This window comes from Malus domestica, chromosome 02 (genome assembly GCF_042453785.1).
Source record: "Malus domestica chromosome 02, GDT2T_hap1".
In the NCBI taxonomy this organism is placed as follows: Eukaryota; Viridiplantae; Streptophyta; class Magnoliopsida; order Rosales; family Rosaceae; genus Malus; species Malus domestica.
This window is the reverse complement of record NC_091662.1, coordinates 16,270,214-16,342,302: the sequence shown is the minus strand read 5'-3', so window position 1 is coordinate 16,342,302 and position 72,089 is coordinate 16,270,214. Positions and strand designations below refer to the sequence as shown.

At 38.7% G+C, this 72,089-nt stretch overlaps 3 protein-coding genes across 5 annotated transcripts; all 3 read right to left on the bottom strand.

The window, feature by feature from the left end:
- Positions 1 to 13,122: 13,122 nt before the first annotated feature.
- LOC114823030 (uncharacterized) lies at positions 13,123 to 13,793 on the bottom strand. The gene is made up of 2 exons (XM_029098327.2): positions 13,551 to 13,793; positions 13,123 to 13,401 (listed from the first exon to the last, which is right to left on the bottom strand). Exons 1-2 carry the CDS (start codon positions 13,791 to 13,793, stop codon positions 13,123 to 13,125), a joined length of 522 nt encoding a protein of 173 aa, XP_028954160.2.
- Positions 13,794 to 17,092: 3,299 nt separating this feature from the next.
- LOC103407167 (probable N-acetyltransferase HLS1) lies at positions 17,093 to 19,112 on the bottom strand. Its single transcript, XM_008346120.4, has 3 exons — positions 18,751 to 19,112; positions 18,426 to 18,622; positions 17,093 to 18,240 (listed from the first exon to the last, which is right to left on the bottom strand). Exons 1-3 carry the CDS (start codon positions 18,937 to 18,939, stop codon positions 17,376 to 17,378), a joined length of 1,251 nt encoding a protein of 416 aa, XP_008344342.2. The 5' UTR covers positions 18,940 to 19,112; the 3' UTR covers positions 17,093 to 17,375.
- A 37,372-nt stretch (positions 19,113 to 56,484) lies between these two features.
- Positions 56,485 to 70,630, bottom strand: LOC103403915 (casein kinase II subunit alpha). Of its 3 annotated transcripts, none has more exons than XR_011577612.1 (10): positions 70,190 to 70,616; positions 69,921 to 70,050; positions 69,261 to 69,455; positions 60,331 to 60,488; positions 59,429 to 59,519; positions 58,359 to 58,424; positions 58,030 to 58,112; positions 57,864 to 57,927; positions 57,444 to 57,782; positions 56,485 to 57,333 (listed from the first exon to the last, which is right to left on the bottom strand). XR_011577612.1 is itself a non-coding variant. In XM_029092256.2 (10 exons), the coding sequence occupies exons 1-10, from the start codon at positions 70,546 to 70,548 to the stop codon at positions 56,826 to 56,828; spliced, it is 1,275 nt and encodes a 424-aa protein (XP_028948089.1). In that variant the 5' UTR covers positions 70,549 to 70,630; the 3' UTR covers positions 56,485 to 56,825. The 3 variants fall into 3 exon arrangements, 2 of the variants coding, with proteins under 2 accessions (XP_028948089.1, XP_028948090.1); XM_029092256.2 differs by having other exon boundaries at positions 56,485 to 56,885; positions 57,714 to 57,782; positions 70,190 to 70,630; XM_029092257.2 differs by lacking the exon at positions 69,261 to 69,455 and having other exon boundaries at positions 56,485 to 56,885; positions 57,714 to 57,782; positions 70,190 to 70,617.
- Positions 70,631 to 72,089: the final 1,459 nt, after the last annotated feature.

Here is a 72,089-nt window from a genome sequence, read left to right as displayed (position 1 = left end):
TCCATCCTCTTCGATCTGTTCATGAATCATATGATATTTTATAGCACAAACTCCGCCAAGGCCACAAGACTTACTCACTCACTCACCACCAAGACCTATACCTTCTTGCGTGCAACACATTAAGGGCGTGTTTACCTATCGGGATTGGAATCGAGAGAAACGGAATTAGACATTCCCCAATGCATTCCGACGTTTACTAGCAATTAGGGAATCAAAATTTCTGTGGGGACCACCCAATATCAGGAATTCAACTCCAGAATTGCCCGGAATTGGATTACCTCTATAGAGGTAGTATTTGAGTTCCGGGTAGAACACTCCATCAGGAATCAAAATTTTGTACCCAAAATACCCATGTATACGATCAAAGCTTCGTGCTGTTTCCAGAAAACCAAGCCCCTCTGCGTCCACAGCACCCAACAAAAGAAGAAGAAGAAGAGGAAGACGACGATGATGAAGAAGAAAAAGCAGTGAACCTGAAGCAACTTACTAGAAGGGGAAGAAAGCCCACGTAGCTACAGTGACGCGAGAAAATGCAGAGCCGTCGTGTACTCTCTCTCTCCTCTCTCTCTTCTGTGTGTGCAGAGCAGAATATGGAACAACGACGAACGCGATTGGAACGGTGCCGCAACGACGAACGCGCTGTGGAACGATGCCGCAACGAGATCTGGTCAAGCAGCTGCAGAGAAAAATGGGGGAAACAGGGAGAGAGAGAAAAGGAAGTAAATTTGATCTTAATAGGGTTTAGGATGAAGCAAATAAAAAATGATCAAATTTGGACAATTCAATGTGATTAAAGACTCTTCTACATATGTCTAGAGCTTCTCTACCAGCAAGAATACATATTTGTAAATTCTGTATAGTAATCAAAATAAAAATAAAACGATAAAAATTTTATTTAAAATAAATTGGTTAAAATAGGGGCATTTTAGTAATTGCATTAGTTTTCATTCGATTCATGTGAATCAGTAAACACTTTATACAGTTTAATGTCATTTCTACTCCGATTCCAGACAGTTTTAGTAAACAACTACAACAGGAATCTGATTCTAATTCCACCTCATTTCAATTCCTCCTCAATCCAATTCCTCCTCAATTCAATTCCCCTCAATTTGATTACGGATTAGTAAACGCGCCCTAAATAATCTCAGAGCTTTTCTAGAATACCCTAGTGTATGTCATGCATTGATATTTCAACGATTGAATTAAAACTGTATTATGCAAATTTAATAATCAAATTAATCCATTTATACTATATACCAGTGTATTTGTAGAACTCTCGATACCATCAATCACTCTATCTCCAATTTTTCATAGATTCTTCACCACCCAACATGTTATTGTCCTCACTTGATAGCGACTTGTCGTCCTTTGCATTAATATATCGATAATTATTAACAAACTAGAGTACCTTGAATATGTTGATAATGGACCAAAACAACGACAGTTACATACCCAAAAGAGAGTTATTAGAAAGGAAAATCAATAAAATGGATTTGAAAATTTTGAGTTTTAAAGATAAGGACAAAATAAAGGGTAAAATGAATAGTATTATGATTGACTTTTTAGTGTAAAATGTAATTTTTCGTTAAAGTGAACAGTATCAGAAGTTTTTTTTGTTAAAGTTCCCTTATTAGAATTGTTAGTACCAAGCTATCTTTTAGCACTTACTAACGACACTTGGGGCATGCGTGACAGTACTACATTGTTTAATTTGTGCAATTTGATATATTGGAGGGTAAATATACCATCACTTTCCCATGCAAAAGCTTTCGTCGTGTTTTGGTATAGTGAGCTGGAGATAAGAGGCACGTAACCGATCACTGCACAATGCTCCGCAATATCCTTATTTCTTATTTTATATATGTGTGTGTATATATAATATAATTGTTAGAGAACAATTTAGAAAAAAATAAAAAAAATAAAAAAAATAAAAATAATAAAAATAATAGAACTTGAAATACATCAATTGGATACCAAATTCATATTTAGAATATTAAAATTTGCACAAAATGGCAGCATCGATCGGCCTATTGGCCATGCGCCGCCTTGGGTGGCGGTTTCTGGCGAATAGAAACTCCAAATTCCGACCAACTCTAAAAATTACCAAATTTTACAAGCAAGTAGAGTTCAATGAGAGGAACAACTTTCATACATGAGCCGAAGTCCAATTCAGCCAGGAAACATCTCAAATCGCCCTTACACCGCCAGGAACCCTTGATTTGGGTGTTCTTGATTCTACTCCAAAACAACTCCGATGCCCCAACCAATGCATGTGCTTTTTTCCATGCCTCAAGGAGAGTCAAAAGGTGGTGGTAATTGAAGGATTTAGCTTTAGTTTTTGACGAATCGAAGCCAAACCCGTCACACCCACTGTGTAGTTTCCCCTAAAATCAAACCAATTTGTTCAGTTTTTCGGGTGAAAATGGGAGAGGGAACGAATGCATTCGAAGTGAGGAGTAATTTGACATTGGCCCTGTCATCAACGATGGCCGGAATAGAGAAATGGATTCGGGTCGGGTCGGCGGGTCGAAGGGAGGAAACCGGGTCGGCCAGTTCTCCTTTCCCTCATTTCCTTCTTTTCCATTGGTCATCTCCTTTTCTCCCCCCCCCTTCTGATTCGTCCACCCCCTCCTTTTCTCTCATTTCCTCTCCATCACAGCCACACACGTGGCACATCCATTCCTCCAGAAAATCTGGAGCCTTCTAGATGAAGGTTAAATTTACAAAAATATCCCTAATTTCAACGTTAATAACTTCTTTGTTATAACTCCATTTCATGAACAATTTGCGCCGACGCGTTCGTGAGATTGAGCTCTATTCAAACATATAAATTGTGACCTCGAAGGGTCTACGGATTTTAGATAATTAATTTCCAAACTTCAAACTTCGTAACTAGTTTAATTTAAAACTCAATTCAAATAAATTAATATAAATTCTCAAAAAATAATATAAAATCTCAATAATACCAATACATAAATTATAATAATTTTCGGTAACAAAATTTTAAAATTTCTCAATTAAATTTTCATAACCATAAATTGATTTATCTCCGTTTTTTCTCCACATATTCATAATTATGAATATTCTATTCCATATACTTAAATTTTCAGGGTATTATTGGGTTGTTGTTTGATGAATTATGACATGTGTAGCACAAAATTCAGCAAAGGCATGAGACTCATATTCTCCTCCCCTATCGGACCTTAAGACTTTAATCTTCTTGTTAAGTTGATTCTCAACTTCTGCTTTATATGTCTTAAACATATCTAAGGTCTCATCTTTACTATGAAGTAAATAAACATAACAATACTTACTGAAATCATCTATAAATGTTACATAATAGTTCTTTTCACCACGAGTTGGATATGATCTAAAATCACACAAGTCACTATGAATTAAATCTAATAAATCATTGGATTTTCATGCACTGATTTAAAGCTTTGACTTGCAAATTTCGATTTTGTACAAGTCTCACATTTAACATTATCTAAATAGTCAAGTTAGGGCAGCAAACCTAAATTATGCATTCTAAAAAGAGAACGAAAATTTACATGTCCTAGCCTAGAGTGCCATAAATCAGACGAATCAACAATATAAGCAGAAGCATTATTTATTTCATTCATAGCATTAGCAAGTACATTGAATAATTCATCAGCAAGGTAACCCTTTCCCACAAACATTCCCCTTTTAGTTAGTACAAACTTATTGGACTCAAAAACTAGTTTGAATCCCTTATTACTAAGGATAGGACCAGAAACAAGATTCTTCATTATATCGGAGACATGCATGATAGGAGCATATTTATGCGACTTAGTTAGCTTGTTCTTGTGCATTTATGTTGTTATTTCTTAGTCAATTATGTATTTTAAGCTATTTTCTTGTGTTTGTAGGTTCAAATAACAAAGTTAGCAACAAAGTGCTATTTAGAGCATTTTGGAACATTTTTGGGCCAAGATTGGATAGTGCAAGCATGGAGACATGAGGATGGACGTTTTTGAAGATTTGAAGGCTAGAAATCAGCATATGTGTTGACCTACAACTCCAAACATACACCACTACCACCTTAATTAGATGGTGGTCCTCTCCCTAGCCTATAAATACATCCACCCTTCACCATAACAAAGAGAGGAAGGGGGAAAGAGAAAAGATCCATCAAAAGACACTACATTCACATCTTACAACTCCATACACTTACACTTTCATTCCTTGGCCAAGAGAACACAATCCACCCATCCACCCTTCACCATAACTCACCTATATCCATCCACCAACATAATTTACCACTCATCCATCAAACCACACCTTGTGCCACAACAAAGAGAAGAAGGAGGACCATTGGACGTGCTTGCCATTCAAGTTGGATTGTTGGAGCGTTTTTAGGTGTTTTCATTCTTTTATTTTCAATGTCTAAATTTGTTTATCTTTGCTTTGTGAGTATGAGGAACTAAACCCCCCTTAGCTAGGGGGAATTCGAAACCATGTTCATGCTTGCAATATGATTTGATTACTTTCAGTTGTGATTCATAAGTTGTGAATTCAATTTACTTATCCATTTGAATTAAAACTGATTTGTGTATGTTGGTTGAGAGTGCACGCTTAATTTTCATGCATAAATCTGATGCTAGGATATAAGGGACTTTCACCTAATCTTTATGAACTTATATTCACAAGTAGTGAAGGTTGCTCGTCACAACCGTGTTTAGTAAATTCTTGGCATAAGTTTCATGCAATTCATAGTTACAAGTGTTTCGTCAATGCTTATGATTTTCATAGAACTTAATGATTCTTTCTTGTATCTCTATTATGCAATTCATGTAGGGAACTTGTGGGGAATGCTTTGGGTTATTGTATGCAATCATCCAATTCAATGAAATTAGGAAAATCTGAGGGTTAATTAGTGCAATTCACAGTTAATCTGGGCTTGCTCAGAAACCACGGGCCATCCTCTAGGGCGTCACCCGTAAGTGGCGCGCTGTGTGGCCCGAGCACAGTAATAAGTGAGCAAGGGTCGCTGTATCTCCATCGGCACCCGAATGCAGTGTTAAATGAGCAAGAGGGCCATAGAAACTTCTTTTCGAACAACTCTACTCAAAGTTGTTTGGGAGCATATGCTCCTATCAACTTTACACAGGACACACAAAAGAAGTACTTTGATCCTATTGGACGGGGGAGGGTGAAGAAGCTAAAACAGAAGGGTAGAGTTCAAGATAGTAGAATGCGTTTAGGAATGTGGAATATAGGAACCTTAACAGGAAAATCTATGGAAGTAGTTAAAGTTATGGTGAGGAGAAGGATAAATATTATGTGCCTACAAGAAACTAAGTGGGTTGGTCTTAAGGCAAGGGATCTAGAAAACTCAGGGTTTAAACTTTGGTATTCGGGCACAAATAGAACGAGAAACGGTGTTGGCATCATCGTGGACAAGACCTTGACACAAGATGTTGTAGATGTCAAGAGGGTAAGAGATAGAATCATGGCAATCAAGACTGTAATAGGACAAGAACTCAGCAATGTGATTAGTGCGTACGCACCTCAAGTAGGGTTGGATACGAGTTCGAAGGAGAAATTTTGGGAAGACCTTGGAGACTTGGTGCAAGGAATTGCCCAGACGGAGAAGTTATTTATAAGAGGAGATTTAAATGGACACGTGGGCAGGGAGACAGGCAACTATGGAGGTTTTCATGGTGGCCATGGTTTTGGGGAGAGAAACGAAGATGGGGAAGCTATCTTGGATTTTGCAATGGCATATGATCTCTTCTTAGCCAACACCTTCTTTAAGAAGAGAGAAGAACATGTGATCACCTACAAGAGTGGGTCGTAAAAAACACAAATAGATTTTCTTCTAATGAGGAAAGGGGATCGTATAACTTGTAAGGATTGCAAAGTTATACCGGGAGAGAGCTTGGCTAATCAACATCGCTTGTTGGTGATGGATGTAAATATCAAAAGAGTGAGAAAAAAGAACAAGACTTGGAAGTGCCCAAAGACTAGATGGTGGAATCTAAAAGGAGAAAAACAAGCCATTTTCAAAGAGAAAGTAATCACCCAGTGTGTGTGGGATAGAGAGGGGGAAGCTAGCCAAAGGTGGGATTCCATGGCTAGTTGTATCCGAAAAGTAGCAAAAGAGGTATTAGGAGAGTCCAAGGGCTTTGCTCCACACCAAAAGGAATCTTGGTGGTGGAATGAGGAGGTACAAACAAAGGTGAAGGCTAAAAAGGAATGTTGTAAAACCTTATACAAGGACATGACTGATGAAAATGGTGAAAGGTATAGAAGAGCGAAGCAAGAGGCGAAGAAAGCTGTGAGAGAAGCTAAGTTAGCGGCTTATGACGATATGTATAAGAGACCAGATACCAAAGAAAGAGAGTTGAATATCTATAAACTAGCTAGAGCAAGGGAAAAGAAGACAAGGGACCTAAACCAAGTGAGGTGCATCAAGGATGAAGATGGAAAGGTTCTTGCTATAGAGAACGCGGTCAAAGACAGATGGAGAGGTTATTTTCATAATCTTTTCAATGAAGGACATGAAAAGAGTACTTCTTTAGGGGAGTTGAGTAACTCAGAAGAGTGTAGAAACTACTCCTTTTATCGTCGAATCAGGAAGGAAGAAGTAGTTGTAGCTTTGAAGAAGATGAAGCATAGAAAAGCAGTGGGCCCAGACGATATACCGATCGAAGTATGGAAAGTCTTGGGAGAGACAGGTATAGCATGGCTCACTGACCTTTTCAATAGGATTTTGAAAACGAAGAAGATGCCAAATGAGTGGCGAAAGAGCACTTTGGTGCCTATCTACAAGAATAAGGGCGACGTACAAAATTGCATGAACTATAGGGTTATTAAGCTAATGAGTCATACAATGAAGCTCTGGGAGAGAGTCATTGAGCATAGATTGAGGCAAGAGACACGGGTTTCGGACAACCAATTCGGGTTCATGCCAGGGCGCTCAACCATGGAGGCAATCTATCTCTTACAAAGATTGATGGAAAGATATAGAGATGGGAAAAAGGATTTACACATGGTCTTTATAGATTTGGAAAAAGCATATGATAGGGTCCTAAGAGACATTCTTTGGAGGATTTTAGAAAAGAAAGGAGTACGAGTAGCATATATCCAAGCTATAAAGGATATGTATGAAGGAGCAAAGACTGCCGTAAGAACTCATGAAAGACAAACCGAATGTTTCCTCATAACTATAGGATTACATCAAGGCTCATCCTTAAGTCCTTACCTTTTTACGTTGGTAATGGATGAGTTAACAGGATATATTCAAGATGATATTCCTTGGTGTATGCTTTTCGCAGACGATATAATGTTGATAGATGAAACTCAGGAATGGGTAAATGCGAAGCTTAACATTTGGAGAGAAGTGTTGGAATCTAAAGGTCTTCGCCTAAGCCGATCAAAGACAGAATATATGGAGTGCAAGTTCAGTGAAAATGGAGGCCAAAATGAGTTAAGGGTGAGGATCGGAGATCAGGAAATACCAAAGAGCGATCGTTTTCGCTACTTAGGATCTATCTTGCAAAAAAACGGAGAATTAGATGGAGATCTCAACCATAAAATACAAGCTAGATGGATGAAGTGGAAGAGTGCATCCGGCGTGTTGTGTGACCGCCGTATGCCACTGAAGCTCAAGGGAAAATTTTATAGGACGGCAATAAGGTCGGCGATGCTGTATGGCACAGAATGTTGGGCGGTGAAGCATCAACACGTACACAAAATGGGTGTAGCGGAGATGAGGATGCTTCGTTGGATGTGTGGGCACACGAGAAAGGATAAGATTAGGAATGAGGATATCCGAGGTAAAGTAGGAGTAGCCGAAATTGTAGGAAAGCTAAGAGAAAATCGTTTACGGTGGTTTGGACATGTGCAAAGAAGGCCTATTGACGTTTCGGTTAGAAGATGCGATTACGGGACAGAGGTTCAGGGCCTAAGGGGTAGAGGAAAACCTAGGAAAATTTTGGAAGAGACTCTAAGAAAAGACTTAGAGTACTTGGATCTAACGGAGGACATGACACAGGACCGAGCACAATGGCGTTCTAAGATTCATATAGCCGACCCCACTCAGTGAAGAAGGTTTTGGTGTATTTAACACAATACGTTGAAATGAAGCAAAACTTATTTATTGATATCTACGATAAGTTACAAATATGTAAATATACATGAGTCAAAATAAACAAACAAGAGGGAGCCTTCATAAAGGTTGCTTAGGAAAAGTCTTAGCAGTCGGTAGAGCCCCAGAAAGAGAAGGCACCGGAGGGGGATCATTCAGAGCCTCAGTACTGAACAGAACCCTAGAAGGAGGAGGCATCGGAGGTTGATCATTTGGAGCTTCATTACGCGGTACAGCCTCAGAAGACGAAGGCAATAAATGTCTTTGGAACAAACCCACAAACTGCTGATGATCAAGTAAAACCTGACCATCAGATTCCTTCATCTGGTCAAGCTTCCTCTTCATGTTTGTAGCATAGTCATGTGCGAGCCAGTGCAACTGTTTATTCTCATGCTTGAGCCCTCTAATCTCCTGTTTGAGACTCATCACTTCAGCCGCCAATGATTCAACTTGGCGGGTTCAAGCAAATAGGCGTTGGGCCATATTAGACACAAAACCTGCACACTGAACACTCAGAGCCAGAGAATCCTTAACATCCAACTTATCAGACTGTTTGGAAAGTAGTCTGTTATCTTTGGGAGTGAGAAGGTTCCTGGCCACCACCACAGCGGTCATATCATTCTTCATCACGGAATCCCCAACGGTAAGAGGACCTGTAAGGGATAAGAAGGATGGGCGCCATATGTTGTCTGGAGAAGGCGTGGCTGCCTCTTCAACAAGGTTCAAATCAAAACGACGGTCGGAGGGGCCAGACATTTTCAAAGGTGTTGAAGAGAAAAGAGGTTGGACAAATCAAGATCTTAGAAGTGCAAGAAGGGAGCTTCTACTGGTGGAGATTCAAGTGTGCTTTGGAATTTAATGCCAACCTCTATAAAAATTTACACTCGACGGAGCTTTAGAAATCGAAGAGGCGCCTGCCCAGAAATCGAAGAGGCATTTGCTTTCTCAAAAGCTGGGCTGCTCAGAGACCACGAAGGCCGATCTCAGAAATCGAAGAGGCGTTTACTTTCTCAAAAGCTGGGCTGCTCAAAGACCACGAAGGTCGATCTCAGAAATCGAAGAAGCGATTGCTTTCTCAAAAGCTGGGCTGCTCAGAGACCACGAGGGCCAATCTCAGAAATCGAAGAGGCACCAGCTTTTTTCAGCCTTGTCAGCACCTGTCACATACACACTCAGCTTTGTTGAAATTACGGGCATTCTGTTGAAGATTTCTGGTGAAGTAGAAAGCATGTGAATCTTACTGTTCAATCATCCACTTTTCACACACACCATCAGCTCATGGGTACCACAGATAACTTTGCCAAAGATCTCTGACAAAGTTTAGACACGTGAGGCTTGCAGCTCCCACTACATCGCTATGACCAAGAAGGGTAAAAGAATAGCAAAGAAACAACACTAACAAAGTTTAGACACATAAATTTTGAAGGTTTAGCTACCATATTATTACCCACAAGGGTAAAGGAACAACACCACTGCTGAATAATTAGAAAGTCCCTGTGTGTCAACCTCTATGCTCCGTGGCAAGGTAGACTAGCAAACATGCCCCACCTTTACTCACATTTGAGAAAACACTCCCAACAAGATTGCTTGCTCCAAAATTGAAAAGGTAGCGCCCTCCGAATCTCGAGAGCCAGACTTCCAACATGATTACTTTCTCAAAAATCGAAGAGACACCGCTCTCCGAATCTCGAGAGCCAGACTCTCAGCAGGATTGCTTTCTCAAAAATTGAAGAGGCACCGTTCTCCAAATCTCGAGAGCTAGATTCCCGACAGGATTGCTTGTTCGAAAACCGAAGAGGCACCGCTTTCTCAACTTCGAGAGCCAGATCTCCTTGGATAAAGCTTGTCTGTAATCTTCACACGCAACATCAGCTTTCCAGATACCACAGACCACTTTTTCAAAGTGCTTTGACACACGTGAAGTTGGCAGCTCCCACTACCGTGCTATAACCAAGCAGGGTAAAGGAATAGCATTACTACTTGTTGTTAGGGAGACTCCTATATATGTCGACCTTCATCCTCAACGGATAGGCAGACCTGCAAAAATGCTCAACCCTTCTTCATATCTGAGAGGGCACTCCCAACGAAGCCTCTCGAAATACTCAGCTTTCTTTCCCCCCGATAATACCTCTGCAAACAAGCTACACCAGAGCAAGAATATCTTATATCATCAGGGTTAAAAGCAAGAGTATCCCATATCATGCTTTTTCCTTGTCTTTTCCTTTGGCCTTGTTCTTACCTGCAAGACAAGGAGAAAGAGAGCAATCAGTCAGCACTTGGAATCAAGCTTCCAGTCAAGAACTGACTGCCTGGAACCCCTTACCTAATTACTTACCTGGCATTGCTCTCGAGTACTCATCTTTAACATCTTATGCTTCCAGAGAAGATACCACATCTGCCTGAGGAACAGATAGGGAAAATGAGAAGGATACAAGGAAGCATGTGGAGACAAGCGTAACAGAACACGTGCCGATACATCCACTACTTTGTCAACAGCAAAAGTATCCCATATCAGCAGGGTCGAACGTACCATAGATTTGATGGACTTGTTTTGACCCTCAAATTCTTCAGTCAGCCTTATACTCTGGAGGAAACCAGAAAACCCTCCAGCCCAGTTCAAGAATAAGCCTGTGGAAAGTTACTTCTTCAAAAGCAAAAGTATCTCATATCATATATTCTCCTTTTTCTTCTCTTTATCCTTCATGCTGCCTGCAAGATAGGGAGAACGAGCACAATCAGTCGGAACTCGAAATCAAACTTCTGATCTGGGACTGATTACTTGGAGCTTTGATTGCTTACCTTGTCTGTCACCTCTTTCAGCAGATCCCCTAGCTCGGCGACTTGGGGGACTCCTACTACATGGTTTGTATCGCGCTTGACCAAGCCTGAAACTACAATTAAGCTTCAAGTGAAATTGATACATTACCTTGTGCATCTCCACCAGTTAAAGATACCACCACTGGATGGAGGAAGAGTACTTCCAGAGAAGATGCCACATCTACCTATGAGACAGATAAGGCAAGTGAAGACGATACCACACTTCGGTACTTAGAAGTTTCGTGATTACGAGATCATTCTCCCACAATATTTCCTAATGTCATTTGTACTAAATCATTCACTTGTTCTCACTAAATGAGAGCTTGAACCTATATACTTGTGTAAACCCTTCACAATTAATGAGAACTCCTCTACTCCGTGGACGTAGCCAATCTGGGTGAACCACGTACATCTTGTGTTTGCTTTCCTGTCTCTGTCCATTTACATACTTATAGTGCATCAACAATCCTTAAGTCCTTACCTTTTTGCGTTGGTAATGGATAAGTTAACATGACATATTCAAGATGATATTCCTTGGTGTATGCTTTTCGCAAATGATATAGTGTTGATAGATGAAACTCAGGAGGGGTAAATGCGAAGCTTAATCTTTGGAGAGAAGTGTTGGAATCTAAAGGTCTTCGCCTAAGCCGATTAAAGACAGAGTATATGGAGTGCAAGTTCAGTGCAAATGGAGGCCAAAATAAGTTAGGGGTGAGGATCGGAGATCAGGAAATACCAAAGAGCGATCGTTTTCGCTACCTAGGATCTATCTTGCAAAAGAACGGAGAATTAGATGGAGATTTCAACCATAGAATACAAGCTGGATGGATGAAGTGGAAGAGTGCATCCGGCGTGTTGTGTGACCGCCGTATGCCACTGAAGCTCAAGGGAAAATTTTATAGGACGGCAATAAGGCCGGCGATGCTGTATGGCACAAAATGTTGGGCGGTGAAGCATCAACACGTACACAAAATGGGTAGATCCAAGTATTCTAAGAAGACCTAGGAAAACTTTGGAAGAGATCCTAAGAAAAGACTTAGAGTACTTGGATCTAACGGAGGACATGACACAAAACCGAGCGCAATGGCGTTCTAGGATTCATATAGTCGACCCCACTTAGTGGGAAAAGGCTTTGTTGTTGTTGTTGTTGTGTCTAAATTTGTTTATCTTTGCTTTGTGAGTATGAGGAACTAAACCCCCTTTAGCTAGGGGGGAATTCAAAACCATGTTCATACTTGCAATATGATTTGATTACTTTCAGTTGTGATTCATAAGTTGTGAATTCAATTTACTTATCCATTTGAATTAAAACTGATTTGTGTATGTTGGTTGAGAGTGCACACTTAATTTTCATGCATAAATCTAATGCTAGGATATAAGGGACTTTCACCTAATCGTTATGAACTTATATTCACAAGTAGTGAAGGTTGCTCGTCACAACCGTGTTAAGTAAATTCTTGGCATAAGTTTCATGCAATTCATAGTTACAAGTGTTTCGTCAATGCTTATGATTTTCATAGAACTTAATGATTCTTTCTTGTATCTCTATTATGCAATTCATGTAGGGAACTTGTGGGGAATGCTTTGGGTTGTTGTATGCAATCATTCAATTTAATGAAATTAGGAAAATCTAAGGGTTAATTATTGCAATTCACAGTTAATCTAGGGCGTTGAGAATTTGTAGTTTTTATTAAAAGCAACTGGAATTTGTTTTGTTTGCAAGTGTGTCATGTGTGGAGAAGAACCTCATAGTTAGCCGTCCATCCATTCAATTTACTCAAATTCGTGCAGATTTCATTAGTTCTTTAATTTACTTGTTTTGTTTTCAAATTCATCAAAACCAAAACCCCCTTTACCTTGTTGAGTCATATTAGTTAGAAACTGATTTAGTTTGTGCTTTTAAGTATTTTGAACCAAGTTGAAACCAAAATTCGCCCAAAAGTGTGTTTAGAGTCCAAATCTACCCAGTTTGTGTTTTTAGGCAGATTTGATTAGCTTGTTTTGAGTTCTTTGAGTTTGTTTTGAATTCTTTGAGTCTAGTTTAGTGTTTTTAACTTTGTTTATATATTTTAAGTAAGTTTAGAGGTTTTAACAAGCCCTCCTAATCCCCGGTTTAGAACGATCCCTACTTGCATTTATACTACAATTTGACAACAAGAGGGTTTAATTTGTGTGTTAAGTTAATTTTCGCATCAATGCAACACATCAAGGAGGGTTAATTCCTTTCCAGAAGTGAATTTCAGAACACATTTCTCTATTCCAGCCATAACAGATGCAGAAGCATTTCCTATGAACAACTGCTCGTTCCCCTCGACTTTCTGGTATGAAGAGAACATGTTTCTATCACCATATACATGGCGAGTTGCACCGGTATCTATCCACCAATCAGCATGGTTTGCACTGTTGTTGTTGCCTTGATTTCCAGGACCTTGATCCCTTCGATGGCGACAATCTTGAGCCCTATGGCCTTGCTTTCCACAAACCCAGCAACTTCCCTTAATTTTCTTAAAGTCTTTGCCTTTCACACCAGTGAAAAAGTTCTTTTCCTTCTTAGTTTTCTGGAATTTCGGCCTTTACTTTGATAAACTTCCTTCGACAACATTCGCCTTGGCTTCCATACTCGAAACCAAGCCCTTCTCATTTTTTCTGTTATCTTCCTCAGCCTTACAATAAGATCTTCGAGGGTCATCTCCTTACGTTTGTGCTTGAGATAATTCTTGAACTCCTTCCAAGAAGGTGACAATTTCTCTATGAAAGACACCACTTGAAAAGACTCATTGATCACCATCCCTTCAACATGAATGTCATGGATGATTTTCTGAAGATCTTTGGTTTGAGAGACAACAGACTTGGAATCCACCATTTTGTAGTCCAAAAATTTGCCTACGACACATTTCTTTGAACCAGCATCCTCGGTTTTATATTTTTTCTCAAGTGATTCCCAAAGTTCCTTGTGTGTCTTGCATACCACATAGACATCATACAACAAATCATCTTGCATTGAGAATATAATTTATGTGGAGGAAATCATTATGATTCCAGGCATCTATAGCCCTCAAAATTTCTACATGAATATCATATCCTTTTGCACTAGGCACAGTCTCACGCATGACATTAGCCAGATTCAAAGTTGTCAAGTAAAACAACGTTTTCTCATGCCATCTTTTGAAGTCTCCACCCTTTTCTCTGGCTTTTCAGAATAAGGTTTAGTTCTTGATTGTTCCATACTGTTCGAAGATTGTTGGAGAACAATTCAGAAATAAATAAAAATAATAGAAATAACAGAACTTGAAATACTTTATTGACAAAAAATACTTGCTATACAGAATGAAATAACATGAATAAATACAATAATTAAATTGATACTAACTTGATTAACCACAGGTAGAGGCTAGCACAAAAGTTATGTCATTCGAACAGTATTTTCGTCCCACTCTTGTGCTTGTAGTTCTACAACGTCTGCTTGACTAGGGTACAACTACCTAATTCTATAACCCGCACTAGATTATAGAATTCTAGCGAATTGTTTTGTGTGTTTACTCTCTGGAAATTTTTGTGCGGAAGAGAAAGAGGAAGAAAAAGATGATCCTATTTGGAAATTGTGGTTGCAAATATATAGGTTGTTTCATACCTTTTCAATTACCTGTTGAGTGTATTTGAAAACACATAACTCTTTGTAAGAGCCGTGTCTCTTAATCAAACATTTCTTAATTAATATGTTAATTAAAAAACTTAATCCGAAATTAAAATTAATGAACTTGGATTAATTTTTACTTCCTAGGCCCCAAGTGCCCCAAGGCCCTTGTCTTGATTAATTAATATTAATTGTATTAAGCTAATTTATACAAACCTAATCCACACAACCATAAGACCCAAGCCTTCAATCCATTTTCAAATTGTCCAAGTTCTAATTACGAGGACAAAGGACTAGAACTATATAAATGGTGATGGGAACTAAAAGTTCCCCAATGTGGGACACTAGGAGTCTCAAAACTCCAGCAATAATTGAAGTTTCAATAGAAAACGTCCTAATCCAAGGCATAATATGCACCCACCAAGATGTCCCAAAGTCCAAATGAGAAGCACCATAACGAGAAGGTAAAGCGATGGCTGCTTAATGCTTATGGAGGAAAGGACGAGGAACAAGAACAGAAAAAGAAACACTCACACACACCACTTGATCGTACTTTGCAAAAAATTTAGCTCTCACACCATTATGTAGAGTTTTTAGTTCATGTGTTATAATATAAGCATACAAATCATATTTACGTTTTAAGCTACAATATCTATAAATAAACCCACGTGCTAACATGAATGAATTGGTTACATAAGGTGACGGTGACCTAGAGAAAACTTTCTTTTTACCTTTCTCCATTTATATGTAGCTTGCATTGCTCTCGTTCTTTTTGGTGCAAATATGCAAAACCCACGTAGCAAGTAAACATCGGTTTCATCATCATCATTATGCAAAAGCAAATACAACCACCAACCCAAAAGAAAGAAAAAAGAATTCCCCGACACCACCGAACCACAAAGTTGAAAGTTCATCCGCACATAGACTAGTGTACTACTATTACTACTACGGTACTAATCATATATATACACTAGCTTTCATGCACGTGCTCACACGGGTACATAAGATATTTTTTGAATTGCGGCATGCTACGTGTGATTTACACATTTTAAATGTATTTATATGCGTGAATTGACTAAAGGAAAGTCAAATAATATTGTTTGTTAAAAAAAAAAAATCATTTGACAACTAATTTAAGTACATTATTATGCGCGTGCAAAATACTTTTTATAACCCTGCATTACACGCCTCTTAAAATATTTTGAACGTATTTAAAAATAGAGAAAATAATATTTAATGAACAACTGATTGAATCACATTATTGCTAGCCTATTGTGAGATACTAATAAATAAATAAAAAACTGCACACAAAAATTAATTATTAAAAACACTGTTAAATTGACGAAAATACCCTTGCCACATTTGATGCATTATTTTGGACTGCTTTTCAAGTTTTTTGTTTGAGGGGCATTTATGTCCAATTTTTTTTTGGTGAAGCATGTGACACCAAAAATCACTGTTCAAAAGCCTGCTAGCTTAATATATATATATATATATATATTATTTTATTTATTTATATAGGGACGAATTGGTGGCACTATTTTTTTACACAATTTTGTACATGTTTTTGTGGGTCCTACTTCGTAATGTAGGTTATCGATCCTAATCACCTATTTTTTAGTACATCATTCATGTTTATCCTTGCATAAAATTAGACAAACCGAAAACCATTAAGACATTCATTTGCAATGAAAAAAGTGTATGAATACGGTTCTACCAAGAAACTCACCCTTAATCCAACGATCATATGGATTTAAATTTGAGTGATTGTTTGTAGACATGATCTTTGGGGGAAGGCCTAAAAGATGAATAGTTTGGATCATTAAAATATATTACAAAGTGGATCCCACAAAAACCTACATCAACAGTTAAGTAAAAAAATGGTCCATGAATTCGTCCCTATTTATATATAAATGTTTGTTAAGTTATATGATATGTGCATCTTGTCATACAAGTGAATATGAATGTGACATTAGTACTAATACGTCCCATAAATTTAGAGTCTAGTCAATATCACAATGTTGATAATATTCCCACTACCCTTAACCGGAAAGATACTAAATAATTAGAACATAATTAACGAAAAAGAGAATTAGGAAAAAGGACCCCCTTCTCCTACCTAGCATATAATCAAGGACAAATGATATGGTATAATCAACTCTCCAAAAGTGATTTGGGAAAAAGCTTTAGTTATGCTTATATGCTTTCCCAATTTTTCTTTTGCATGCACAAATTGAAGAGGGATATTCCAACAAGGGTCACATAGCCTAAGATTTCCTCGTTGATAAACGACTCTACCCACTTTTGGATTTTCTCTTTATGCACACTTTGTTTTTACTCGTTAATTTTTTTATTTTATTTGATTTAACGATAACAAAAAATAAGAATAAAGTGTGTCGAAATCAATTCTGTTCTGAATCGCATTTTTGGAGATTGAAGAGAATTGTTGTTTTGGAAAGTTGGTAAAGCAAAACCCAGAAAAGATAAATGAACCCCACAAGAAACCAAAGGCTGCGTTTGGCCAGAAGAGGATCTAAAAAGCCACATCAATTTACAAAAAAGATACATTGGCTAACAAAAGGAAAATACAAAGTTGAGGGGATTGCATATTCCATTTTACAACTCAAAAAAACCCCGTATCCTTTCCTCTTCCTTCATCTCTTCTATTCCCACCCCCAACATTTGCTTAGTCTACCGACCTAGGGCCACAGGGATGTTACAATGGCAACCCCAAAATTTAAAACCCAAAATAAAATTGAAAAAAAAAATAAAAGGATAAAAGTTGGAAACTAATTTGGATTCTTTACGGAATTATATTTCTCTGGGGTCGACAAAAATAGACATGCCGGGTGGCGACTTAGTCCAGTCACCGACAGAGCCGTCACCGTAGTCTTCCCCTAGCCGCTTGATGCACCACAAATCCTCGGCGCACGACAGACTCTTCCAGTGCGGGATTCCTAACCTAAGCGGCTCCCGGCTCGACACCTCCGTCGCCACAACCCCGCACCCGCGCTCTTTCGCCAAGTTGTGCGCGTGGCCGCACAGCGCCTTCACGAACTTCGCCGCGAGTGGGCCCTCCCCTCCGAGCCCGTACAAGAAGTGGACCCCGAACGGCCTGAAAATGTCCGGCACCGACGGCAGCTGCATCCACGGAAGGGCCCGATCCACCAACCTCGTCGTCTTCGCGAGCATGCGTTTCACGAGCGACACGCCTTTGACCTCCAACGTGAAAACGTCCTTTGAGTTCCATACGCTGAGGACGGCCCAGGACTCGGGCGGGTCAGCCAAAAAGTGATCCGCGCCGGGCCACGTCTCCGCCGTCACGCTTCCACGCGGCACGGCTAGGAAAGTGCCGAGGCTGAGGCGGTTGCTGAGGACGGAGTCAATGTCGCGGGGGAAGAACTCTGTAGTGGAGAACCGGCGGCGGTAGAGTGCCTCAGAGTCGGAGGGGGACAGGTGGATGACGGTGACGCGGGAGGAGAGCTTGACCCTGTGGGCGTAGACCGGGTTGACGAGGATGGTGGGCGTACGGAACTTGGCGTAGCCGCATTTGTCGACGAAGAGGTTGACGGAGGCTTGGTTGTCGTTCTCGGTGGCCATGTACGAATACTCCGCCCCATTTTCTCGAAACCACTCCTCCACTCTCTGCACTAGCTTTAACCCTATTCCCATCCTCCTGTAACAGAATAAAAATAAATAAATAAATAAATAAATATTTAAAAAAATAGGCACACCCGCCATCAGTAACACAATGTCACTTTGGAACGTTATAATATGACGTTATTGTAATTGTGTATCTGGTCTATCTAAGTCGGGTGGGGCGAAAAAATAGGTGGGTGTGTAGAGTGGTAAGTAGTGTACCTGTGAAAAGGAGAGACACGGAGGCCCAAGATGTAGGCGAGTTTGGTGTAAACAGGGAGGGGCTTGAGAGTGACATCATCAGCGGTAACGTTTTTACCATTTCTAGAGAGTTTCTTGCCGCATGCAACGGTTTTGATGCAACCTCTTATCATCCCCACTATCTCCTTGTCTTTGTCCTCCCCCACCAGCTCTGCCACCTACAAAAACTCAAATAATCAGCACCAAATATTTGTAAACTAAGTTAAACCAATCAATTCTTTGTTTAATTTTTGGGAAGAAAAGAAGTTGATGAAATACGGTTGGCCGGTTGTTTGTTATTACATACCAGCATGAGATAGGCAGGAGAGTGGCGGACCCTGCAAATCGGGTCGCCGAGGAGGTCGGTAAATATGGAGAGTCCGCCGCTGGGACCGACCTCGCACCGCCTCTCGACGTTTTGTACCATTTCGCAGTCCTTGCTCGGGTCGAACTCCCTCACCACTAAACTAAAAACCCTTCCGTTATCCTCACCCATATTTAATGATCGAATTGGGGTGCGTATATCAGAACGAAGTCGTCCGGATTAGTTACTCGGCGCACCGGAGTTTTTCATGACGGAGGTGAAGGGAAGGGGAAGAAGAAGGTGTGTGTTTATATAGGGGGAGTGAGAGAGCGGAAATAACGTGAGTTGTAAGCAAGAAAGGGTAAGCAGAGTAGCTGTATATCTCACCTCCATCATCACAATACCATATATAGGCTTCAGGTTTCTGCGGGCCCCACTTAAAATCCTCCAAAACATTAAAAACAAATCCCCCATAATTTAGAATTACATTTCGGAAAATCCCCACTAATTTAAAGTTAGATTTCGGAAATTAATCTGAAAAACGAAAAGTTGGGAATTTGTTTTTGGAATTGGGATGGAACTCGGAAGAGGAGAGAGAGAGAGAGGGCCGTTTTTAGTGCATGATTGTGGAGATACAAGTACCCTTCCCATTCCCCTTCCCTTTAAATACCTGATTTTTTGGGCTTTTCCTTTACCCTATTTCCCTCTCTCTCTCTCTCTCTCTCTCTCTCTCTCTCTCTCTCTCTATAGAATTTCATCTCTCCACCATCTCTTTTTTTTTTTTGTTCTACTTTTTGGATTTTATTAAATTAACAAAAGGCACAAAAGGCAGAAAGCTTTGTTAAATTCGGTGCTGCTAAGTGCGGTCTGTTTTTATGTCTTTTTATCTCCCCTTTTCTCTTCTGTCCCCGTCTATTTTAGCTTTTCCGTCTCCTCTCCAATACAAAAAAAAACACACTAGCACTAGTTCTATACTACATATGATAATATAAAAAATAATAATACTAATAATAACTCGTACTTCATAATTGTCATCCTGTACTTCCTTGTAAACAAAATTTTCATTTTTCTATTTTTAAAGGAAACAAAACTTTGGTGGTTGTTTTTACAAATTTTAATTTCAAAATGATATGGCCAGATAATAAGAGTAATAATGATGTTAAACGTAAAAAAGAATAATGGGGGGTTAGTAAATAAGAAATCCCAAAAAAAACAAAAATCATAACAGATAAAAGAAATAAAAGGGAAAATGGCGGCTTTGGCTGCGCGCAGTCTTGGTTTTGTTTTTTCGAAGTTTTTATCATTTATTTCTACTGGAAAGGAGGCGTTTGCCATCATCACCCCACTTCTAATCATTATCCCTTCAATTTAATCCCCCTTCTCTCATCCATCCATCCCATCATCATACGTACGTACGTACATACATACATACATGAGTCTAATGTAAGAGAGCTCAATTTAAATATAGAAAATTTTCTATATTTGGAAATATAAATACACTTATGAAGAGTGTAAAATTAGATTTTTGGAATGCCAATAACACTTTCCTTTAAATAAAATTTTTTATTAATTTGATAATATGTAAAGTCTTTATATCCTACAAAAACATAAATTATTGTAACAAAATCATCGACTGATCTTCTTTTTAAAGAATAAAAAATAATTTATTATTATACAAAGAGTTATTTACATAATTAAATGCATTATTAGGAAAAAAAAATGCCACGAAATAATAGTCCGTCACATGTAAATCTTTTTCGACGTAACCTGACGAGAGAACAAGCGAATAGAATGAATTGGTTTTTTTTTTTTTTTTTTTTTTGGGAAACCGAATGAATTGGTTTTAGATATTCCCAAATCTAATGGAAGTGAAACTTGACGACGTGGCGCATTTGATGCCCTCTGTTTAGGGAGGCAACTTCCTGGATTTTGGGCCGTTGATTGTACTTGCTGACTTACTACTGACGAGAAGTGGATGAGTAGTGCTGCTGCAACTCCTGCAAAAGCGGCTTTCACTTTTAACAACCACATCAATATCATCATCATAACATTTTATATTTTCCAGATGGACGGCTGAGATAGTATCGTTCTACGGGCAGCCATGCGACGCCGTCCTACTCATTGATAGGCAGCCACCATCCTACGCCGATTCTAAAAAGATATTGATATGTGATTTTTGATAATGTGATCATCTCGCAGCCGTTGATTCGATTTTTTCGAGTAGTGTGCACCGTGGTGGATGGGACGCGGCAGCATCCAAGTGCTGCCGTTTCCAATCCATAGAGAACGTTAGATTGCATGCAACGGTTTCGACAATGATTGGAAATTCAAAAGAAGTGGGCACGTCGCCATAAATTTGGCCAACAAATTAATACATATTGGGTTTATTAATCATTTATATTCAATCATTTTCTTTAAAACCTAATAAATGGGTTAATAAACCAAAATTATATTTGGACAAACTTGAAAATTGATTCAAGATTTAGGGTTTAGGGAATAATTTTGTATATATACCATGACAGGTATATATTAAGGTCTTTCATAATTTTACATAAGAATCAGACATCTGAACTTGATACTTATAACAGTATTACTATATTAGTGTGAGTTCAATATATTGATATCACACTCATAAGTTCCATGTATTACTATCATACTCAAAATTTTCAACCTACACTTGGAGTGATTCCTATATGAGTTTATTATATTAGTATCACACTCACTTTTTTTCGAGCTACTGTAAAGGTCTAAGGCATTCCACAATAATTCATGTGAGTGTAATACCTATATATAGGAATCAGACATCTTGAATTTGATTTCTATAACACTACTCCTACACTAGTGTGAGTTCAATACCACACTCATGAGTTTGATATATTAAACTCAAGAATTCAATAAATTGATATCAGACTCAAGTTTTTGACCCACTATAGAAGTGTGATTCTTATATTAGTTCAATATATTGGTATCACGGTCACTTTTTTTTTTTTTTTTTTTTTGGCTTACTACAAAAGTCATATGGGCTAAAGGAATAAACTAGTATTGAACTCGTCTTGCACGTTAGAATTAAACTTAAAGACCACTCATTTTATAAGTGAAAGAAATATTGTTAAGTCGAAATACTTAGTGATTATAGAATAACTATTTCAAATTCATTTAGACTACAATGTGGGTACTCAACTTTGGTATAGATAGTGAAGCACATTTCTCTATCCTATTTGGCTCAACTTAAGATTGCGGAGGAAGAAGTTAAAGTGCGGCATAAAAGAACTCTTCAAATTTGTTTTGTTTGCTATAATATTGTTACTTTTGTGATAATGGGCTAAAATTATTGAGCACATTAAAATTAAAAACATGGGAAAGAGGAAAAATGTGAGAAAAGCAAATAATAGACACGCAAGGCATAGAGGTAATATCTTATACACATTATTTTGTACACTATACTTAATTTATACTATAGACATATATAGACATTTTTTTGTAAGTTTTTATAAAGCCAACAACCTTAATAAAAAAACAAAATAGTGGCAGAACCCTAAAATACTTAAGGTAGTGTTATTCACGCACATTTTTTTACTTTTCACATATCACTTTCAATTTTCGGCCACTAAGTTGAAAGACTTGAAGAAAATCAAATGACAAAAATTAATAAAGAGTGTGTGAGAGGTAAAAAATGTGTGTAGATAGCACCACTCAATATCTATGGTCAATAAAAATCTCATTAACAATCAATTAAATATCTTAAAGACAATTCAGTTATTTTAATAGTTTGAAAGTCCAAAATACCCTTACTTAATAAAAATCTTAAGAATAAGAAATTATGTTAAGGGCAAATTACTCATTTTAGTAAAAAGTCTTGACCTTGGGTCATTTTGTCTGCAACAACAAACCTCAAGTCGCCCTTGTTTTTCGACTTTTTAACCAATAATTGTAACTTGGTTTTGATTTGTAAATTCCAGTAAAAAGACACGTTGCCCTTGTCTTTCAATTTAAAAGTTTTTTTTTTTTTTTGAATAAATTTAAAAGGATTTTATTTTAATTCCTTCTCTTAATATACTCTCTAATCACAAAGCAAATTGCACACACCGAACTTGTGCGAAAGGCTGGTTTTTTTTTTTTCCAACAAACAATATTATTCACACTATGAGAGTACATAAGTGGGCTAAGCCCTACAATAAGCCAATAAAAATGTGATTTAAATTTGCTTTTGACGATAATCGAATCTAATACCTCTCACTTACAAATGAAGAAGAATACCACTAGAAACATATTATTCGATTAAAATAAAAGAAATGGATTATTCGATTAAGATGTAGTGGGTCCCTACTTGTGTGGGTTTGGTTTAGAATATATGTGGGGCTCTAGTTTAGGGTTTATGGAGAGGAGGTTGGCTTTGAGATTATTAAGGTTGATTTTAGTTTTGGATTTGTCTACCATTGAAAACCATCAATTATTGTTATTAGCACTTTTAAGAAAAATGTTACGATTGCCATAGACTATGAATTATATGCAGAAGGGGTTTCATCCCTTTATAAGCTTGTGACTAGATTATAAAGAGCAATGACTATTTATGTAAAAAACGGTGTGGGACATGATTTTTTGGAGCTGAAGTAAGACGAATTGGAATACGAATACTTTAGAAGTTCGGTTATGGACTCAACAACTCCGATTAAATTGAGCTGCACAAACGGACCAACGGTGCATAGTTGCGGGATTTGCTAATAATCTTTTGGGGCTTCCAAATTTTCGTTTCTCTTAGGAGTTGTCTTAATTGAATTTTGTTTCTAATAGTTTTCTTCATCTTGTTAGGGTAAGGCTTCATGTCTCCTCTAACTTATTGTATCTTTTTTTTTACTCCTCTAACTTATTGTATCTTTTTTTTTCTTTCTTCAAAACATTCACAACAATATTTTTTTTTATGATAGTAATATTGGAGTTGCAAGTGACATTGTCATTTTAATTAAAAAATGGCTAGATTTTTCTTCTATATTATGAAGGATGGATGACGTCAAGTGCAAAAATTAGACTGACTGTAACAACATGCATCTTTTGCTGCTGTAATTGGAAAATTATCGAGTGATTTTTTTAAAAGAATATTATTCATGTGTTAGAATATATGAGAAAATACTAGTTATTTTACTATTTTTAGTGAAATGCTGGGGAGGCTACATTCGTATACTAAAGTTTGTAAATAAAATGAAATTGAAGTTGATGATTGGATTATTACTAAGTGTTGATTAACGTGCTTATTTTTTATTGGTGACACGTCATTTAGTTTGTAAATTTAGTGTATAAATTTAGTTTACCTAGTATTACTCTTTTATTTTTTATTCTTTTATATGCAAGTTGTGATGGAAAGTTGAATACAACCTCGTGTGAATGGGTAAGTATTCTTTGGCTAGTGCAAAATTAATCCTTCCAGAACCATCAACGACCTCCATGAGACCATGAAGCGGATAGTGGCAACGGGGTTTTGGAAGGAGTAGTCGCACATACACATTAGCTATCAGAGATCCATGAAACGGACACTACAACACAGTATCTGAATCTAAATGTAGAAAACAGAACTAGAAAATGAACACGACGTTACAACGTTTGAATCCAAATGTAAATATAGGAGTCGCGCGAGGTGTGAAGTGTGGAGGCATGTGAGTGATGGAAAAAAAAATAGAACTAAGAAACCGACACTGCGTTGAAGTGTCTAAATTCGTGTTGACCTATTCCTAAATTTAAAAAATATGAAAAATGAGGGTGTTCGTTGAAGTGGGTGTCATTCGTAGTGGAATATTTTGTAATTTTTTTATATTTTAAATGCATTTTAAATAACACCTACATAATTGATGATCTATTTATAATTAACATAAATCTTGTTGGTATATTGTTTGTATTGTAACTTTTATTGATTTTATATAAAATCACTCTTAATGTAAATATATTTTTGTATTAGAAAAAGAAAAAAAAAACTTAAATTTGAGTATGTGCATTAGAGATGGTTAGAATATAACTTGAATGTTACTTTTCTTGTTAGCATATTTCCATGTTGGAGTGGGCTAATGGAAACCCAATGCAAGTTTCAATTTAACGGAAATTCTATGTGTAGGTTTTTAATTTTTCAGTTTGCAAAGGGAGAAATATTATAAACACTCTCGTCCATTATAGATAACTTACCTAAAAGCACATTGCACTACACGATCGAGCTACTATTTGACACTTAATTTATCTAATAACAAATAAGAATTTTAGGCTATCTCCAATGTTTTTGCATAAATTAAAAGTGATAAAGTCATACTTGACTTTAAATTAATTTGGAAAATTATACCATCTCCAATGTACATTTTACTTTAGCTTTTAACTCTTCTTCATTGGAATTGGTTGAACTTAAAGAATTTTTTATTTTAGTTTTATTTTATTTTGAATCATAAAACACTATAACACGTACATTTTATTCCATGACATAAAAATCCGTCTTTGACATTCTCCTTGTTGATTCCACAAAGAAGGAGCATCTGGAGTGATACAAGTCATGCCTTACAAGTAGCAATATCTTCTTCATGAGAAAATTATAGACCTCTTGGCTTCTTTGGTTTCCTAGCTCGAGTATTAGTGTTTTTCATATTGCGTGTGATGAAGCTAATAGGATGAAATGTACTTTGAATGAGAATAAAGTTAAGTTGAGAATTTCTAATATACATCAATAATCTCTAATGTGAAGTATATATAAGGATTACAAGTATTGTTACATGGGTATTTCGCTGATGTGGGAGAATAAGCCTATTTACAAATTTACTAATATATACATACAACTTGCAATAATCCCACTCAAGTTGGAGCAAGGATGTCACGCATGCCCCATTTGTCAGGCGAACTCACTACTAGACACAACCTTAGTAATTAACCATAGTAATCATGTTGCACCGAACTAGAGCTAGGAAACCAAAAAAGCCATGAGGAGCAACGTTGGAGCACATATGTCACATATGCCAATCAATATCCACATGTTTTGTACGATTATATTGCCCCGAATTATGAGCAATATCAGTAGTCACCGTTGTTTTCACAATAGCGATTCATAGCACCCTTGGGTTTAAACACAAAATCCCTCACAATTTCTTCAACCACAATAACTCAAATACACCATGAAACATACTACAAAACTCAACTTCTGAAGTTGATCTAGCAACCATTTGTGTTTTTTGCTTCTCAATGTAACCAAATTACCACCCACAAAAGTAAAGTATCCAGATGTAGATCGATGATCAATGACAGAACTTGCCCAATCTACATTTGTATACCTTCTACATTCAAATGAACGTTTTGGAGAAAATCAAGCCTCCGTTAAGAGCCATCTTCAAGTACTTCAAAATACGGCACCTATATAAGCCTCACTAGGTGAGAGCATAAGCTGACTTACCACACTAACTACATAAGCAATCTTAGGTCAAGTGTGAGATAAGTAAATTAATCTCCCCACAAGAATCTGATACCATTTTGTATGAGTAGGAAGTTGATCCGTAAATATGCCCTGATGATGATTTAGCCCAATCGGAGTATCAATAGGTTTGTAATCTAATATACCTGTTTCAGTCAACAAATCAAGAACATGTATTCATTGAGACAAAAAAAAAAAAATACCATACTTGGATCGTGCAACCTTGATTTCAAATTTATAATTTAGTTCACTTAATTCCTTCGTCTTAAACTCATTAGCTGGGTACTTTTGAAGACGTTGTACCTCATCTTGATCAACATGAGTCATTATCATGTCATCAATATAAATAATCAATGCATTTAGCTTGCTAGCCATATGATTTTGAATTTCTCTCAGAGCGTCCCTAAGGTCGTCACAATTCAACAACCTGCGCTGCTCTCATTCTTTAGATGACTCTGATTCATCAAAGTCAAGATGTTAGGGTTTTGTGCATTGATCTCGTGTAGTGTCCAAGGTATTGGAGTTGTGTCAGATACAAATCCTGCTTGCAGAGGTATGATTGATAATTTGGCCTTCATATTTGCTCCGCGTTCATGTTTGAATTAGCAATCTTAGCTGGGATCGAAATGGATGTCCACGTGGTTGGATGTGCACTTGGAGCTATGGTACTCAATTGTCGAAAACAAAAAAGATAAGGACATAAGTTTGCGGAGTAGTCCCGCTAAAGTTCTCCAAGACCTTCATTTGCCTTTCGATGTCCATGAAGTTAAGTAGTTCTCTACACGAATACCATGTAGGTCTTTGAAACTCTTCAACAGGCGTTGATCCTTAGTAAGGTCTCCCATATCTGATCCATGATGGGAGGGATTCCAGCAATGAGAGCATCGTTGTTCCTTGGATCAGTTGATGCGTCATGGACTTGATTGCTTGCACCTAGGGTAGCAAAGACATCAAGAAGCGGATTATTTCTTATCATGGCGTTAACTGAACTTTCTTCGACAAACATGATTGTGGTAGAGTAATTTGGTTGGGAGAATATAAGTTCACTCTCATTGAAAAGTACCAATTGTTGGAACCAAAAGTGCACTCCACCGTATGTAGAGGATATGCACAAACTCGACTACCTGTAAAAGAACAAACGATAGTAAGATCACCATGGCACTAATGGGTGTTGGCCAAAGGTTCTCTGTAGGTCAAGTTAGTGATATATATGAGACTTAAGCAGTAGGCAAGAGAATAGAGTATACGATAATTACCTTAGCAGAGATGTACCCTAGATGGGTGTATTTATACTAGTCGAGAGAAAGACCTTTTAGGATATAGATACCGTATTAAACCAGGAGAATCTAAGAGTATATCTAGGAGTATATCTTGCATTCTTTTATGAATCATTACCTGTAACACACGCCAATCACTAGATTGTAAACATCTCCAAGAATATAGGAAACTTATCTGATCCCAAATTGGATCACGTTTACATATCTTTCGGAACAAGAATGATCAATCCCCGCGAAGTTGGTTTCTTGGTTCTATTTCTTTTTTCCATCACTCACATGCCTCCACACTTCACACCTCACGCAACTCCTATATTTACATTTGGATTCAAAAGCTATAACATCGTGTTCGTTTTCTGGTTTTGTTTTCTACATTTAGATTTAGACACTGTGTTGTAGTCTCCGACAACTAATGTGTACGTGCGACTGCTCCTTTCGGAACCCCATTGCCACCATCCGCTTCATGGTCTCATGGAGGTCATTGATGGTTCTGGAAGGATGAATTTTGCACTAGCCAAAGAATACTTACCCATTCACACGAGGTTGTATTCAACTCTCCATTACAACTTGCATATAAAAAAAAAAGAGTAATGCTAGGTAAACTAAATTTATAGACTAAATTTACAAACTAAATGATGTGTCACCAATAAAAAATAAGCACGTTAATCAACACTTAGTAATAATCCAATCATCAACTTCAATTTCATTTAATTTACAAACTTTAGTCTACAAATGTAGCCTCCCCAACATTTCACTAAAAATAGTAAAATAACTAGTATTTTCTCATATATTCTAACACATGAGTAATATTCTTTTCAAAAAATCACTCGATAATTTTCCAATTACAGCAGCAAAAGATGCATGTTATTACAGTCAGTTTAATTTTTGCACTTGACGTCATCCATCCTTCGAAATATAGAAGAAAAATCTAGCCATTTTTTAATTACAATGACAATGTCACTTGCAACTCCAATATTACTATCATAAAAAAAGAAGTTATTGTTGTGAATGTTTTGAAGAAAGAAAAAAAAAAAGAAAGACAAATAAGTTAGAGGAGACATGAAGCCTTACCCTAACAAGATGAAGAAAACTATTTGAAACAAAATTCAATTAAGGCAACTCCTAAGAGAAACGAAAAATTGGAAGCCCCCGAAAGATTATTAGCAAATCCCGCAACTATGCATGGCGGACAAGAATCCCACCAATGAACCTCAACGTGATCAACAATAAAATTTGCAAAACAATCCACCACCTAATTTCTTCGCTATAAATGTGAGGAAGCCGAATATGCATGGAAGATAGAATGGTGCAACAATTTGCCCAATCAACCAATAAACGCCAAGGAGCCTGAGAAGAGCCATTAGAAAGTAAAAGCATTGCCAAATTAGAATCACACTCAATCCAAAGAGAATACCAACTTCTCTCTAAAGCCACATAAAAATCTAGATTTTGCTTGTAGTTAAAGGCAGAACATTTCCACAAGCCACATATACTACAAATCCTAATAGAATGCGTACACATGCGAGAACAAGCTCCAATGGACAATAATATTCAATTTTAATCTTGACATATGGCCACTCATCCTGTCAAAGGTTCCAATTTGGATGTATAGATATCAACTATTCTTTAGTTATCAATTTTGGTTAGAAATATAGTAATTAAATCGTTAAGACAATTGATGCTAACAAATTAACAAAAATGAACTTACGATCTAGAAATATTGAAGAAGAAGAAGATGACGACGACGTGACTGTTTGGTAGAATATCAGTCACACACATCCATAAAATATGAGCTAACTATTAAGATTTGTAGCTAATTAAAAATATTTTAAATGATTTTGAGTTTGATTTTCCTAAATGATTGGTGGTCAAAATAGAAGAAGCATATTACAGTATGTCTTTTGAAAAAAAAAAATGTATATAAATATGTGTGGGATTAGAATAAAGTGACAATGATGTAAATAAATGGGATTCTCTTGCTCTTGAACATTAAATTATCTCTTGTAGCTCAATTAAGTTGATCCTAAGAATCCAACTATACATATATATATGTAACCACCATATTATTCTGTCAATGCGATTGTGGAGACTCTATTGGAATATTGGACTGATTTTCATCCTAATAAAAAGTGTTCAAACTTTTGAATTATTGACTAATTAAGTACTTAATCTAAGAATAATTCTTTTTCACAGGATTAATATCTTTTACTTTGAATTTTATATAGAATCTCATTTATTAGTGAACAAACACGAATTGGGCTTTGATCCGATCTCGATAATTTTCATTCCATGATGAAAGAAAAGATCATGAGCATATTATAAATGTAACCATTGTATAAATGTGGACACATGATTCGTGCGAAGTTTTTGGCTTTTGTTGCATATTAAACTCAATTAGTTCCTTGATTAAGCATTATAATTTTGATTAGGTCGATGAATGATGGCAAAACCAATGTTCATTTCAAAACAGATTGTTCAAGTTTCGCCAATCAGCTGTAAATAATAACAAGAGTTAGCTACTAGCAGCTAGGGCATATATAATGCAGGACCACATTGTTGTTTGAAGAGATATAATGCCCTCCTCATGGCTCATGCGCAAACTACAAAATCACTTTGTAAAATATATACTTAATATATTTGATTAAATATTAAGCTAGCTGGTCAAAAAAAGAAGTACATGGGTCTGCGACACGTATCGTGTTTGTATGTTTCACCAAGATGATAAAATATTTGGAGAAAGAAAACAGTTAGGGACAAATATGTCAAGACAAATGCCTCGAAAATATTTGTGTTCAGGGATCTTGTTCCCTTCCATTGTGATCAGTCTTAGGCATCCGTACGTGCCTTTTTACCCTATAATTGCATATACAATAGGCTTAGGGTTGTGAATCACAACCAATATTGTAGGGCCGGTGCCAAACAAGTCCTATCAGAACTAGATTATGTCTCACCTTGGATATCACATGGGGGAATTGGAGCCGAGAGGGACGAAATCGTGTCAAAATTTTGAAGCTTTAAGTGATATTTAGCAGCATATTAAATTTGTGCAACTAGGCAAATAAGTTCAAAATTAATATTTCCAAATTGTCTTTTGCCCCAATGCGAGCGACCAAATAGCAAAATTGTCATTGGGGTTAAGTAAAAAAAAAAATAATTAAGACAGTTGGAAAGTAGAATTTGAAGTTGACCCTTGATGCTGTAGTGGAGATGTGGCTCGAGGAATATGGATGTTCTGTTTGCCATGCAGCCTCACTGTCCTCGTTTTATTATTGTGTGCTTGATCATCTGGGTAAATTCTTGGTCAAGTTGGTCAACCTAGCTAGCTAGGGTTTCTTTGGCATCGAGACCTTAAACATTGAGTCCGGCAAGACTGGTTTTCATGGTCTAAAGATCCATGAAAATGCAAATTTTATAAAGCCATACCTTAAACAGACCCTTGTCCCCTTCTCGTAACATGTGTTTTAGGGTCGGTGACGTGCAAGCTAGAAGCTTGATCTTCTATCTGTAAATATGATGACCTAATATGATCTAGCAAAACCCAAGGAAAAAAAAATTAGTATCTTATAAACTAAGATTTAAGATTTTGTATTAAACCCTAATCATCACCTAAGAAAATTTTGATGAAAAGATTATACCGGTCGCTATACTGATATGGTTTGTCAACACTAACAAAGAGAAAAATTCAGTACGTACTATTGCGATATGTAACAACTCTGTACATATTTGTCGCTCAAAATGGTAGTAAACTCTGCATTGGTAAAAGATGATGGTCAAATATGACATGCTTAAATAAAAACTATTAAAAATTTACTATAGTTTTCTTTCTCAATTCATAACTAGTAACACTATTCTTTTGACCTTATCTAAACCTTTGCCTGTCATAATGCCATGTCAATTTGTTTAGGTTGCAGCTTTGGGTGGTGGATCAGATTGATCGCGCGGGTGGGTGGGTGTGTGTGTTGGGGTGCATGTAAGGGTCGGGGTACGTATTTGGATGGCTGAGGAGCTGTAATTAGTTACAAACTATTGACTATAGATATATAAACAAAAGGATTGAAAAATTCTAGACTTAACTTTCAGGCTGTGAGTTGTATCCAAATGTATTATTTAGATTCATAATTTAATAACATAATCATTTATATAGCAGTATTGTTGAGAGCAAATCCCATATCGAAAAAATGAGAGACTTTGTATGTGCTTATAAGAGAATGACCTACTCCTTTTATTGTGAATTTGTTTTATGGTAGAACTCAAATTCTTTCATGATATCAGAGCATGTTATCACACATGTAAAGCCCGACGACCACACGTCATCCCGTTTGTGTTGTCCACGTACTAAGCTTGAAACACCACACGATGGGGCGTGTTAAGAGCAAATCTCACATCTGGGAAAGGAGGGACCTTACATGTGTTTGTAAGAGATTAAATTACTTTCCTATTACCAATTAGTTTTACAATAGAACTCCAATTCGTTCAAGTATAAGTCTTAGAAGAGAACATTTATGTATATTCACTCAGATTTAGAATTGATTCAAAATTCCTTCCCATTTACCTAGGGTAGATGTGGTTCACTACGTTATATAACCTTTTCATCTTCTTACAAGCAAGAGAAATGACAAAATTGTAAAAACAAACACGCAATGCAGTTGCTTTTGCTAACCTCAAGTAATTGAAAGAAACTGAATCGATAGTCTGTCCAATCAAAACGTCTACAGCTGGAGAAGGGGGTTCATTTTGACTAGGGCACAGCAATTCAGAAGCAAAAAATTCCAGATCACTTGATGAATGATAATTATATTATTACTGCACTCTGCCAGTGACAGCTATTATTGTCTTCCTTTCTTTTCAATAACAATAATTGTTTATGCAATAAGTTATATGTGCTCACAGGTGAATCCAAAGTGTGATCCGAAAGACATGCACGCATACATGAGGTATGGCTGTGCCTGTAAATACTACTGTTTCCTTTTATCTTTTGTGCGTTTATCAGCTGACAGGTATAACATTCAAACAAAACGAAACCTACTTCTGAAACGGTAAGCATGGAACATGAGACATTGAGTTGAGACATATCTGTATCTGGATAAGAACAAATATTAAACCTTGCATCCATGCACACCATCACCATCAGCAATACTCGTGCATCATCATCAGTTCCCATGAATGGATAATGGATACTAGACACCCTCATCGTCATCACCACTGTTCATCAACAATGATACTCATGCATGATCACTGCCATGCATGACTATCTATATCCATGCATGGAGATAGTGGGGATGAATGACATGGGGTAGGTGCAAACAAATTTAGTCATAGCTGCTAACTTTCATTTTAATTAACGTTAAGTCTCGATCTACCCATTAATCTAGGGTTTTATCATTGTTTCACCGAAACATGCATAAATTACCCTAAATAAACAAGTAAGTTACATATTTAACTAGCTTTTACACCAAATGATGGGATTTTTAACACATTACTTGTGAAACTTCATGTGGATTTACCCAAATATCCAACCAGTGCTTGACCTTTTGGACAGTATAGTAATGCCCACAAAACAACTACCTAACCTTATATTTAATGGAAAATTGCATTGCTCCAAGAATTGTGTTACTATCTCATGTACATAATTATAAGATACGAAGTATTTTTGAACAGAAAATTGGCGACATTGCCTTGTAGTTCCAACTTGGCAGTCTTTATACTTTGACCTAATTCAAATGGAAAATGAAAACAAATTTTGTGCTTCTTCTTTTAAATTGGTTTGGTGTATAGCTTTATGCCTTGATCCTTAATAATGTCATGCATTGAGTATCATCTGAAAACGAAAAAATAACTACTCACCGAATTAAAAATAGAGATATTGTAAAAAATAGTGTGACAATGAGTTGTAATGGTGTATGGTCCCCTCTATACCAGTTCCCAATATCGGATTATATGCCAAATGTTTCATAAGCTTAGTTAAGCTTAAGTCCTATGTCTTAACTTTGTCTGCAATTATTAGGTTTTGCTCCATCCCCATTCCCCACCCTCAGTCAAGGTGGGTATTATACACCCCATTTGAGGTTTACTGTAGTCATTTTACTTTAATTATTTTGTTGTAAGATTGGGAAACAGTGACTCTGAAAGAGGGAAGAAATATATCCTTTGGAAAACATTAAATTGGGACAAATCCCTTGAGCTGGTGGATTTGTGGGAGGGGTTGGAGGACCCCAAAACCCTAGAAACAGAAAGGAGACTAGGGGAGGACCCCAAGGCTTCTATTTTTCTAATGTTAGTTTGGTGGGAAATTCTTGAAAAAGACACCAAGGACCCATCAAACTAAGGAGACTTGGGACACCATGCATGCCCCTCAATCTAAATTTGGGTTAGATATATGATGATGTTCTTTCACTTTATATTACTTGGTGGGGAATGGGTGGATCTTTGTCTTTTCAGGGTCAATGATCATGTCCCTCTATTTAACTTTTCCCTTTCTTTTCAAATTTGACCAAAATGTCTTTAATAGGAAAGGAAGAATTATCTGATACTTTAAATTTTAAAATCATTAAAATTTGGTTAAAATACAAAATCAAGATCTAATTGTTAAATTAACTTCCAGAGCACCAAAGATTTTTGTTGGTAGGAGGAATGTTTACACTTTCTCCTTCCTTTAGTTGTTGAACTGATTATTCTCCACAGTATATTTTTTTTTTATTCTGAATTTTTTTTACTGTTAGATTTTAGCCATTGTTATATATTTAACTAAGAATCTAAAGACCAAAAAATCTAAAATATACAATATCTTGAAGCATATTAGAAAATCATAAACTGCAATATGCCAGAAAGTTAACTACAAGAGATCATTTATAATGTACATATGATGTTGATGATAACGGAAGTTAAGAATTGTAGATAATGTAACAATGTGCAGAGAAAGTAATCAGCAAAGAAGAAAGAAGAACAACTCTTGAGAGAGAGAAGAAGAGAGAAAGCTAGAGTGTGACCCCTAATTTTACAATTTTAGTAGTGTTAAAAGCATGAATTGACGAAAATGCCCTAGAAGCGAGATTTTTGACTTTTGTTGACCGTCCTTTCGCGACATGTATAAGCTACTATTTTAGCATATTCTCGAAGTACTCGACGATATGAAGGCGTAGGCGCAAGTGGGATCAAATTTGGAGCTACGACTAAGATTTTACGGAATTATGAAACTTGAGGATGTTTTATGAAATTTGAATTTTGGGTAGTTTATTATTTTAATATTGTCTTTAAGCTTTCTGTCCAGTGCGACCCACCCAAGTGGGACTTCCCACTCCTTCCTCCAATCCTGTGCCCTATTCTTTCCACTCCCCGGACAAATCTCTTTCACCTCACTCTCCCAATGGATGACTACCACCTGACCACTCAACTCTCTCTCCTCACTTATCTCTCTTAACTCTCTCTTTCTTCTTCCTCGGCAAGCACCAAGAGGGTGCAATCGCTTGAACCATCACCACTCGTCGTCTCCGGCGAGCCAAACCTTCAAGCTGCCAGCAAATCTCGCCACGTTGATGAAGGTTATCAACATTCCAGCCCAAAACTAGAACCAAGGTTAGAACTTGACCACCATATTTTTCGACGAGGACTTCTCGAATTTCAGTGTGGGTGAGTCTCGAAAATAACCCAAAACTTAGTGGATCGTGTTTTGGTTTTTATAGCTTTTTCTAAGGTTTTTGGTAGGAGTTTTGGTGTAGAAACGATGCGGGGGAAACTCCCCAGTTTTCTGACGAGACTGATGCTCTATGCAGGCCATTTTCGACCATTTTTTGTCACGACTCAACCCCAGATTGGTATAATTTGATTCCCTAACTCCTGAACTTTACTTTGGCTTTTGAATTTTTGATTTTGGTTGAGAAATGAACATAATATAGCCCCTTGAATTTTCCCGGCCAAATCTTTCCTTAGAATCCAGAGATTCGCCAAAGAAGAAGAGAGAAATTAAAAAAAATAAATAAAATTGGGGCCTTAGGCCCAAAGCCCGGCCTAAATCCTTAGCCTAGCGTGGTTCCAATTAGGCCAGAATATTCCTTATATTATCGTTTTCAAAATTTCTCGAGAACCCTCCTAGGCTAATTTCGACGTCCCAAGTTCGTTTTTGACACCCATTTAGTGAAACTCTAAAGTTTTAACATAGTTGACCACTGGGGCGTCTTGGTTGACTTTTAGGGTTAACCGTTGATTTTTTTGTAAAATTTGTCGGGACCCTCCTTAGTGTATTTCGATGCCCTGATTTCAAATCCACCATCCGTTTTCTGAAATTCGACCATTTTAAGATAGTTCCTTTATTAGCCGTACTTGTATGAAAACACGTGATTACATTAGTATGTTATAATTACCTGAATGGTTTTGTTGCTAGTAGAAACGCTTTGCAAAGACTCTTGATGCTACGAGGCGGGTTCGACTCCATGACATGATTTGTTAGTGGGTCTTTTCTTTGATATATATATATATATATATATATATATATATATATATATATATATAGTTTCCTTATATACAATTATTAATAAGTTCTCTATGTGATTGCCATAATTAAATTAACATTCGTAAGAAATGCCTTATTGTTGGGAAATGATGAAATAATCTCACGGGATGCACATGTAAGCTTACTATAAGGGGATGCCTTAATTATATTTATGGTCATGAATAGTATAATATTGGCTAGAATTGTTGAATGGCTGTGGCATGATTATAGTTATGTTATTTGCTTATCATATATTGTTGCACCCGGTGTTATTGCTCACCCAAGGCCAAGGCCAGTCTTTCACGTGTATGTTCACATCTGCACCGCACGTTTTCCTTGGATCCAAGTAGGTGCCAGTCCTGTCGTACATGTTGGAATAGGCAACTTCGACTCGTATTTGACTGCGAATAGCACCAGTCTTCACGTGATTGTAGCACTAGAGTGTATATTATGATTACATCCAGTCCTGTCGTACAAGTTGCATTAGGCAACTCTGACTCGTGTGTCAGCATAGATTGATAAGCACATGATATGATATGTTTGCTTAGGCGAGATTATGTGTTATGGGTTGTTATATGTTCATTTACGTAATATTGCGACGTATGGCAATGTTGTGATTTTGTAGGCTATGGTAGGTATTTTCAAACTATACGTAGTATGTATATTTTGGAAACTATACGGGGGCGTTTGTTGCCCGGACTATCTCGGACTGGACTAGCTTCAAGAACTAAGCTGGACTGGCTTAGACTAGACTAAGCTGGACTAACTTAGTGAAGCGTTTGGTGCAGTGTTGGACTAAGAAACTGGATAATAACAAATTCTAATATTATATTATTTAATATATAAATTATTAATATTTTATTATCATCTAGGTGACTGGAGATGACGAGGAGTCTATCGAGAGTGGTTGTTGAGCATGACGAGGACGAGAGAGGATAGTCTTAGCTAGTCCCATCGTTATTGGGGGGTCTCGCTAAGACCTCTTAGTGAAGGATTTTGTCCATGCTAGTCCCCTTTAGTCTCATTAATGTTAGTCCCAGCATGGAACAAACACAGTATTGGACTAACAACTAGTCCAGTCCAGTCCAGTCCCACTTAGTGAGGGCAAACAAACGCCCCCTACTTGTTTTACGGCGAGGGGTTATAACATTTTCAAAAGGTTTTTATAAAACTTTATTTTTAGGCCCACTCACCCTTGTTTTTCGCCTCTCCAGGTTTTAGTAGCTGAGCTTTTTATCGACGAGGATTCTTGGCAAATCTTGGTGTAGATGATTACCTTTGATGGTATGATTCTCACCCTATCTTACTTTATGGCTTCGTCACCTTCCAGGTGTCGGCCAACATAGCTCGATTCGAAATCCAAATGGACATTCTGGGTTGGGGTGTGTTATAGAGAGAGAATATGAATTGTATTTCTATATTACTTAATGAAAATGATCAGTTATTACATTGTTTATATAGCCACACATGGCTTACACTCTAATATATCTATTTTAACATAACTAAATACCTAACAGCCTTTTGATAATAGAGTTAACAAACTAACAGCTACTAACAACTTTCTTAACAGTCACTTAATAGCTTACATCATCTTACATCATTCATCATCCCCCCTTAATCTCCACTAGGTTTCCCAACTTGAGATTGAAACAATGCTTGACAAAAGTAGGACTGTGAGACCTTTGGTGAGTACATCAGCTGTTTGTTCATCAGTTGGAACATATGTGACTTCCAAATCTCCTTGTTGAACCCTTTTTTTGAATGAAATTGTAATTTGTATCAAGATGTTTAATTCTTGAATGGAACACAGGATTTGCACTTTATGCAATGGCTGACATGTTGTCACAAAATATCACAGGTGGATTAGGTAGAAAAACCTCAAAGTCCTTCAAAATATTCCTCACCCAAGTAATATCAGAAGCTGTATGTGCAAAAGCTTTATATTCAGCCTCAGTAGAGCTTCTAGAAACTGAGCTTTGCTTTTTAGATTGCCAAGAAATAGGGTTGTTACCAAGGAACACAACATATCCAGTCATTGACCTCCTTGTAGTAAGATCAACAGCCTAATCCCAATCAGAAAACGCAATGAGACATGGTTCTACAATGGCTGAATAGACAATACCAGTTTGAATTGTACCCTAAAGATACCTTATAATCCATTTTATTGCCCCAAGGTGTATATTAGTTGGACTTGTCATATATTGGCATACAAAGTTTACTGCAAAAGCAATATCTGGCCTAGTAACGGTCAAATACTGCAACGATCCAACTAAACTTCAATAAAGACTGGGATCTGCAAGTAGTGTTCCTTATGTTATTAATAATGAACTATGAGGTTTGAAAGGAGTTGGAGCAGGCTTGCATAAATCTATTCTTGCTTTGTGAATGAGATCTTTGATATATTTAGCGTGATTCACAAATATGTCTCCATTGTCTTGATATTGAACTTACAATCCTAGAAAATATGTCAACTTTCCTAGATCCTTCAAGTAACAAACTTCAGACAATTCCTTGATCATTAATTGAATTATTGCAGGATTAGATCCAGTCAAGATTATGTCATCAACATAGAGTAAAAAAATGACAATATCTGAGTGATCACTCATTCTTTGTAAACAGACTTGTATCAGACAATGAGGTAGTGAATCCCATAGCAAGGAGATAACTTATGAATTTTGAATTCCAGACCCTTGGTGCCTGCTTTAGACCATATAAAGATTTTATAAGTTTGCATACATATGTTGGATGTTGTGGATCAACAAATCCCTGAGATTGTTTCATAAAAACCTCTCCATTCAAATCTCTATGCAGAAATGCATTCTTAATGTCCAATTGTTTCAATTCCCAGTGATTCATTGCAGCCAATGCTAAAATAATTCTCACAGTTGTATGTCTAACAATAGGGCTAAAGGTTTCAGAGTAATATACTCCATGCTTATGAGAAAAACCTTGAACAACCAGCCTAGCTTTGTATCTAGACACACTGCCATTTAGATTCTTTTTCACTTTGTACACCCATTTGCTTCCCACAATTGACCTATTTGAAGGTGATGGAACAAGACTCCATGTTCCCTGAGCTTGAAGAGAATCATACTCCGCTTGCATGGCTTGTTGCCATTGAGGTATACTAGAAGCTTTTCTGAATGAAGAAGGTTTTATGCAGTCACTTACTTCAGTAACAAATGAGAAGCCACTAGAGAATGGCTCATCTTTAGTAATTTGTAAGGATTATAACTTAGGGAATGTAGCCAAATAAGCTGCATAATTTTTCTTTATAATAGTTCCACTCTTTAATCTTGTTACCATTTAATGCTGAGAATTTGAATTTGACACTGGAGAATTGATATTTACATTAGTAGAATTTGAAGATATGGGAAGAAGTACCTCAAGTTGTGAGTCATGATGGACAGGCAATAAGGGTGATATATTTGTTATTGTAGTAGAGTGATGGTGATGGGGACGAATATCTGACATTAATGATGATCCAGATGCTGTTGAAGTACCAGAATTGATATTATTATACTGCAATTCACCTTCTATTATAGATATGGAACCAGAATCCTGATTTTGAACTGTATTGATTACTGATTAAGACTGATGTACACTTAGAATTGGCATTTGTATCATAATAGGAACTTGTTTATTAGAAACTGAATTACATTGATTACTGTTCTATGGCTTTACTGCAGACTTATATGGAAATACTTCTTCATCATGTATAACATGTCTTGACACAATCAATCTTCCAGTTTGTTTCTCATAGCAAATCACCCCATTATAACCAATGAAAAATCCCAATAATATACATTGAATGGATCTAGGTTGAAATTTGTTACTATTGAATGGTCTCAAGAATGGACACACTACAGTCCCAAATATCTTGAATTGTTGAACATCAGGATTATGACCAAATACATAATGATAAGGAGATTTCATATTTAGCACCTTGCATGGCATTCTATTAATTAATAAAATAACATATGCACATGCATGATACCAAAACTTTGGAGATAAATTGGCTTGAGACATTAATGTAACTGCAGTTTCCACAACATGCCTATGATTCCTTTCAGCAAGCCCATTTTTCTATGGGGTGTGAGGGTAAGAAATCATACGAGTAATACCCTTACTTGCTAAGAAATCAACAAATGCTTTGCTTATGTATTCACCTCCACCATCAGATTGCAAACATTTTATAGTGGCATTAAACCGATTCAACACAAAAGCTTGAAACTTGACAAAATTTGAGAAAGCATTTGATTTATTTGTCACGGGAAATATCCACATGAACCTTGAATACTCATCTACAAAGTTTATGTAGTGTCTATAACCTTGTACAGATTGACTTGGAGAATGACCCCATACATCACTATGTATTTTCTTATATAGATAACTAGCTCTATGTTGTCTAACATGAAATGGTTGCCTACTCATCTTTCCTTGAATACAAGAACATATAGTTGGACATGTATCTATACTAACAGATATATTTGATGTCTTCAACATAGCTTGTAAAACCTCATCTGAAGGGTGTCCAAATCGTTGATGCCAAATTGAAGTACTGACCTTCTTGCCAATGAATGCAGCACATTTACTCAACCTTGTACGAAATGAATCTGAAAAAGTGTTGACTGGAATTCTAAACAGATCCCCATCATCATTTATTCCTTGGTATAAAATCTCCCTCGTGGCCTTGTCCTGTATGAAAAACATCACATCATCACATATGAACCAACAACCATTATCCTTGCATATTTTCTTGACAGATAATAAGTTGACAGTTATCATTGGCACATGTAAAACATTTTTGAATATTAAAGAGTGGTTTGAAGTAGTAATGGCTGAGGAACCAATGAACCTTTACCATTGCCTATAATGATCTTCTCATCTTCGTTGTATGGTGCAGCTTGATTCAAGTTGATAGCATTGGCAGTCATGTGTTGCACCAGTGTCCACAATCCAAGTTTTAACAGCATTAAAACCACTGTCATTAACTACATTGGTATTTGATTGCCTCATGTTGGTCTGTGTAGATAAAGCAGTAAGAGAAGGTGCTGGTGGATTACCTTGATAGAGAAATTGTTCTTGTGATAGCACTCAAGTGCAATATGGCCCTTTTTCAACATATTTGATAGATCATAAAACCTGAAAATTGTCCACAGTTTGGAGCAGTGTGCCCCCTCATTGAACAAATTTAACACTCGGGTGAGATAGCATTCTTGAAGTTAGTATTGCCATTCTAAGATCCTCATTTTCCATAATTGTTACTAGATAATTAAGAACTTTTTCCATTTCCAAAGAATGAATTATTTCCATAACTATTTGAGAAATTTCCAGAAAAAGACTTTGAGTTGTTATTCCCAGAAAAATTGGCTCAATTGCTCCCATTAAATATTCTGTTATTGCTTGAGAAATTACCTATTTGTTGAAATCTGTCCCCATTGCTCACATAACCAGATCCTCCTTGGAAGTTTAAGCCATTGTTATGCCCTTGTGAATTTGAACTCTCTCTATGCTCATAATTCTGATGTCCTCCTTGAAATTTGCTAGAACTTGCCTAATTTCCTTGCACATACATGGAATTGGATAAAGATTGCATTCTTGACTCAATGCTAGCTTTTGCACCCAACAAGTGTGCTCTGAAATCTTTAAATGACATCGTAGAGTCCCTTGCAAGAATCATTGTCTTGATTACCTCAAAATTAGTAGGCAATCCAAATAAGACAGCAATGATATAATTATTATCTTATATATTTTCAACAGCAGAAATTAACTGATCTTTAATCCCCTTGAGTCTGAGCATGAACTTGTCCACATAATCTCCTCATTTCTATGCATTGTGGAATTCTGTCTTCAGTTGATTCACATGAACCATTGATATTGAAGCAAATCTTTCTTATAAGCAGTTCCAGGCTTCTTATGAACTCTTACATCCAATGACATGCTCTATAGCATCATCGGAAAGAGTAGCGATAAGCAAGATTAATAAAGCAAGATCCTTCTTCACCCAATCTTTGTAAGTCGTAGTAATTTCCTTGGTAATTCCAGTCTCTATATTGATCAAATACTTCGGTGGACATGGTGAATCTCTAGTAAAGAAATTGAACAGCTCATAACCTCTTAAAACAGATTGAAATTGAAAGGTCCACTTCACAAAATTATCTTTTTGAAGCATAACTGTAAGCATTCCTAGCAACCCCTCAATTTTCACAGACTCAGACATTATGATATTTCAAGAATCTTTAAACAAACTGCAAATTATATCCAGCACCCAATTGAACCCAAGATTTATTAGACAATACAATTTGGCTATTGGCCTTATAAAAGTGCAACAATCCAAAATTTATCGAACTCTTCAGAGAAAAATGGCTATCGGCCTTATCCAACTCTCTACTTTACATACTTAATCTTGGCTATCGGCCTTATAAAAAACTCACTACTTCAAAGACTTAATATTGGCTATCAACCTTGAATTTTAAGCAATAACTTATGAAATATTTCACTTGTACATTGATACAAACAGTGATGTGCATTGTAGAAACCAAAAAAGAAAAGAACCTAATGGTAGTCGAAATCTTAACCCAAATCACAGAATAGAACAAATCTTGCTCGAAGAACTTCCAAGAACCCAGCGGAAGACCGGCACCAAAGACCTTCTGGTGATTGATACCATGATAACAGAAGTGAAGAATTGTAGAGAAAGTAACAATCAACAAAGAAGAAAAAAGAACAACTCTTGAGAGAGAGAGAGAGAGAGAGAGAGAGAAAGAAAGAAAGAAGAATGGAGAAAGCTAGAGAGAGAATGTGAATTGTATTTCTGTATTACTTAGTCGAAATGATCAGTTATTACATTTTTATATAGCCACACATGGCTTACACTCTAAGATATATGTTTTAACAAAACTAACTACCTAACAACCTTTTGATAACAGAGTTAACAGACTAATAGCTTTCTTAACATACACTTAACATTTTACATCATCTTACATCATTCATCAGTTGAATGAGTATCCATATTCAATACATATGATAAACATGATTAACTGGAGGGTATTGAAGAAAGGCCATTGAACCTGAAATAGACGTGCAATCATATGCAAATTACACCTTATATAAATTGGACTACAATATTAGTTCGCTCTGCATGTATATAGGGCAACACTACACTGAATACACATGCTATATGGTTCTAGATAATTGATTCCCAGTTAACAACTATAAGAATACATGCGCAAGCAGAAGTGATTGCGATGAATACAAATATATATATATGGGTCAAGAAGTATTTTGTGGTAGCAGTTTCACCAAATGACAAGTGTGGAGCCAAAAATAATCCCAAAAATTCTAGAGGCAACACGTGGACTTTTATTCAAGAAAGACAAGATTGCCCATAATAAATGGGCAAGCCTCTCAGATGCTCCCACGCCCAGCTCACATCCCTGAAGGAACTCAGTAGCTGAACACAGCTGCTCACAGCTCACCTGCCCTTGGCAAGGAATTAAAGATAAGGATTAATTACCTAAATCCTATCTTTAATACATTCCCAATTGAAGATTGACTCCAATCAAGTAAGTAATCCTAATTTATATCAATTAGGGATAATTACACTATTATCTCAAGATATTATTTCCTATTAAATATCTTAGGAATATTTAGAGAATATCTCTCTATTAAACACTTTAAATACCCCATAAATACCCCATATTCTACCAAATTTTGAGAGCTTTTGCAACCCTACAAAAGACCTAAACACTTTACTCTCTCAGAGAAACTAACTTAGGCATCAGAGATCCGTTGACCTAACCCCCACCACCACCACCATCGTGACCCACCAGGTCACGGCACCATTTCCACCCTTGCAGCGCCGTACTCTACCAAACCCTAGGCAGGAGGCCTAGGTCCATTTCCAAGCCCATGGGCACGAGGCCCAGAACTTGGCAGCTGCCACGGCAAACCCTAAGTAGGAGGCCAAGCCCAATGAAACAGCAGGTGTTGCACAGCAAACCCAAACTCGAGCCCAGACTGCAGCAGCTGCTGCCAGCCAGACAGCTCAACGGGCCCAAGCCCAAGTCATCTAGCCAGCAGGCCAAGATGTGGTAGCCCAACGGCCATGTAGGCCCAAAGCGAGTAATTGCCGGTCTAACGGGCCCCGCAACCTGCTCCGACAACCTACCATGTGGCCCAATCCATTCTAAGGCCACCTCTAGCAATCCAGATTCCGACCATAGGTCTCGCGATTGATTCAAAGTTACTTACACCCCACTTTTATGTAGGAATGCCCGTTTTGGGCTCAAGCTTTGTACCTGCAGTCCACTATATTTCTACCACACTTGGAGATGCCCATTTTCCAAGCTCTACCAATCCAAATAGCGAGCACCACTTACCTTAGCAGGTCTCCAATTTGACGAACACCCTCACACAACAGACCACCTTGGTGAACCAGCTCATTGAGTGCATCTAGATGCAGCGTGCCCAGATGAGGTGTCCCGAAGCAGGACAAGGGCGGAAGAACGTGACTCATTCCATTGGCATTCTGACAAAGAGCTGTTCAGCCCACCATGAACCGTGTGTTCGGGTAGTGTGCACTCTCGTTTGGGCCCTCAAGGAAACGTCTTCTCCTGCCTAAATGCACAGAGAAATGTTCATTCCCAACTTGACTCATGAGTCAGTGTGCATTCGAGGTTGGGTCTACATTACGACGAGCACTTAGGACATTCCAGGCGAAGTGTCCACACGAGGCTAGGCCCATAAGGAAATCCTCCTGTGAGGTAGCATAGTAGGCAGCCGCATGACACCCAGAGGAAAGCACGAGAGCAGTCCAGCTTGAGTTCCACTGGTAGCCCCTTCCAGAGCGACGATAAGTAGCACAAGGTGAACCACATGCACCGCAACCGCGGCACAGACGAGCAAGACATGCTGAAGAGCAACAGGGACCTGCAGGTCAGCACTGGGGGCAGTTGGAGGCTCCACTGCCCCCACTAGGCACAAATCTAAGAGAAAGTACAAAGGCTCGTAGCAAAGCAGCAGTGCGAATTTTAGCGCATTGACACTACCGACGATGCCCTCCATAGAGACGTGGCTAACCTGAGCAGGTCACCATTTACAGACGAGATAGAGGCAATGGAGCCACCGCAGAAGTTCAACCAGCCATATTTCACCTTATTCAAAGGAGATGAAGATCAGGACAGGCACTTGATGCACTACCGAAGTGTCATGGCCCTCTACACCAACGTTGACACTCTTATGTGCAAGATCTCTGCCACGATGCTCTAAGGCGAGGTGCAAGATTGGTTTCACACCTTGCTGCCACGTTTAATCCGGAACTTCAGCAAATTTTCCTTGGTTTTCACTAAGGAATATTCGTTCTACCGCTTAATAAAAAAGAAGTCTGACCACTTCTTCAACATGAAGAATGACCTGAAGGAGTCACTCCGCATTTTTGTCAAGAGATTTAAGGCAAAGATGGCGAAGATTGTCGAATGCGATGATAACATTGCATACTTAGCTTTCCGAAAGATGCTCCGAGTAGATCACCCATTTTTCGGAGAATTGATTATGGGTGAGAACTTATCCTTGGCAAACTCTTATGCTTTGGCAAAAAAGCACTCCCTCTGGGATGAGGAAAAAAGCTCCCAGAAACCGTGCAAAGACGCAGAATTGACTCAAAAGAAGGAAAGCGATAAATCGCTCAATAACAAAAATAAGCCAGGAAACAAACACAGGGACCGATCCTCGACAAAAGGAGGCATGGCACCCAAGTCGTACACCAAGTTTTCAAGGAGTCGAAGAATAAGTGTTTCGACCCAGTAGTGGCAGCTGAAGTGCAGAAAGACGATTCTACCTCCATCAAATAACAGGCAGGTCAAGAAGATGACGTCAAGGTCAACAATGCCCTGGCAGATGAATCAGGATGGAAACCTGAAGAAGACGTCAATCACATCTTTCTTAACCCTAAGCAGCGGTCAGACCAGGCTGAACACACATCCAAAAAACATCTGAGCGATCCCGGATATGGAGTCCCTCACTACTCTAAAGGAGATCTAAGGTTTGACCTGACGAGCAGCTGTATTCAGCCAATTCATCTCACGACCTACCGATCGATCCAAGCCGGAAGCAGCGGAGGATCTATGCATCTATATGGCGGTATCTGAGTAACAATAAGCTTTACCCTCATACGAGAAGAGTTGAAGGCCCATCGACCTGTATTCCATAATTCAAAAGTTCTCATTGATGCAGAAACCAGATACTTGAAAATCAAAATTTTGATTTTGGCGTTAGTTGTTGAAACCCGGAAGCTCAAGTCGTACCTTCAGACGTACGCAATCATCGTAATGACGTGATATTCCGCACAATCTAAACGCACGATGTTAAAGGCGCGAAAAATGGTGAACATTCTGATGAATGCAGCAACTCAGCCCAGAAACGCCTCAGAGGCAGTCAAGTACACCGTAGCCGCATCAGCCCTACTTGTAGGAGATTTTCGATGCTTGCACATCGACGTATCATCCAACTACCAAGGATCGAGGACATACCTAGTTTTTACTACTCCGGATGGTTCGATTCTCGAGCAGGCGATCACTCTAAGCTTCAAGGTGTTAAACAACGAAGCAGAGTACGAATCCCTACTAGCAGGTCTTTGATTGGCAAAATACCTAGCAGGTTTTTGATTAGCGAATGACCTAGCAGGTCTTCAATTCCCAGCTGATTACTAACCAAACTTTAGGGGATTACACAACAAAGTATCCAAAGATGGCATGATACCTTCAAAAGGTACAAGAGCGGCTAGCGACGTTTCAGGCATACATACCCACTCAGGTTCCAATAGCAGAAAATACTCATGCAGATGCATTAGCAAGCCTAGGCTCCGCACTAGACCATCGGCTTAGGCACTTCATCCAGTCAAGTACTTGGAAAAGCCAAGCGTAGGTGAGGAATCAACAGTCTAGGTGGCGCAAATTAACATAACCCAGAGTTGGCAAGATCTCATCATCAACTACATAGTCAATGGAACGTTCCTCGCATACAGACTTGAGTCTAGGAAGCTCTATATGAAGGCATCCTCGTTCGAATATCCTTTTCAGGACCACATCTCCACTGCCTATCGCCTCCCGACAACCTGAAGATTCTTAGCTCAATCCACGAAGACGTCTGTAGAAACCACTCTGGAAGCCGCTCGCTGACGTAAAAAGCTGTTAACGCTGGTTATTACTGGCCAACCATGCATTAAGACGCCAAGAAGTATATACAAAGGTGCGACAGCTGCCAGCGCTTCAAGCCTGTGCATGTATTACCTGCCAACGAACTTCACCCGCAGACGAGCTATTGGCCATTCATGTAGTGGGCGATCGACTTGGTAGGACCAATGCCGCTTGCCACTGGAGGTAGATGCATTATGATCATAGCAACCGATTACTTCATAAAATAGGTTGAAGCCGAACGCATGACTACAACTACCAGACGAACATAGAATGATTCATATGGAAGAACATCATCTGCCGATTCGGCATCCCACACTCCATTGACACCACAATGGTCCACAGTTCGTGGGCAAAGACTTGACGAAGTTCTTCGAACAATATGGCATTAAGCAACGCATGTCCACACCCCGTTATTTGCAGGGCAATGGGCAGGCTGAAGCGTCCAACAAGACCATCCTCGACGAGTTCCCTGATGTTCTATGGGCATATCGCACCACCAAAAGACAAGCAACAGGTGAAACTCTATTCTCTCTGGCCTATGGTTCTGAGATGATCATTCTTCCCAACGTCGTAGTGCCAAGCATCAGCACTGTACTGTTGAACTTTGAGCAGAACGAAAAAGAGATGGCTACCAACTTATACCTGGTAGAGAAAGAGCGCGAGAAGGTTATCACCTGCATTGCGGCCTATCGGCAGCAGCTTCTCTCCAACTACAACAAAGGGTAAAAATACGGCAGTTCCAGCTATAAGACTTAGTCCTCAAAAAAGCCTTCATCACCACTCGACGGGAAGGCTCCAAAAAGATGGCTCCCATATGGGAAGGTCCATACAAAATCAGCCAAGTAGGTGGAAGAGGCAGCTACACCCTCACCACTATGAGTGACAAAGTAATTGACAAATAATGGAATGCCTACAACCTAAGGAAGTACTATGTGTGACCTCCAACCATTTCTTGGACCCCGTTCAAGACGAAAAAGTTCAAAGACTCAAGCAGCTCAACGAACAAGACATCGCATGCTGAGAATTATCAGTTGTTATGCCATTACTGCCTACGAGGAAGGTTAATAAAAACCTTTATCTTAAGGGAAGATTGAAGGATTTATTCATAAACCTGATGAACAAAATGACCAACTCCTGCGATAAACAAAAGACACCCGCAGCCCGGCATAGATGCTGCAAGACACTTGCTGCCCGGCGGACATGGTGCAAGACACCCGCTACCCTGCATACATGGTGAAAGATGCCCGCTGCCCGGCAAACATGGCGTGAGACGCCCGTTGCCTTACGGACATGGCGTAAGATGCCCGCTGCCATGCAGACATGGCATTACCACCCTTGCGACAAGCAAAAGACGCCCTCTGCACTTTCAGACATTGTGTATCAGGAATATCCAGACGTGGATGGGTGGTACGATTGCTCAGTTTCCCCTGATGTCAGCGACTATCTGAGCCGGATGACTCCAAGAATTGGCCAAAATAGTCCTTCCACTGGAATAGACTTAGCCAACTGAATGATTCAATTTCACGGGATCCTGGGTCTCTAACCGGAAGAGACGCTAAGTGCATGACCCCTGCCCATGAAAGAGTTCGTGTGACAAGATAGTTCGCCCTCGACGCGCAAATTTCATGAAGTGGCTTGATTTTAAAGTGTTGCAATACTAGTTAAACGACCTGCAAGATCAAAGCTACGACTCGAAAGGATATGGCCTATGAGGAGCGATTTCGCCTACACCTCACACCAAAAAATGCTTCCGAGAGCCAAGGATGACACTTGAAGTGGTTACGCAGGTCATCTGCTTCTGTTAGTAACACCTGGCCGACAACTTGATGACAAAAAGCCCAAGGCAGCCTGTAAGCCGAAACTTACTTCTGCCATAACTACGTGGACTCGCCTGCTTATTTACAAGCATCACTTCCAGCCGACGATCTATGGTTTAAGTTTTGCTGGGATAAAGTCGAGTGTCACGACTATAGCAGCTACGCAGACCTCCTCTACTTCTTACGAGAAGCACGAGTCCGCCCAACGACTCTTTAAGTAAAAAATCTCGCAACATGCCCCGAGAGGGCCGAAGTTCAAAAAGTCACTAAAGTCGAGTGTCACAACTATAGTAGCTATGCAGACCTCCTCTGCTTCCTACGAGAAGCACGAGTCCGGTTGACGGCTCTATAAGTAAAAAATCTTGCAACATGCCCTGGAAGGGCTAAAGTTCACGAAGTTACCTAAAGTTGAGATTCAACTATAGTAGCTACACGAACTCGCCTACCTCCTATGAAGACAACAAGTTCAGCCGCTAGATCTATAAATTAGAAATCCAGCATTTCTTCCTTTTGCAGGTAAAGCTCTAGAAGTCTCAAAGCCAAAACTGAAGCCTAAAGTGACCGTATGAGTCAATTGCTCATTCGAAGTAGCCAACTCAACTGCACATCCTACGACAAAGTTTTGCAAAACGCCTCAAGCAGGCAAGGCTCCCAAAGCCCCGAAGCTAAAACTAAAACCTAAGTGACGACTTGGGATCAATTACTTCGTTGAGCAACACACCCAACCGCTTGTCCTACGGTAAAGTTTCACAAAAGACACGGAAAAATATAAAGATGAAGCAAAAACAAGGAAAGTTGTTTATTAAATTTCTAGCAAATTGATAAACTGGCTCGAAGGCCAACAAAGTTCAACCAAAGCAGAACAAAAAGGAAAAGAAGAAAATTCCTAAGTCTAAGCAATAAGACTACTTCATGGAAGCCTTCGCAACCACTGGTTCCTCGACTGCCACGCCTTCAACAATCGTGCCATTCCCAGCAACCAAAGCTTCCATCAACTCATCCTTAACCGCCTCTACCTAGATTGCCTGACCCTCAGCTGCTCCACCAAAGGCAACCTCAAACGAGAAATCAAGCAGATAAACTGGAGAAATGGAAAAAGTCTCGAAATCTTTCTTGGAAAACTCATAATTCGACGACCTACCTTGAAGATGGTCTACATAGCTAAGCTTGTAGAAATCAGCCTGACAAGAAGCAAGAGCCACTTCGTGACTAGCTTTCTCATTCTTCAACTGAGTATTCTCATTAACAAGCCCAGTGTAAGCACTTTGCAGCTCATCTAGTTCCTTTTTCAAGTTCTCGCTAGTAGACAGTGCACCTTGCAGATCCATTTCTTGGACTTAAGCTTACTAGCAACCTCCTTGAGATGAGACACTTCAACATGAATAAAGATAAGCTCATCGTCATTGGCAAGACAAGCAGATCGTAGCTCCGAATTGACACGCTCAAAATTCTTGACCACCGAAAAAACACGACCGACTTCCTTTTCTGTAGCTTCTAACATCGCCTGAGTCATACTAAGCCTAATATTCAAATGAGCGACTACCTTTTGAGTGATCTCCAGCTGCAAACAAGTAGGGGGCAGAGACATTTGACCCCTTTAAAACGGCGAGTTCAGATTTGAGCTTCTCAATCTTTTCAGCAACCGAGCAAAGTTAAGCCACTAACGCCATTTCGGCCTCCTTAGCACACTTGACAACATCCTAATGAACGCATATAGACTTAGCTGCCAGGATCAAAGTCTTACACATTGTAGCAATCAGGGATGACCTCATCGAGTAGGCAGGACGCTTCGCAAAGGAATCTGAGCGGATGACAACTTTCTCAACACTGTCAACAAACTTGGCGCATGCATCGACGTCCTCAAGCAAGTTAGCCTTCAGTAGTGCACAAACTTCGGGAAACTCTCCAGCCTCAAACTCGGTAGATCTCTGACAACTACTTGTGCGAGCAGATTTCCCATTCTCAGTCACGATAGAAGGAGAAGCAGGCTAGACGCCATCTTAGTATCATAATCCACTTTCCCACTCTTCATAGCGGCGAGCCTCTCAGAAGCAGAGCCAAACTTAGCTCTCGACGAACGTTTCGATACAAACCTGGACACCGAAGGCACCATTGCTCTTTCGCTGGGCAAGTCTCTCAGCAATGGATGCGGTCACCTTTGAAGCAGCAGGTTTCACAGGCTTAGGCTCAACGATCATCTTCGCCCCCTTAGGGGAAGTTAGATTAATGACAAGCTTCTCGGCAATAGACGAGCTCCCATGAGCAGCAGAAGAAGTTATTAGCTTTTTCTTAACCAAAGGCTCACAAGCAGGTAAAGAATACCTCTTCTTTCCACCATCATTGGCAGCAAGCTCTACAGCGGTGATCGGGTGAGCCAACGCCTTGTCCTTTATCCTCTTTATCTCTTCCCTTGGGGGGCAGGCTACCATTTTCCCGACGAATAAGATTGAGCAGCCAGTGCCACTTATGGTACTCAACAGGAATGCCCAAGGCGACGTGCACTTTCTTCATATCTGTCGAAGTCCTTAGAGTTGAGCCAAACTCTAAATCTAAAGTAAGAATGATGATCAATAAATTGAAGTCATAGAGCAGCTCAACAAAAATAGGACAAGAATGAAATAGTTCACTTACCACTGATAAAGGTGGTCAGGACATACAGCTCAGGAGAAGAGTCAGACTCCCACTCCTCACTTACCTCCAAGGTGTCTCTCGCCCACTCATGATTGCATTTGCTAGAAGCATCGAGCAGCCTATGGCGAGACTTCAGCTGCCTCACACCTTCCTTGTGGCCGATCTCAAAGAAGTACCATAACTCATTTATGGTCAAGCCAAGATAAAAAAACCTACTCAAGTTTGAGAACCCCACCATCGCACAAACTGCATTTGGGGAACATTGAGCAGACGCACATTTCATGGAGCAAATCACCTCCTAGAAAAGACGTGGCATGGGGTTAGGCCCGCACTTCCTTCTCCTCTTTCTTCCGCGGCCAGCACGCCCCAAGGCAGGCCTAGGCCTCCCAGGTCGCACACGCAGGAGAGTCGGCCCACACCGGTCTCCCTCCCTCTCTTTTCACTTGCACGGGCCTATGCCTAGCAGCCTTGAAGACAAGGCCCAAGCCGGTCTCCCCGCGCCCCAGCGTGCTGATCCTTTCGGCCCAAGCCTAGCCGTCCAACTGGCCCACGCCACTGCTCCACCAAGGAGCCCCGAGGCTCCCATGTCGTGTGTTACCCACACCCATGGCCCTCGCCAAGCCAATTTTTCAAGTCCCAAGACTCCCAAAAAAAATTCAAGAAGAAGAAAATTCAAATTTTTCTTACATTGGTGCGGCACAGAGAAGAAGAACAACGAGAAACGACTATTTGCAAGGGCAAGAAAAGAAGAACGCTAGGGGAGGGGGAATAAAATTTTCCTCTAGTTTCTCTTTCTTATTGGGATAATAATTGTTCTCCAAATTTATTTAATCCCTTGCTTAAGGCAGAGTTTAATAGGTATTGGGAATAATTATTTTCCTTTTCCTAAAAGAAGTCTATCTCCAAATCAAGAAAGAAGATCAAGTTCAAATTGGGAAACAACTTCACAAGCCTAAGTAGCTTGGGATTCCTACACCTACTATCCTTTTCCTGCGTGCAACACAGTAGGTGTGGGGGCATTTGTGGAACCTAAAATAATCCCAAAAATTCTAGAGACAACACGTGGACTTTTATTCAAGAAAGACAAGATTGCCCATAATAAATGGGCAGGCTTCTTAGATGCTCCCACGCTTAGCTCACATCCGTGAAGGACTTAGCAACTGAACACAACTGGCCACAGCTCACCTGCCCTTGGCAAGCAATTAAAAATAAGGATTAATTGCCCAAATCCTATCTTTAATACATTCCCATTTGAAGATTGACTCCAATCAAGTAAGTAATCATAATTTAAATCAATTAGGGATAATTACACCCTTACCTCAAGATATTATTTCTTATTAAATATCTTTGAAATATTTAGAGAATATATCTCCATTAAACACTATATGGCCGGTCATAACCCTATAAATACCCCATATTCTACCAAATTTTGAGAGCTTTTGCAATCCTAAAAAAGCCCTAAACACTTTACTATCTCAGAAAAACTAACTTAGGTATCGGAGATCCATTGATCTAACCCCCTCCACCTCATGGGCCCGTGAGGTTTAGGTCTCTGATCAAAGGTGTTGATTGTTTTGCAGGTGTATTTTTGTCAAGATTGAAGACGACGGAAATTTGTATCGACAACAATGATGACCATTTTGTTGCATAATCGAAAGCAAAATATTCATTTAGCCTACGTAATGAATTAATTTGCATCTTCCAGGTTGCAGGTACATGGATTTTTTTTTTTTTTCCCATCGTTGATAATATTTTCATGGATCCGTTTTGAATGGATATTTTCCATGTCTGTTGTAAACAACTCTCGAGATCTTTATACACGGCCATAGGTAAATAAATATCATTTACAAGAGTAAGAGCAAGACATTGGCAGTTTGATAGTGCAAACATTAAATTTTTTTTGGAAAAAAAAATGATGATAAGTTGAGGAATAACCGTACAAGTGACAAGGTTTAGGTAAAAACAATACTAGCATATGCCCCACATTTTGTGTGTGAAAATAATTTTTATTTTTATTTTAAAATAGGAAGGAGAAAGGGAGAAAAAAGGAGTGTGGATTAGAGAGAGAAGTTTTTTTTTTATATTTTATTTTTCAAAATTAGAGAATGTTAGGATCACCTTTGGATGAGGTTTTGAAAAAAAAAACCCGTAAAATTTAGTTTGTGTGAATTTACTTTACTGCCTATGATTTTGTTTTGTAGTAGAAGACAAAATTATCTTTTTATTCTCTTTTGGTTGACAAAAAAGATTTTATTAATGTAGTTTAGATATATACGCATGGGTGATATATATATTGACATTGAATATGATGGTCTAAATGTCATATGATGGTTTAGTACGTACAAAGTTTAATATGATGCTTTAATACGTATATGATTCATCTGCCACTTAGTACTACGGTTTATTAGTATTTCTTTATACTTGTAAGTGAAAAGTACTAGGTTCGATTCTCGCCTAAGAAGAATTTAAACCATATTATTGCTAAATCCATTGTGATGCTAAACCTACCCCTCTCTTTTAGTGTAGATAATATGATTTGTTATTAAAAGGGATGTGCTATCCACACAACCCATTTTACTTCTGTCCGCTGATCTTCTTCAATTCATCTGATTCGACGGCCGAAAATTAAAAAGATATGTATGAAATAAAATGAGATGTGTGGATATCACACCCTTCTTTAAAAATAAAAATACGTATACGATCCATCTAATGGAACCACCATCGGCCCGAGCAAAACCTTTTCGAAATGTAGCGATAAAGTGACTGCATTTAATAGAAAAACCCTAGCCTCCTGACAGAAGCGAAGCTAGAAAACAGAAGCAAAGGAGATACGGACTTGGATTGTCTGCCCTCCTAGTTGTGGTGCCCTTCCATGCCCTCCTATTTTGTGCGGTCACGGTTAAGCCACGTCAATATTTTATATTAATTTTTTAATAAGATAATAAAACAAAAAATAATAAAAATATAAAATATTAACGTGGCTTAACCGTGACTGCACAAAATAGGAGAGCATGAAAGGGCACCACAACTAGGAGGGCAGACAATCCAAATCCAGGAGATACTATAAGTAATATAAAGAATTTTTTTTCTAGTAAACAGAAAAATTTAATTGACCCACAAAAATGCACCAAAAACGAAACAAAACAAGTTAAACATAAATACTAGCAACACACGGTCAACACAATAACATTAAGCTTATGTAGGGCAAGAGATTTCGAAGCCCCAAGTTTGAGACCAAGTTATTAAGAAATATATTACTTTGAACCGTTTGGGACATATGATGTGCTCATGGTTGTGTAATTGTTAATGTATGAACTAAAATTATTGTTTAATGGAGTATAACTCAACAAATCATGGCCATCCATTGTATAAAAAAAAAAGTAAATTGTAGCAATAGTCCCTCAACTTTAATCAAATTGAAGCAATGGCCCCTCAATTTTAATCAAATTGAAGCAATGGTCCCTCAACTAAAAATCCATTATCATTGGGCCCTCAACTTATTAAAATGTATAGCTATAGTCATTTTCATCAATTTCGTCAAAATTTTGTCAAAATAAGTTATGTTGGAATAACCATTTTATAATTAAGGTCTCTCAACTCATCAAAGTGTGTAATTATGGTTATTTTTGTCAACCATGTCAAAAAATTTGTCAAAACGAGTTATGTTGAAAGAACTATTGCTACAATTGGGTTAAAGTTGAGGGATCAATGATAATGAATTTTTAGTTGAGGGACCATAGCTGCACGTTTTGATGAGTTGAGGGACCAATGGTAATGGATTTTTAGTTGAGAGACCATAGCTACAATTTACTCTAAAAAAATTAACAAATTAAAAAAATGGAAAGATGAATTTATGAGAGTTCACTACCACAATAAGGACTGATCATAAAGTATTGCAAAACAACAATCAAATATTGGCGCAAAGTGGTGTCCTTGTAAGGAGCAGAGGTTACATAGTGGAGTAAAAGATTATCTTGAGGACAATTTGGGGCGAGAAAAGTTGAGGAGGGGCACGTGCCCCCTCTACTGCTTCTTCAGTTTCCCCTGCCTCCAAAGAAGCCAAGAAAAGTGACCATAAAGCGGGAGGAGGAAAGTTACTAGGATTTAGTATATGTCATGCTTTCCTCAGTTTCTCCTTTCCTCCTTTTCCTTTTTCTAGTTGTTACTCCTTTTGAGTTTCTCCATTGTGGTGACTAGGACTTAGTATATGTCATGCTTATCTAAAGTTTCTCCATAACTTTTTTAATCCAATCCTTCTGGGAAAATTCTTCTTCTTAATTTTAATCTAAACTAGAAATTATTATACACATGCTATGCCTATGCATACACTTAATAAAATTTTGAAAATAAATTTTACTAAAAGCGAAAATAAAAAAAGATCACTAAACCTTTTTTATAACAAACCACAAACGATTTTTTTGCTAAAGAAGTTGTTCATATCTTTAGGGATATTTTTTTAATAATTATTTCGTCACTAAAAGTTTATTTTCTTTGGAAGAGAAATATGGACTAAAAAATGAGGTCAACTTATATGATTACCTAACTATGAGGTTTTGATAAAAACAGTAAAATTATTTTGTGTTTAATTTATTGCCCATAACTTTTATTTTGATTCTTTTTCTTTAGTTTTGTTGACATCGTTAATTTGAATTTTTCTTCCTCTTTAAATTGACAGTCTTGTTAGTAAGTAAGAAAATGGAGAATTCGAACCCGGAACGCAGTAAGTTGAGAAATACCCTATCCAACATGGCAATCTACAAACTTGAAAATATTGTAAATACATATCCCTTTTTCGGACGGATAAAAAGGAGCAATAGAATGGCTGATTTCCAAGACTCATTCAATTTACTTGAACCAAACATCACCAGTTCAAAGTGTGCGCCAGGTAAATTTTCAGCCGGAATTGGTCAAGAGACTGCTTACTTCAAAAGAGGGTGGGTAAGTATATCATCAGATTACACAATCCAGCCCGAAATCAGATTACAAATGCATACACAAGTTTGACGCACACATGACAAGTAAAACAAGCAAGTCCCGCTGAAATCTAGCAAGTAAAAATTGGAAGTAGAACGGTAAAAATGAACCAAAAAGAAGGAATACAACTGGCAGTCTTACAACAACGCAAACACGGGTAACCCTACATCTGAATTCAACCACCACAATAAAAACTGAGGTAAGATTACAGAGGGTGGGCTCAACTGAGTACAAAACAGAGCGTGATTCGACAAGCATCTAGAACTCAATCTACTGGGTGCGAGTTCTGCTGCTTTCTACATTTCTGATCGGGTAGAAGTAAGGATGGGCCTGCATCAGGTAAATAAGGTTATTTATGTCATTACAACATGATGAGCATAGTGCCCATGCTACAGGGATTAAGAATCCCAGACTGTTCAAAGCACGGCCGCCCTGGAAAGTCCTAAAGTTCTTTCCCAGTAACGAGCATAGTGCCCGTGTTCTGGACTGCCTCTTTCAAAGTGGGGAGTCTGAACCTATTTGTATGAACTGTTCCAACTTGGTACACCATTACTTTTTCCTCACATGCTTGGTAGACGGGAAAGAACTGTAACATGATAATTGTCTTTGCCCAGTAACGAACAGGAAAAGCATCTCAAAGAGTGATGCTACCTTCAAATGACAAACAATTACGGAACCAATAGAAATTATAAGCTTCTTTCGTTTTCTCTTTTGGTTGGAGGAAAAGATATCAATCTGTTAGCCACACAATCACCAAAAGATTATGCTCTTCATCCCACTGCCAAAATACCTTTTGGTGTTAAACTATGGCTACCAAAAGAAAAAAGAAAAAAGTTCTAAATAACTTCTATTTGTTTGGTAATAGCTTGTCATTGGAAGAAGTAGTACCTCTTCAAATGAATTCCTAGCCATTATTGTGAAGGAAACATTATAGCTTCAGTTCCGACCATCTCTCATATGAGGAAGAAGTGATAGTGTAACAATATGGAATGTAAGCACAAACAAATTTCTGACTCCCTGTAACGAGTAGAAACAGCCAAGTCCAAATCTGCAAGCTAACTGAATGTAGGCCCTGTGGGGCAGAGAGCATGCAGCACTAGCCCCTACTTAAGGGCCGTGCTTTGAATAGTCTAGGTTGAGGAAGAACTAGGATTTTACCATTGCTTCTTTTGCAGTTGGTCTTTCCTGGTGATCATAGTGCAACAACTTGTCTACAAAGTCAAGCGCCTAGAGAAAAAGGCACCAGAAAAAATTTAAACTACGGAATACTCAATACAAGTAGTATTAAACACAATGACAAGAATTTACCTCAGGAACCGCTAAGTGCTGATTATCAACATTAATGAATTTTGTCCATGGTTTCCTGCTATGCCTACATCAGAAATTTTTTTTTTTAAAAAATAAAAATAAAAACAAAAGTCGGCATTGCTGGTAATAGAGGAATAAGAAACAAACTATGAAAAATACCACCTACCTCCCAACTAGAGCTGCAAGGTGTGGGTCTAATTCTATGCGGTACTTGTGCAGATAAGCCTTTAATTCATCTGTCCCAAGTACCTGTTGCAGTAGAAAATGCCAAGACTTAAATTAGATTTCAAATGCTTTTTCTTCTTTTTGAAAACAACACTAAATATGATACAGATAATAGCGTGCGCACACACATTTGTTACACGAATTGAAATACTCCAAAACATACACAACACAAAAATCTTTTTGACGGAGTAGAGCATATGACAAACTATTTTCAGTGTAATAAATACAAAAACAAATGACAGAACTGAACTCTCTCATATGAATGAGTACCTTTGCTATTTTGACTAGCTGATCATAGTTATCATGCCCATAGAAGAATGGCTCCTTACGAAATATCTGTACAGCACAAGGCTCAAGAATAAGCATCAGGAGAGAGCATCACATACTTCGACATGGTATCAAATTTTGAACCTCCTTGCCATCCGCCACCCATGGATAAATCAATGTTTTAAAAGGCTCGCCTCAGGGCGCGCCTAGGCGTCCTCTGAGGCTGGGCGTGAGGGTTGCCGCCTGTGTTTTGAGGGAGTGGGTGGAAGGCGTCGCCGGAGCCGCCTAGGTGCGCCTTAGGGGTTTTTTCTTTTCTTTTTTTTTTTTTTTTTTTTTTTGAGTACTCCCAAACCCAAATTTTGGGTAGGGTTTTAATTGCCTCATACCTCTTCCTTGCACTATCGTCTCTCTACCTTTTTTCTAATTTTTATTTTTTTATATAATGGATGTGTGCGCTGTATGCGTGCATTGTTATATGTGTGCTTATTGTGCTTTTCATCCTCTATTATATAAATATATATATATATAAATATATATATATATATATAAAATAAAATATATGTATATATATGTGTGTATATATATTTATAATATATATGTGTGCTCAGGGTGATTATTGATTAATAATCTTTTTTTTTTTAATATATGTGTACGCTCAATGTATATATTAAAAAATTTAGGTCCTGTGAGGTTTCGCCTCATGCCTAGGCCGGACTATCCCTCGGACACCTCGCCTATGCCTCACGCTTTTAATACATTGGGATAAAAGGCAAGCAGATCAAGATATAGTGTCCATGGATACTAAGAAGAAGAAGAAAAAGTTTATCCTGCACACCTAAAATACTCATTTTGGGACACAAAAAACTATTTCTGATATTTAAGCACCCCCCAGCAGATGCACAAGTGTCAGTTATCAGGGGGTGATACTGAGCAGGGGGATGACCAGGATACACAACACTTGATATTTCCCGGCCAAAATACCAGCATAAACATAGTCAGAGGAGGAGTATCTGATATATATATATATATATATAACTTAATAGTTAATAAAACAGAAAGATGGGAATGCTCACCATTCCAGCAAACATACAACCGAGACTCCACAAATCTAAAGAATAATCATAATCTTGCAAATCAACAAGAAGCTCAGGACCTTTGAAATACCTGCAATCAAATGTGAAAGGGGAAAGAGCATAAGACAAATTTGAAGAAAATTTGTATATACCAAATTTAAAGCAAAAAGGTTTCTCGATGCTCATTTACATTTATAAGCTGTCGTCAAACTATAAACATGAAACAAGACTCTTAATGCTAATGGCAGGTAGCGAATGAAAACTCAATTTAAAGCATAATGTTACATATAATACAAAGTATAAACTAAAAAGTGTCCGCTTCATTTTGCATTATTTGCTTCTTTACTATTGCTCCTCTGTTCCCAAATAAATCGCAGGTATGATTTTGCACTATTGTCATACATTTTGCATACCACATCAATCCTAGTCCAGAATACCACCTCAAGTCAGTTAACTTTCAACCCCTCCTTTGTAAAAGAAAAGTAATAACAACTTACTCTCTTATCGATAATAATCCAACTCCTGGTTACATTTCAGCATATATAACTTTACATCATCGTGTGCTTCAGAAATTTACAAAGTACAACATGTTTCAGGCATCTCAAAAACTATAACACGTTAGTTTTGCAGCATGAGATCCATGATTTACGATTTCCTGTAGTCTGTATTTGAAGTATGCATATAATGTCTTATCATAGCCAAACAAAGAATTGAACAGTTCCCTTGCAAATTGCAATATAAAATTGAATGAAGCCCATAAGGGCATTGAGGCACAAGGTTTCAAACATTGTAAGCCCACAATAAAATTAATAAAGTTATGAAAGTTTCAGCTAACATAACAATATATGGAACGCGACAAATCTTATTGTGTTTTGTGAAGTAGAAGATCAAATGAAAATAACCTTGAAGCAACCCGAACATTATATTCCTTCTCAGGATGATAAAACTCGGCAAGGCCCCAATCAATAAGGCGAAGCTTACGCTGCTCATGATCAATCATAACATTATGGGGCTTCACATCTCGATGTATAATACCTTGTGAGTGGCAATAATCCAAAGCCTACAAGGAGATCAGTAAAAGACCGAGTTAGCAGATCTTACAAGCTGGAACTTTACCTTTGAGCTGGAAAATGAAAGTGCACACTTTGAGCATTGAAGACAGAACATAAAACTGCATCAATAACAACCTGGACCTTGTTACCAATTGATTCAACCAGAAACTGAAAAATAATTAAAAGAGATCATAAGAGACCTCCAAAATTTAAATTTCAAGATTGTATAGAATTAAGGCCCAATTGCCTCAAGTATGAAGAGATGAATCTTCCCTTCCTTCTTTTTCTATGGTTGTGTCCTATATAACTCCTGTGAGTTGAGCTGTTCAGTGTCTATTAATAGAAGGGATAAACTAGAAATAAGCATCTGAATGAACTTCTCCTTTAGTATAAGGACAGTGGATTTCAAGATCCAACATAAAGAACACTTAACAAAGAAGATTAAAAATGGATGCTGCCCATATCTGAGTCCTACAGGTGGCTCAACCACGACTGCTAAGTAGTAAAACCATAACCGATCAGCATGCCCTTACCATATACTCACATAATCACAAGCAGAAATGTAAACCGCATCATGCAAATTTCATTGAGACTCTTTAGTGTTACTCACTTTGAAGACAATATGCTTTCTCCTGGCTTATTGGGATCATCTACCTCCGTCAATATTTTCTTCCACCCAAATTTGTGGGTGGAGATTAGGGATGGGTATAATCTCGTGAACCCAAAGCGCCATAGTGCAAAGCCCTGCCCTAACGTGGCAGATTTGGGGGAATAAATAGCAACTGAACTGGGGGTGAGATTTCACCTCACATTCAGGGTGAGGATAGGGATGGCAATCCCTGAATCAAATATGCTAATTCCAATGTTTTACTTTTTCTATTTTATGATGTTATATAGTTATACAAATATTGTGTGTAAAGTGAACTATATTTTGTTACGGTTGTAACAATGTATTTCAATTTTATTATCTAATAGCCAAAATATTGTTTTTTAAGGAAAGGGTAGCAGTGAAGGGGGACTAATATTCTTGCGGGGAAGGGTGGGGAATCTCTGTATTCTTTATGGAAACAAGGCAAGTGTGGGGATGAGGATTGAGAATGGAAATAGAGATGCCTAAGCTAGACCATCCCACCGGTTTCCATCCTTGGTGGAGATGCATAAAGGTGAGCATAGTACCTAGGCCATTCCCCAAAAGAACATAAACTAAGTGGCAGTCAGCCGAATAAATCCTTGATCCATACTACAACCCAAAATTATTTCCCATTACCACAAGTTTGCCTGTAATTCAAAAGGTTCACACAGCCGGCACTCCATGATCACGTCGAATCCTTATGAAAATGAATCCAGAACAAAATCGCGCTAAAACTAGGGCGTCACCCGTAAGTGGCGCGCTGTGTGGCCCGAGCACAGTGATAAATGAGCAAGGGTCGCTGTATCTCCATCGGCACCCGGATGCAGTGTTAAATGAGCAAGGGGGCCATAGAAACTTCTTTTCGAACGACTCCACTCAAAGTTGTTTGGGAGCATATGCTCCTATCAACTTTACACGGGACACACAAAAGAAGTACTTTGATCCTATTAGACGGGGGAGGGTGAAGAAGCTAGGACAGAAGGGTAGAGTTCAAGAGAGCAAAATGCGTTTAGGAACGTGGAATATAGGAACCTTAACGGGAAAATCTATGGAAGTAGTGGAAGTTATGGTGAGGAGAAGGATAAATATTATGTGCCTACAAGAAACTAAGTGGGTTGGTAGTAAGGCAAAGGATCTAGAAAACTCAGGGTTTAAACTTTTGGTATTCGGGCACAAATAGAACGAGAAACGGTGTTGGCATCATCGTGGACAAGACATTGACACAAGATGTTGTAGATGTCAAGAGGGTAGGAGATAGAATCATGGCAATCAAGATTGTAATAGGACAAGAACTTATCAATGTGATTAGTGCGTACGCACCTCAAGTAGGGTTGGATGCGAGTTCGAAGGAGAAATTTTGGGAAGACCTTGGAGACTTGGTGCAAGGAATTGCTCAGACGGAGAAGTTATTTATAGGAGGAGATTTAAATGGACACGTGGGCAGGGAGACAGGCAACTATGGAGGTTTCCATGGTGGCCATGGTTTTGGGGAGAGAAACGAGGATGGGGAAGCTATCTTGGATTTTGCAATGGCATATGATCTCTTCTTAGCCAACACCTTCTTTAAGAAGAGAGAAGAACATGTGATCACCTACAAGAGTGGGTCGTCAAAAACACAAATAGATTTTCTCCTAATGAGGAAAGGGGATCGTATAACTTGTAAGGATTACAAAGTTATACCAGGAGAGAGCGTGGCTAATCAACATCGCTTGTTGGTGATGGATGTACATATCAAAAGAGTGAGACAAAAAAACAAGACTTGGAAGTGCCCAAGGACTAGATGGTGGAATCTAAAAGAAGAAAAACAAGCCATTTTCAAAGAGAAAGTAATCACCCAGTGTGTGTGGGATAGAGAGAGGGAAGCTAGCCAAATGTAGGATTCCATGGCTAGTTGTATTCGAAAAGTAGCAAAAAAGGTATTAGGAGAGTCCAAAGGTTTTGCCCCACACCAAAAGGAATCTTGGTGGTGGAATGAGGAGGTACAAACAAAGGTGAAGGCTAAGAAGGAATGTTGTAAAGCCTTATACAAGGATAGGACCGATGAAAATGGTGAAAGGTATAGAAAAGCGAAGCAAGAAGCGAAGAAAGCTGTGAGAGAAGCTAAGTTAGCGGCTTATGACGATATGTATAAGCGACTAGATACCAAAGAAGGAGAGTTGGATATCTATAAATTAGCTAGAGCAAGGGAAAAGAAGACAAAGGACCTAAACCAAGTGAGGTGCATCAAGGATGAGGATGGAAAGGTTCTTGCTACAGAGAACGCGGTTAAAGACAGATGGAAAGGTTATTTTCATAATCTTTTCAATGAAGGACATGAAAGGAGTACTTCTTTAGGGGAGTTGAGTAACTCAGAAGAGTGTAGAAACTACTCTTTTTATCGTAGAATCCGGAAGGAAGAAGTGGTTGTAGCTTTGAAGAAGATGAAGCATAGAAAAGCAGTAGGCCCAGACGATATACCAATCGAAGTGTGGAAAGTTTTGGGAGAGACAGGTATAACATGGCTCACTGACCTTTTCAATAGGATTTTGAAAACGAAGAAGATGCCAAATGAGTGGCGAACGAGCACTTTGGTGCCTATCTACAAGAATAAGGGCGATGTACAAAATTGCATGAACTATAGGGGTATTAAGCTAATGAGTCATACAATGAAGCTCTGGGAGAGAGTCATTGAGCATAGATTCAGGCAAGAGACACGGGTTTCGGACAACCAATTCGGGTTCATGCCAGGGCGCTCAACCATGGAGGCAATCTATCTCTTACGAAGATTGATGGAAAGATATAGAGATGGGAAAAAGGATTTACACATGGTCTTTATAGATTTGGAAAAAGCGTATGATAGGGTCCCAAGAGACATTCTTTGGAGGATTTTAGAGAAGAAAGGAGTACGAGTAGCATATATCCAAGCTATAAAGGATATGTATGAAGGAGCAAAGACTGCCGTAAGAACTCATGAACGACAAACCGAAAGCTTTCCCATAACTGTAGGATTACATCAAGGCTCATCCTTAAGTCCTTACCTTTTTGCGTTGGTAATGGATGAGTTAACAGGACATATTCAAGATGATATTCCTTGGTGTATGCTTTTCGCAAACGATATAGTGTTGATAGATGAAACTCAGGAAGGGGTAAATGCAAAGCTTAACCTTTGGAGAGAAGTGCTGGAATCTAAAGGTCTTCGCCTAAGCCGATCAAAGACAGAATATATGGAGTGCAAGTTCAGTGCAAATGGAGGCCAAAACGAGTTAGGGGTGAGGATCGGAGATCAAGAAATACCAAAGAGCGACCGTTTTCGTTACCTAGGATCTATCTTGCAAAAGAACGGAGAATTAGATGGAGATCTCAACCATAGAATACAAGCTGGATGGATGAAGTGGAAGAGTGCATCCGGCGTGTTGTGTGACCGCCGTATGCCACTGAAGCTCAAGGGAAAATTTTATAGGACGGCAATAAGGCCAGCGATGCTGTATGGCACAGAATGTTGGGCGGTGAAGCATCAACACATACACAAAATGGGTGTAGCGGAGATGAGGATGCTTCGTTGGATGTGTGGGCACACGAGAAAGGATAAGATTAAGAATGAGGATATCCGGGGTAAAGTAGGAGTAGCCGAAATTGAAGGCAAGATGAGAGAAAATTGGTTACGGTGGTTTGGACATGTGCAACGAAGGCCTACTGACGCTCCGATTAGAAGATGCGACTATGGGACAGAGGTTCAGGGCCGAAGGGGAAGAGGAAGACCTAGGAAAACTTTGGAAGAGACTCTAAGAAAAGACTTAGAGTACTTGGATCTAACGAAGGACATGACACAGGACCGAGCACAATGGCGTTCTAAGATTCATATAGCCGATCCCACTCAGTGACTTGGATTTTCCAAGTCTCCAACCGAGAAGTTTTCCTCACTCGGGAAATTAAGGGAACACTACCCCAACCTACATGCTCCACTCAGAAAGCTTCAACATACAAGCTTCAACAAAAGAAAATTCAAAGAACTTAGCGAAGAAGGTTTTGGTGTAATTTAACACAATACATTGAAATGAAGGAAAACTTATTTATTGATCATCAGTTTCCTTCATTTGGTCAAGCTTCCTCTTCATGTTTGTAGCATAGTCATGTGCGAGCCGGTGCAACTGTTTATTCTCATGCTTGAGCCCTCTAATCTCCTGTTTGAGACTCATCACCTCAGCCGCCAATGATTCAACTTGGCGGGTTCGAGCAAATAGGCGTTGGGCCATATTAGACACAGAACCTGCACACTGAACACTGAGAGCCAGCGAATCCTTAACAACTAACTCATCAGACCGTTTGGAAAGTAGTCTGTTATCTTTGGGCGTGAGAAGGTTCCTGGCCACCACCGCAGCAGTCATATCATTCTTCATTACGGAATCCCCAACGGTAAGAGGACCAGTAGGGGAGACGAAGGATGGGCGCCATATGTTGTCTGGAGAAGGCGGGGCTGCCTCTTCAACAAGGTTCAAGTCAAAACGACGGTCGGAGGGGCCAGACATTTTCAAAGGTGTTGAAGAGAGAAGAGGTTGGACAAATCAAGATCTTAGAAGGGCAAGAATGGAGCTTCTACTGGTGGAGATTCAAGTGTGCTTCGGAACTTAATGCCAGCCCCTATAAAAATCTGCACTCAACGGAGCTTCAGAAATCGAAGAGGCACCTGCTCAGAAATCGAAGAGGCGTTTGCTTTCTCAAAAGCTGGGCTGCTTAGAGACCACGAAGGTTGATCTCAAAAATCGAAGAGGCGTTTGCTTTCTCAAAAGTTAGGTTGCTCAAAGACCACGAAGGCCAATCTCAGAAATCGAAGAGGCGCTCGCTTTCTCAAAAGCTGGGCTCCTCAGAGACCACGAGGGCCGATCTCAGAAATCGAAGAGGCACCTACTTTTCCAGCCTTGTCAGCACCTGTCACACGCACACTCAGCTTTGCGGAAATTATGGGCATTCTGTCGAAGACTTCTGAGGAAGTAGAAAACACATGAATCTTACTGTTCAATCACCCACTTCCCACACGCAACAATAGCTCATGGGTATCACAGATAACTTTGCCAAAGTTCTCTGCCAAAATTGAGCACGTAAAGCTTGCAGCTCCCACTACATCGCTCTGACCAAGAAAGGTAAAAGAATAGCAAAGAAACAGCACTAACAAAGTTTAGACCCATAAATTTTGAAGGTCTAGCTACCATATTATTACCCACAAGGGTAAAGGAACAGTACCACTGCTGGATAATTGGAAAGTCCCTGTGTGTCAACCTCTGTGCTTCGTGGCAAGGTAGACTAGCAAACATGCCCAACCTTTACTCACACTCGAGAAAACACTACCAATAAGATTGCTTGCTCCAAAATCGAAGAGACACCGTCCTCCGAATCTCGAGAGCTAGACTCCCAACATGACTACTTTCTCAAAAATCGAAGAGAGGGTAAAGGAACAGTACCATTGCTGGATAATTGGAAAATCTCTGTGTGTCAACCTCTGTGCTTCGTGGCAAGGTAGACTAGCAAACATGCCCAACCTTTACTCACATTCGAGAAAACACTCCCAACAAGATTGCTTGCTCCAAAATCGAAGAGGCACCGCCCTCCGAATCTCGAGAGCCAGACTCCCAACATGATTACTTTCTCAAAAATCGAAGTGACACTGCTCCCCGAATCTCGAGAGCCAGACCCCCAGCATGATTGCTTTCTTAAAAATCGAAGATGCATCGTTCTCCGAATCAATCGAAGAGACGCTCGCTTTCTTAAAAGCTGGGCTGTTTAGAGACCACGAGGGCCGATCTCAGAAATCGAAGAGGCACCTACTTTTCTAGCCTTGTCAGCACCTGTCACACGCACACTCAGCTTTGCGGAAATTATGGGCATTCTGTCGAAGACTTCTCGAGAGCCAGATACCACAGACCACTTTTTCAAAGTGCTCTGACAGAGTTAAAACATGTGAAGCTGGCAGCTCCCACTACTGTGCTATGACCAAGCAGGGTAAAGGAATAGCATTACTACTTGTTAGGGAGACTCCTATATATGTCGACCTTCATCCCCAACGGACAGGCAGACCTGCAAAAATGCTCAACCCTTCCTCATATCTGAGAAGGCACTCCCCACGAAGCCTTTCGAAATATTCAGCTTTCTTTCCCCCCGATAATACCTCTGCAAACAAGCTATACTAGAGCAAGAATATCTCATATCATCAGGGTTAAAAGCAAGAGTATCCCATATCATGCTTTTTCCCTGTATTTTCCTTTGGCCTTGTTTTTACCTGCAAGACAAGGAGAAAGAGAGCAATCAGTCAGCACTTGGCATCAAGCTTCCAGCCAGGAACTGACTGCCTGGAACCCCTTACCTGATTACTTACCTGGCATTGCTCTCGAGTACTCATCTTCAACATCTTATGTTTCCAGGGAAGATACCGCATCTGCTTGAGGAACAGATAGGGCAAGTGCGAAGGATACAAGGAAGCATGTGGAGACAAGCGTAACAGCACACGTGCCGATACATCCATTACTCTGTCAAAAGCAAAAGTATCCCATATCAGCAGGGTCGAACGTACTCTAGATTTGATGGACTTGTTTTGACCCTCAAATTCTTCAGTCGGCTCTGGAGGAAACCAGAAAACCCTCCAGCTCAGTTCAAGAATAAGCCTGTGGAAAGTTACTTCTTCAAAAGCAAAAGTATCCCATATCATCTCTTCTCATTTTTCTTCTCTTTATCCTTCATGCTGCTGCAAGATGGGGAGAAGGTGAACAATCAGCCGGAGCTCTGATTGCTTACCTTGTCTGTCACCTCTTTCAGCAGATCCCCTAGCTCGGCGACTTGGGGGACTCCTACTACATGGTTTGTATCGCGCTTGACCAAGCCTGAAACTACAAGTAAGCTTCAAGTGAAATTGATACATTACCTTGTGCATCTCCACCAGTTAAAGATACCACCCCTGGATGGAGGAAGAGTACTTCCAGAGAAGATGTCACATCTACCTATGAGACAGATAAGGCAAGTCAAGACGATACCACACTCCGATACTTAGAAGTTTCGTGATTACGAGATCATTCTCTCACAATATTTCCTAATGTCATTTGTACTAAATCATTCACTTGTACTCACTAAAGGAGAGCTTGAACCTATGTACTTGTGTAAACTCTTCACAATTAATGAGAACTCTTCTATTCCGTGGACGTAGCCAATCTGGGTGAACCATGTACATCTTGTGTTTGCTTTCCTATCTCTATTCATTTATATACTTATCCACACTAATGACCGGAGCAATCTAGCGAAGATCACAAAAAGCGACCGTTTTTGCTGCCTATGATCTATCTTGCAAGAGAACGGAGAATTAGATGGAGATCTCAACCATAGAATACGAGCTGGATGGATGAAGTGTAAGAGTGCATCCGGCGTGTTATGTGACCGTCGTAGGCCACTGAAGCTCAAGGGAAAATTTCATAGGACGACAATAAGGCCAATGATGTTGTATGGCACAGAATGTTGGACGGTGAAGCATCAACACGTACACAAAATGGGTGTAGCGGAGATGAGGATGCTTCGTGGGATGTGTGGGCACACGAGAAAGGATAAGATTGGGCATGAGGATATCCGAGGTAAAGTAGGAGTAGCCGAAATTGAAGGAAAGATGAGAGAAAATCGGTTTCGGTGATTTGGACATGGGCAAAGAAGGCCGACTGACGCTCCGGTTCGAAGATGTGACTACGGGACAGAGGTTCAGGGCCGAAGGGGTAGAGGAAGACCTAGGAAAACTTTGGAAGAGACTCTAAGAAAAGACTTAGAGTACTTGGATCTAACGGAGGACATGACACAAAACCGAGCGCAATGGCGTTCTAGGATTCATATAGCCGACCCCACTTAGTGGGAAAAGGCTTTGTTGTTGTTGTTGTTGTTGTGTAAAGTGAGAAACCAAAATTGCATAGAAGAAAAATGCAGTGAAGCTTCTAGTCCCAACCATCACCACAAACCCCAAAGAGAAAGAAATCGACCTTTTTTAGGCCTTGAAAAGAAACTGACCTTTCAAACCTTACAAATGTAAACAATTAACTCAGTTTAATTATCACCTCTTTATGGACACATAATCCATGCTTATTCTAAGGGAGTTAAAGTCTCACAACTCATCATTTTAGGAACTGCTGAACCAGAATAGCAAGCTTACCTTGAGAAGTTCATAGATGTAATATCGTATGTCAAAGTCTGAAAGTGTCGGATAAAGGACTTTAAAATCTGTATTATTCACATATTCGAATATAAGACTAGGGGTCTTAGATTGCTGATCTCTGACAATATCAAGCAACTTCACAATATTTGGCCCCCCACAGAGATTCTGCAATATTTTTATCTCCCTCTTAATCTGCATTTCGAACCAAACAGAAAAGTAAGCATCACCGCAGTGATTCAATACAAATCTCTTGTACAGAAGAAAACTTTTACTTCATATGCCAGGGGCAGTCAAAATTGTTTCTTGGGGTTGGTTAAACCTCCAAATTAAAGATCTTTTTCAGTTTCCGGTGAATAGGTTGCACCGACACTTCAGGAAAAAAAATCATGATAGGATTTCACTCATACTCTTCCAATACACTATCCTCATTCATTTAGTATCTAACAAATGAAAGAACACTAACTTTCCACTCAAGCTAACTTAATTCTATGAAAACATCAGCCGTATACAAGTACATAATCCGCGATTACGAGAAATATTAAACCGGCATCCATGATAACAAGAACGAAACAAATAGAATTACCCAACTGATAAGAACAACAAAATGTCAAATGTTTTTCACATAAACAGGTAAAAGCAATGCAATTCAGAACTTACCTTCTTCTTTTTAACAGGTTTGAGAATCTTGATAATACATTTTTCGTTATCGGTACAGTGAATCCCTTCAAACACTTCACTGTACTTTCCTCTCCCAACCTTCTTCACCACCTCATAATCATCCTGCTCCCTGTACATTAATCACAATTAATTCAAAATAGTAAAAACATTTATCCATCAATATTCAATTTTCCCACCAGCCCAAACCAGATTTTCCTCCATTTTCTCACAATCCAAACAAGAAGAAGAGAATTTCATCAGTTTATTACCCCCATTGGACGGTGAGGGACTCGTAGTCCCAGTAGTCCTTGGGTCGGATCACGTTGACATCGGCGTAAGTCCTAGCCTTGGAGGCGGCGCCAGGGCGGCGAATCGATTTACAGATCTTCTGCGCCAGGGTTTCGTGATAAGGATGAAGCGGCCTCGGGGGGTGGTGAAAGGTCGTATGGCGGTGAGGGAGAGGAGTTGCTGAGGACGCGATGCAGCGGACGAGAGGCGGCGGGGAAGGGTGGAAGTGGTGGGAGGAGAAGGAGAGAGGAGACGGCGGAGGGTGGCCGCGAGCGAGGAAGAGAGAGAGAAGGTTGTGGTGGTGGGAGACGGTGAATTCCAAGGAGGGCCTTATGGCCATCAATCAAATCGCCCAATACAAAAAGTAGCAGAAGGACCGATGCCCCAGTCCTTCTCTCTCTCTATATCCCTTTCCATTTTTGTTTATTCTTTTATAATTTTTTTATTTTTTTTAAAATAATATTTGACTATTCAAAGATGAGTATAAACTCTTACTCAAAATTCTTTATGTTTTAATTACAGAACTTGGTACTTATAATCAGAACCGTTTATACTATAAATCACTTTGTAAAAATTATCTCTGCAAAAAATAAATTAAAACTAAGTTCCTACTCATCTTTTGTCACATCCCGGCCCGGACTCCACCACATTCCGAGCTCAACTCTACCGTAGCACGATATTGTCCGCCTTGAACCCCGACCACGCCCTCAAGATTTTGTTTTTGAGAACTCACACGAGAACTTCCCAATGGATCACCCATCATGGGATTGCTCTCGCGCAAACTTGCTTAACTTCGGAGTTCTGATGGAACCCGAAGCCAATGAGCTCCCAAAAGGCTTCGTGCTAGGTAGAGATGAGAATATACATATAAGGCTTACATGATTCACTTTCCTGGGCGATGTGGGATGTTGCATCTTTGAGTAGTCAAGTATTGTTCTTTTTTTAATTTGTTTGAGATTAAGACATTCTTTAAAATATTCATGAAATTGTCAATATGTTCATTGAAATACCTAAGAAATTAAGGATTCATATGGAAATGAGAGTGAAATACAAACTTCACTCTATATCGGCAAGATATAGACAAAATTAAAATAATAAAATGTCAATGATATTTATCGATTTTATAAAAATTTAGCCCAAAACTCATTGAAGATTTCAAAATTTTGAATTTTTTTTGTTTGAGAAATTTTCTCTAATTTCGATTTATGAATGGGTTTTTTTTTTTAAGAGATTAAATATGAATGAGTTGATATACACATTCCCTTACAAATTTTTAAATTTTAGTTGAAGAAAACCAATGTCAATATCGATCTCTCCATAAATTTGCATATTAATATTTCTACATATTAATATTTTAAATCTCTACTAATTAATAAAACTCTCTTTGTCAACCAAAAGAGGGTGAAAAGATAAATTAGTCTTCTATCACAAAAAAAAAATGATGGGCAATAATGTAATTTCACAAGTCCAAATTTTACAGTTTTTTTTTAAGTCTCACCTACATGTGATGTTAAAATACCTCTAATATTTAAAAATAAAAAAAAACAAAAACAAAAACCAAAAACAAAAACCTCTCACTTCCCCCACATTCTCTCTCTCTCCCTCTCTCCTTCTCATTTTCTAAAAAAATGTGTTCATACACACAAAGTGTGTAGGCAAATGCTAATATTAATTATAACAACTTTTTTTTTAATAAGAAAGACACATTCGATTTGTTTGTGATTAAATTTCACATTTTGACTTTTGTAATTGGGGCTTTGGAACAGTTATTTGTGTATATTTAATAATAGATTGATTGACTAATGACTCAATGATGAGCAATGATGATGGATGAACTACAATATTCTTGTAAATGAAGTATTTAAGGGTTATTTTATGCAT

What these genes read in the sequence shown, in the direction of transcription:
- LOC114823030 (XM_029098327.2), bottom strand. Translation starts at nt 13,793, where the DNA reads ATGGTGGATTCCAAGTCTGTTGTCTCTCAAACCAAAGATCTTCAGAAA. An exon ending in TGAGAAGGGCTTGGTTTCGA is followed by an intron (nt 13,402 to 13,550) that starts GTATGGAAGCCA and finishes GTTTGTGGAAAG; the next exon opens with CAAGGCCATAGGGCTCAAGA.
- LOC103407167 (XM_008346120.4), bottom strand. Translation starts at nt 18,939, where the DNA reads ATGGGTGAGGATAACGGAAGGGTTTTTAGTTTAGTGGTGAGGGAGTTC. An exon ending in CTCCTGCCTATCTCATGCTG is followed by an intron (nt 18,623 to 18,750) that starts GTATGTAATAAC and finishes GAGTTTTTGTAG; the next exon opens with GTGGCAGAGCTGGTGGGGGA. An exon ending in CGTGTCTCTCCTTTTCACAG is followed by an intron (nt 18,241 to 18,425) that starts GTACACTACTTA and finishes ATTCTGTTACAG; the next exon opens with GAGGATGGGAATAGGGTTAA.
- LOC103403915 (XM_029092256.2), bottom strand. Translation starts at nt 70,548, where the DNA reads ATGGCCATAAGGCCCTCCTTGGAATTCACCGTCTCCCACCACCACAAC. An exon ending in AACCTGTTAAAAAGAAGAAG is followed by an intron (nt 69,456 to 69,920) that starts GTAAGTTCTGAA and finishes TTCGAAATGCAG; the next exon opens with ATTAAGAGGGAGATAAAAAT. An exon ending in CAACTGCAAAAGAAGCAATG is followed by an intron (nt 56,886 to 57,713) that starts GTAAAATCCTAG and finishes TACCTGATGCAG; the next exon opens with GCCCATCCTTACTTCTACCC.